This window comes from Triticum aestivum, chromosome 6A, assembly GCF_018294505.1.
Source record: "Triticum aestivum cultivar Chinese Spring chromosome 6A, IWGSC CS RefSeq v2.1, whole genome shotgun sequence".
Lineage (NCBI taxonomy): Eukaryota > Viridiplantae > Streptophyta > Magnoliopsida > Poales > Poaceae > Triticum > Triticum aestivum.
Window position 1 is genome coordinate 338,490,787 of NC_057809.1, and position 72,089 is coordinate 338,562,875.

Below are 72,089 nucleotides of genomic sequence, written 5' to 3' on the forward strand. Positions count from 1 at the left end.
ACAGATACATTTTAGAGTGTAGATTCACTCATTTGGCTCCATATGTAGTCCATGGTGGAATCTATACAAAGACTTGTATTTAGGAACGGAGAGAGTACTTATTAAAGAAGAACGGAAGAGGAACATGCTAAAGAAGAGCAAGCAGATTTTGGATAATAAAATGTTCGTTGCGCAGTGCCCACACATGATGAACTAGTGCTCATTAAGGATGCGACTCCCTGCCGTCTCTCTATATGTGGTGCACGTGATTTTTGAAAGTAAAGTAGGAACATTAGCTGACCAATTAAACATTATCTGTTTTAGTAATATCAACATCATATCAGATTCGTATTTGAGCAACAAGTTTGGAATTATGAATGGCATGTTGTTTAGCTTGATGGATTCAGGAGCAGTGCTAAGCAGGTACGATGATGGTACTGAATATTAAGGCATGTCCGCATGCAAGTAGCATGACTTTTGTCATTGGGGTCAGTCGACCATTTCAGGTGGTTGGATGAAGATCCTACGTCTCCTAACCCTTCTTCTTCCTCGTCTCAGATTCTTCCCATACAGAACACTGCACGGGCCACCGGCCGAACAACTGGCCCCCACCGCATGTGTTCCTCCGCCACCCCACCCCAGCCTCACCCCCACCTGCGTTGAGTTTTCTTTGTTCGGCGAGGCCCCACCACCGCCCCCCACAACCACCATCCCCACCCGAGCCCCTTCCTTTGCAGTGGCGAACTCCGGCGAGCTCTCAAAAATCGACTGGCCCAATTTTGAAATTTAGTCTACTATCATTTAACTAGTGTGGAATTTAAAAGGGGAAAACCATAAGCATTGCGAGTATAGTGTTGAGCGTGCCATGGAGGATCTGAAGGTGCAAACCGGAAAAAGGCAACTTCGCAACCAATGTTTGCTTTCAACTAGCAAGTAAGTGATGGACAAGAAATCAGAGTAAAGCAGTGTCGATCTATTTTCTTGTTGCGATAAATAAGTTGAGCAGATACGAAAGAGTGCCGCCTCTAGTGTGGCGCCGTATATGCATCTGCTGAGAATTTGACGGTGCTGTGGTAGCGATGGCTGTCGGCAGCGTGGAAGCAGATCTAGGAGGGTAGACGGTGGCGGCGGGGCACGATGGACGAGACGGTCGTAGGAGCGGTGCCAACAAGGTGGATGTCCACATGGATGAAGCGAGAGGACGGGATGCAAGGATCCCGGTCTAAAGCCGTGGATGAGAGAGGTCGATCTCTTGTAATGGACGACGGCGTCAGGGTATCAGCTCCGGCATGGTGGAGGAGGACGGCGGTGGATGGGGTGGCAGACGGAGGAGGCTGGGGTGGAGAGGTTGTTTTCGCGCACATGGAGTACGAATGGGGAAATGGAGTGAGAGAGGAAGGGGGAACCATGTCTTCGGGGTGTGCTTGTCCCAAATGCAAGGAAATTTACAAACTTAGCCCCCGTTTAAAATTTCCTACATCACAGCAATATTACTCGGTTGGGGAGAGGACGGTAATCTCGCATACATTGAATATTTACCGACGAGAGTTTGTTTTGGCGCCCACCGTGTATGAATTGGGGAGGGAGTAGATTTCGGTCAAGGAGACACTATGTTTTGGCGCCCACCGTGTATGAAACCGGCTAATAGGCGGTTATGTCACGTTTGAGTGAAATTACAAACCTACCCCTATCGAAACCTATAGAAATCGAGCCGATAGGCTATGCGTGTTAGGGATAGGCAGTAATTTCCATCTCGCAGATTTTGGTTTCGGGCAGTTACTGTGACTTTTCGCGCTTCGTTCATATTTTTGCAAAGCAAGCGTGCACGTTTACCGTGCCAACTCAATTCCAATCTAGTTTGTATTCTATTTTTGTTCGGGCACGATCCATTTGCGATTGGAATAAAATTCTATATAGATAATTTTTTTATATATACTTTTGAAATCACAACAAAGAATTCTGCTGCTTTATATGTATATAATATGATTTTCAAATACAATGATCTCAAAATCAAAAGGTTGAATTCAAAAAAATTTAAACCAAATTATGTTCTACTAAAATGTATGGATCAGTAATATCTACATATTAAATAACATAGATGCACGTGAATTCATATGACTATGCATGTTTGATAGATTAATTTTGGTTCGAGTATGAATTACATGTATCATCATCTCAAATTCAAATATTTGTATCCCTTTTATGTTGACTCATTTCACGCCCATCTCTCTGGCATGCTCCTTCATGCAGCTATCATTCTCTTTTCTCCAGCTCACCCGCACGCTCACTTCATGTTTCTCCTATCTTTGCAAACATGGTCGCTCGATGTCTCCCTTGAGAAGTGTCACACTCTCCCTATCATTATACATTACACGGTTTTCATTATCTCTCACGTCTCTACCGTTCTCTGGTATCACTAGGTACCTAAGCTTTCTTTTTCACCGCCACACACAGTTTCACTCGTCTTTCACTTTGTCTTTCTATCTATGGGGTTCTCTCACACAACCTATATGTCTCTAGATATGACTCATACCACTAAAATTACTCTATCCTACAGACACAACTTTTGTTGCCGTCTCCTTTCCGTCTCCATCTCAGTTATAAAGTGTAAGTGCATCTAGTCCCCCTTAGTGATTTTAGTGTATTGAAGACTTATAGGTTAAGGGACTGATGCGTTTGTGAGTGTACACAGGTCTATAAAGTCTATGAGGAGTTTGATATTTACAGACAAAGTCGACCCCTAAAAATGAATTTCTTCGACTGAAGACTTTGGATTTCTAAAGACTTTCTGAAGACTTTGAAAGTGAAGAAATTGGTGTGATCCTAAAGACTTGGTATTCATTCGAGGAACACGAAGCGTGAAGACTTTTGTTTTTGTAGTTTCATTTTCTCTTTCCTGAGTCATAGGAAATACCATACTATTAAAGGGGGTCGAGGAAATACTAAGGAAAAGTTTCGAAGTGATGCTCAACTCAAATCCTACACCTACCAATCCTTTCGAGTGAAGCCATTGGAAATGTCATATAGTTTAGTCAAATTTCTTCAGTGACAGAGACGAAGATCTTCTCGTCTTTGAGGAATTTGTTCTGACTGAGGAGTTAGGGATTCTCCAGTGCAAATTGCCTACAAGTGAGGAACATGATAGTCGTGAGGAATTTGTTAGTCAAACTTCCGACCGTTGCTGTGCTACGCGCCAGTTGTCCCAAAATATCCTTCAACCTAACGGTCATATCAATGAAGGGAATTTATGTCTTATCATGTCGGGTTGCTCCCTAGGCTATAAATAGCCGCCCCTACAACCACTAGCTGGTTGGTTGCTCCGAGAGAAACTGACACTTGTCATTTGAGAGCATCCCATCCTCCAAGGACTTTGAGCAAAAATCATCAAGTGAGGAAAACCCAAACCCAAACACCTTCAAACCCAAAGTGATTGAGCATCACTAAAGAGATTGATCCTTCATGGATCTAACACTTCTTACATTTGAAGACTGTGCGTCTTCCAGACGGTTAGGCATCATGGTCTAGAGCATCCAAGAGGAAACTGTGGATCACCGAGTGACCGAGTCTGTGAAGGTTTGGAAGTCACCTGAAGACTTACCAAGAGTGATTGGGCGAGGTCTATGTGAGCTTAGCTCAAGGGGAATACGGTGAGGACTAAGTGTCTTGAGCTACGTGTTCAGGACTGGGTGTCCGGGACTGTGTGTCCTTAGGTTTAAATACCTAGCCTCCCTAACCAGACGTACAACTATCATAGCAGTTGGAACTAGTCTACCAAATCATTGTATTCACCGAGCTAATTGGTTCCATTTCCTCAACCATTCCATTTCCTCAATTCTGTGTTGGGTGCTTGTTCATATCTGGTTGAAGACTTTGACTGAAGACTTTGCTTATTTCCTCAGCTCAATTTCTTCAGTCTGTTTGTCTACATTCTGTTAATCCTTTGTTTACGCTTTCTGTACTCTGTGTCTGTTTTCATTTCATCATAATATCCATGTTTATGTTATGTCATGTATGCATCTGAGTACTTTTTCCGCTGCAAGTAGTTTTTGGCTTAGGAATTTCCGCACCCTGAAATTCCTCAGTGAAGAATTCATAAAAATCGCCTATTCACCCCCCTCCAGTCGACTTAAAGCACTTTCAATTGGTCCCAGAGCAAGGTACTCCCTTGTTATGTGTGATTTTGGTTTAACCTCCTGGAGTTTTAGTTAAGTCGACCACAGGAATGAAGGTTGTGACTTGCCCCATCTTTGACGGTCATGATTATCCCAAGTGGAAGGCCATGATGAAGAAGTGCCTCATGGCAATGAACATCGAACTCTGGACCGTCACCGAGATTGGTCTTACTGACCTATGCAAGATGGCGGAGGCTGATGATATCTGCAAATACATGCTACTCAACCTCACGGCAAAGGACATCATCTGCTTCATCTTGTAACAAAATCAGTTCAGAAACGTTATGCATCTCAGCCATGCAAAACTCATCTGGGACCGACTCTCTAGGGTCTATGAAGGCCATCGATCTCACCATGAACCCTGGTTTGAGAACTTCATGGAATCGCGCAAGGCTATGACTTTCAATCCAGAATCATCATCCTCTGCACCATGCCTTATGGCAAAAGGTGCCAAGGTAACTGAATGCTACTTATCTGAGTCCAGTGATGATGAATATGGTGATGAATTTGGACCCAGTTATGTCAAACTTGCTTCCCTTGCCACTAAACAACAAAAGGCTCTGGAAAGGGTTCAAAACATGCTAGATAAAAGCGATGATATGTTGGGCGAGGAAATGCATCGCACTAAAATTTTGACTGAAAATCTTCAGAGACTTTAGTCCAAGTTTGACAATCTTCAAGGTCATCATAACACTCTCCTATCTGATCATGAGAAGCTTTCTTATGAATTTCTTCAAAGAAAGCAAGATCTTGAGCAGTTAAGATTGACTTATGAAGATCTTAAGAAGGAGTGTGATTCATTACTTGCTCAACAAATCAGCGCTACTCAGGAAGAATTTATTCCTCCATGTTTGAAGTGCACTGAACATGAATCTGCTAATTGTTCACCTGAATGCTCAAATACTTCCATTGCTGCAAATTCTTCAAATGCCTCTGCTATCACTAATTCCTCATCTGAGGACATTGCTAGTATCACTGATGATGCAAGTATGAAGGAATGGTATATGACAGGCATGTACAAAATCCTCAAAGGGCATCAAGCTCTTTGTGATATGCTTAAAAAGTAGATCCTCAATAGGAACCCTAGGAAAGAGGGTATTGCCTTTGAGAGGAAACTTAATACTGATGGGACCTACTAGAAACCTGAGTAGTATCCCAAAACCTCATGGGTTGCTGCAAAGGTACCTTCAGTGGATCCATCTACTTTATCTGGCTTTACATGTGAATCTTCATATTCTTCTGATGAGTCAATTGACTCCAACTATAAATTGTTCAAACATCAGAATGGTGAAGTATTTGCTAAATATGTTGGCACTAACTGCAGGAATGGTCCTCCTGTGAAGAAAATCTGGGTTCCCAAGAGGTGCCTTGAAAATCTTCAAGTGAATGTCATCATGACACCACCTATGAAGAATAGGAACCCCAGATCAAATTCTTCATATGGACTAAATTCTTCATATAGATCCAAGTCGTCATACAGACCAAATTCATCACATGGATCAAATTCGTCAAAAGTATCAAAGTCCTCATATGATCATCATCGTGCTAACCCGTCTGTTTTGCAGGGAAGATCTAAGGATTATGGATATGTGCATTATTCTTCAAATCATTATGTTCATAAATCCTCGAAGAATTTCTCTGCTTACTCTTATGCTTACCCTAATCCCTCTTATGTGAAACAAAGTGGATTGGCATCTATGCCACCTTTCTCTTATGGAGCTCACAGAATGATGAACTCTTTGCCACCCCTTCAGATGTGGGTGGTGAAGAAAAAGAACTAATCTCTTATGCATGGTCATGTCTCCAAATGAACTTAAACGTCTGAAGAATTTGATGGAGACCTGAATATGCTTGAAAGGACGCAAGCTAATCATGAAGAAATGAATTCTCATTTCTCACGTCCTCATACTACTTTAACTGTTCTATTGCTTGATGAAATTGACCTAATGAAATTGATATCATATTCTTCACTGATGAAGTATATGAGTTCGTAAGCTGCACTAATTCATCTGTAGGCTGAGCAACCCAAAGCCACTGAGTGGGTCCTCGATAGTGGATGTACAAATCACATGACTGGTGACAGGAGCTTATTGATGGACTCTGCTTTATCTCCATCACATCTGAAGCATATCACCTACGCTGACAAAGGAAAAAAGAAAGGTATTGGGTCTAGGTAACGTTGCAATCTGAAAGGATCGACACATGGACAAAGTCATGCTTGTTGAGTCCTTAGGGTTCAACCTCATGTATGTCTCAATGCTTTGTGACCTTGATATGGTTGTTTTCTTTGGCAAGTATCGTTGTGTTGTGATCATGGAAGCTGACAATTCCAAAGTCTTCGAAAGCTTTAGGAGAGGAGATTTGTATATTGTTGATTTCTCTACAGGACCACAACCTGCTACATGTCTACTTGCAAAAGCTTCAAAAGGCTGGCTATGGCATCGACGACTTGGTCATGTTGGGATGAGGAACTTGCACACGCTCGTGAAGAAGAAGCATGTCATTGGCATCGAGAGTGTCAAATGCCTCAAGGACCATTTGTGTGGAGCTTGTGAAGCCGGAAAGATGACCAAGGCCAAGCATCCCTCAAAGACCATCATGACGACCACTCGTCCATTTGAATTGCTTCACACGGATCTCTTTGTCCCTACTCACTATGCCACATTTACTATTGCTGCATCTTTATATGGCTTTGTCATTGTTGATGATTATTCTCGATATACATGGGTGCATATCATCACTTACAAAACTGAAGTGCAGGAAGTCTTCAAATGATTTTCCTCAAGGGCTTCAACCAACTTTGGTGTGAACATCAAGCACATCAGAAGTGACAATGGAACTGAGTTCAAGAACACTGGTCTTGATGACTATCTTGATGAACTTGGTATCACTCATGAGTTATGTGCTCCTTATACTCCTCAGCAAAACGGGGTCGTGGAGCGCAAGAATAGGGCTCTTGTTGAGATGGCTTACACTATGCTTGATGAGTACAAGATGCCTACTCGCTTCTGGACTAAGGCAATTGATACTGCATGCCGCATCATCAACAGGGTATATCTTCACAAATTCTTCAAGAAAACTGCATATGAACTTCTCACTGACAAGAAACCCAATATGAGTTATTTCAAAGTCTTCGGTGCTAAATGCTGGATTAGAGATCCTCATCATAGTTCTAAATTCGCACCGAAAGCACATGAAGGTTTTATGCTCGGTTATGGTAAGGACTCGCACACCTACAGAGCCTTCAACACCTATCACCACAAGGTTGTTGAAACTGTAGATGTGTGGTTCAATGAAACTAATGGCTCGCAAAGAGAGCACCTACCTCCTGTGACAGATGAAATACCTCCTGAGGAATCTATTAAGTTCAAAGCTACTGAGGATGTCATTTCTACTGAAGAATCTGCTGAAGAAGTCGATCCAGAACATGAAGAACATCATGCTGATGCACCTAAGGAAAATGGTGCTGAAGAAAATGCTGATCAAATTCCTCAATGACAACCAGCTCATCCTCGCGATGCAAATGAAGTGCAGATTGAGAAAATCATCAGCAACATCAACATTCCAGGTCCTCTCACACAATCAAGAGCTTCACATTTATCTAATTTTTGTGGGCACTTTGCTTTTTTCTCTATCACAGAGCCCACTAAGATAGATGAAGCATTTCTGGATCCTGAGTGGATTCAAGCTATGCAAGAGGAATTACATCAATTTGAGCTCAACAACGTCTGGGAACTGGTCAAACGTCCAGATCCTCGCAAGCACAATATCATTGGCACAAAGTGGATCTACCGCAACAAGCAAGACAAAAATGGCCTTGTGGTGAGGAATAAGGCACAACTTGTAGCTCAAGGCTACACTGTAACACCCACGATGCGGCTATATCTCCCATGTGTCGGAGCACGACTTAGAGGCATAACCGCATAGTAGGCATGTCGCAAGAGGGGTAATCTTTACACATCCCATGTACTGAATATAAAAGGGATAAAGAGTTGGCTTACAATCGCCACTTCACACAATACATAAATAACATTACATCATCCAAAATACAATCAAGGTCCGACTACGGAACCAAAATAAAGACAACCCCAAATGCATAGATCCCCGATCGCCCCAACTGGGCTCCTCTACTGATCGTCCGAAAAGGAAACATAGTAACGACTCGAATCTTCGTCAAACTCCCACTTGAGTTCGGTCGCGTCCCCTGCACTGGCATCGTCGTCACCTACATCTGGTTTTGTAAGTAATCTGTGAGTCACGGGGACTGAGCAATCTCACACCCTCGCGATCAAGACTATTTAAGTTTATGGGTAGGAAAAGGTAGTGAGGTGGATTTGCAGCAAGCACTAGCATAGCAACAAAGCAAACAACTAGCAAGCAAAGATAGAAGTTCTTCGAGTTGACGAAAACTTGATCCTCGTAAGTGTACTCAACGGGTTCCTCGATCACGTAATCGTCTCCCGGCTCTACCCAAGGCAAGAACACAAGCAAAGGAAACACAATCAACCACGGTGCAATGCACAATCAACATGATGCAAAACATGACATGCGGAATTTGATATGCAAAGCATATGCATCCTTCGGAAGGGAAAGATTGAACCAGGCCTCAACTTGGCAAACCAAGTGTGCCACTAGAAGGATGAGTTGATTTCGTTCGAAATTGATAGAAAGATCACCAGAATCGGATGCATGGTTTGCAAAACACAAGCAAAACAAGAATGGCACAATTCTACGATTAGCAACACGATGCCATCTAGAATGCAACAAGAAACTAAGCCACTGCACTACAACATAGCAACAAAGCAGATGGCAGTGATCTACTCAAGATGCTTGACAAAAGATGAACACTGAGCAACAGCTAAATCACACAATAGCAGGTTCAAACAAGCATGGAAAAAGTGCAAAAAATATCAGCTTTACAGACTTAGTGAAAATACTAACATGCCAGGAATTAACATCAGGAAGCAATGTTTAGAGCAAGATAACAACATGCTACAGGAACAATACATAACAAATCAAGGCATGGCATGAATCTATTCAAAGCATAGAACAAAAGTCCCTTACTGACCATGAGCCAAATAGGGTCATAAGATATGATGGCACCCATGTAAACATAGCAAGTTTCGTTAACAGATTCAGACTTAGCAGAAAACAGAGCATGGCATCAACAGAATTATGAAGGCATCTTTGCGAGCTCGATTCACTCATCACAAGGCATTGCATGACAAACTAAGCATACTACCAGAAATAAGGCATGTTCATGAAGCTAACCATGGCAAGAACAAGCTCATAGCACACATGGATCAACTACAACATCCTTGGCAAAATTGATTAACACGTAAACAATCTGCCAGGAACACTTTATAGCAAAAGTAGAGCAAGATTAAGACATGCTAGGGCACTCCATAAATGCAAACATGGGCATGGATGGATAGAGCATAACCATATGTCCAAATCATCCTTACTGAACATACTCAAAAGAAGCATGGATCTCACTGTAGCAACATGAATACATGGCATAAAAGTAACAGCAGGGAAATGACTTGGTGAAATTCCAAGTCCTTGAAATCAGCAATATCACGAGAGCTACTTTGCATGCTTGTGCTATTCACCACATTGATCACTAAAATACATGGCATACACCACTCTAAAGAAGGCATGGCATAGTCCAAAACACATGTAGAGCTCATGCACATACGAAGCACACAACAAATGTAGCAAAAAAGACAAAAGCTCATACTCTGCTAAGAAACAGGAACTAACATTTTATAGCACTCTTGCATCAACGATTTGGGCATCAAGATGGACTCAAACAAGCATGTCACAATGGAACAAAATGAAGAGCACATCATGATGGACATTTGATATATCAAGCGCACGAAACGAAGCAGCACATACAAAGTTATGGCATGATGAACATGGCTCCAGAATGCTAAAATTTATGGACTTAGAGAAAAAACAGGGTTAACCTCGTGGATCTGGATCAGGGGCGCGGGAAACAAGGATGGCCGGAGATGGGCTACGCGGGGGCCGGAGAAGCTTGGGGAGGCGTCGGCGGGCGTCGGGGAAGGCGGGGCCGGGTCGGTCCCGGTCAGATCCGGGCGGTGGCCGGCCGGCAATGAGGCAACGAGCGGCGGCGGGGCCACGGGGACGTGGCGGCGTCGGGCGACGAGGCGCGGCCGGCGTCGAGCGCGCGGGCGCCGCGGTGGTCCGGCGAGGCAGGGGCGGCGGTGGAGGCCGGCGACGGCGCGGGCAGGCGGATGACGAACACGCGCGTGGTGGCCGGGGCTGCCACGTGTCGCGTCCTGGTTCGCCGGGCAGCGACGGGCGGACATGTCCGGCCCGATCCGGACGCGTCTGGCGGCGGGAGGAGGAAGAGGCTAGGGTTAGACTACGCGAAAAAATCCGGGAGGGGCACATATTTATAGCTAGAAGGAGTTTGGAATGTCCAAATGAGGTGCGGTTTTCGACCACGTGATCGTGATCGAACGGCCGAGAGGATGGAGGGGTTTTGGATGGGTTATTGGGCCACTTTGTAGGGGCGTTGGGCTGCAACACACACGAGGCCTTTACGGTTCCCCGGTTAACCGTTGGAGTATCAAACGGACTCCAAATGGCACGAAACTTGACAGGCGGTCTACCGGTGGTGTACCAAGGCCGCTTGGCAAATCTCGGTCCCTTCCGAGAGTGTTTAACACCCGCACATGAGAAGAGACAAAAGGGGCGCCGGAGGACATAGGAGTGTCGGATTGCAAAATGGACAATGGGGAAGATGCTCAGATGCATGAGACGAACACGTATGCAAATGCGATGCACATGATGACATGATATGAAATGCATGACATGGACAAAATGCAAAACAAAGGTAAGAACCCGACCACGAATCTCATAACTTAACGCCGAAAATGGCAAGAGTTGGAGTACAAATATGGTAAGTTACATTCGGGGCGTTACAACACTCCACCACTATGAAAGGATCTCGTCCCGAGATCTAGGACTGAAAGAAGTCCGGATATTCGGAACGGAGGTGCTCCTCGCGTTCCCAGGTTGCTTCTCGGTCGGAATGGTGTGACCACTTCACTTTCAGGAATTTGATAGACTTGTTGCGAGTCTTGCGCTTGGTTTCTTCAAGAATAGCAACGGGATGCTCATGATAAGACATGTCTTCTTGGAGATCAATATCTTCGAAGTTGATGGTGCGCTCAGGCGTCTTGAAGCACTTGCGAAACTGAGACACGTGAAACACGTCGTGCACATTTACAAAGTTGGGCGGAAGCTCAAGTTGATAGGCGAGGATGCCTCTTTTGCCAATGATCTTGAAAGGACCCATGTATCTAGGAGCAAGCTTCCCTTTGATACCAAAGCGATGAGTACCTTTCATTGGAGAGACACGGAGGTAGACATGGTCTCCGATCTCGAAAGCCAAATCACTATCATAGTAACTCTTCTGACGTGATTGCGCGGCTTTGAGATTTTCACAGATGACTTTGCACACATCTTCAGCTTCTGTTATTAAGTCATTGCCAAGAAGTTGGCGTTCACCAGTCTCTGACCAATTAAGAGGAGTACGACACTTTCTGCCATAGAGAATCTCGAATGGGTCCTTGCCCGAACTTGCTTGGAAGCTATTGTTGTAGGAGAACTCGGCATATGGAAGACAATCTTCCCACTTCATACCGAAGGAAATGACACAAGCCCTGAGCATATCTTCAAGAATTTGATTGACTTGCTCGACTTGTCCACTAGTTTGAGGATGGAAGGCTGTGCTAAAGCGAATTTTGGTGCCCATGGCCTTCTGAAAGGAGTCCCAGAACTTAGAAGTGAAGACGCTTCCACGATCTGAAGATATCAATTGCAGAATGCCATGCAAGGAGACAATCCTGGAGGTATATAGCTCTGCCAATTGAGCTGCTGTGATAGATTCTTTTATAGGAAGAAAATGAGCCACTTTTGTAAGCTTGTCGATGACAACAAAGATAGCATCATTTCCATGTTTTGACTTGGGAAATCTAGTCACGAAGTCAATCTCAATATGGTCAAACTTTCATTCTAGAATGGCAAGAGGTTGGAGGAGACCAGCTGGCCGTTGGTGTTCTTCCTTCACTCCTCTACAGACATCACATTCATTCACGAACTGAGCAATCTCTCGCTTCATTCGAGTCCACCAATACGACTACTTGGGGTTATGGTACATCTTTGTACTTCCAGGATGAATAGATAGCATTGAATTGTGAGCCTCGTTCATAATGACTTTACGAAGATCACCCTTAGGAACCACAATTCGATCCTCGAAGAATAGAGTATCTTTGTCATCAAGGCGATAGCACTTGTACTTGGGTTGAGTCTTGGCAATCCCATTCTTCACCTTGTTCACCATGGCATCAAGAAGTTGTGCCTCACGAATTTGATCTTCCAAAGTAGGAGAGACTTGGAGGTTGGCAAGAAATCCTTGAGGAACAACTTGGAGATTACGTTTGCGGAAAGCTTCACAAAGGTCCAGTTGGAAGGGCTTGAGAATTAAGCTGTTGCAGTAAGCCTTCCTGCTCAGAGCGTCTGCAATGACATTGGCCTTTCCTGGAGTATATTCAATACTCGGATTATACTCTTCAATCATTTCGACCCAATGAGTCTGCCTGAGGTTGAGGTTGGGCTGAGTGAAGATGTACTTGAGGCTCTTATGATCCGTGAAGATGTCCACTTTCCTTCCCAACAAGAGATGTCTCCATGTTAAAAGAGCAAGGACAACTGCCGCCAACTCGAGGTCATGAGTGGGTTAGTTCTTTTCATTGGTCTTCAATTGGCGAGAGGTATATGCCACAACTTTCTTCTCTTGCATTAACACAGCACCGAGACCTTTGTAGGGAGGCATCATAGAAAACTTCAAATGGTTTGGATTTATCAGGAGGAGTCAAAACAGGAGCTGTGATTAACTTCTCTTTGAGGGTGTTGAAAGCGATATCACATTCAGGCGTCCAGACATACTTCACATACTTCTGGAGGAGGTTGGAAAGAGGCTTTGCAATCTTAGAGAAATTCTCAACGAATCTTCAACAATAGCTTGCAAGCCCAAGGAAACTACGGAGCTGCTTCACATTCTGAGGCGGTTCCCAATTCACAATTGTAGACACATTCTCAGGATTAACAACTATGCCCTTGGCGGAGATGATATGCCCAAGGTAGAGAACCTCATCGAGCCAAAACTCACACTTTGAAAACTTCGCATAGAATTGATGTTCTATGAGTTTGTCCAGGACCAATCTCAAATGTTTGGCATTTATCCTCCTTGTTCTTGGAAAAGACCAAAATATCATCGAGATACACCAAGACGAAATCATTTGTGTAAGGGTTGAAGATGAAGTTCATCATGCGAGAGAATGTTGGAGGAGCATTGACAAGGCCGAAAGACATGACAGTGTATTCATAAGAACCAAAGCTTGTTCTGAATGCTGTCTTGGGATATATTTTTCACGAATGTGAATCTGATGATAACCCATATGGAGGTCAAGCTTGGAGAATACTTGAGCAGCCTTAAGTTGCTCGAATAGGTCATTGATGTTGGGAAGTGGGTACTTGATCTTTATTGTCTTCTTGTTCAACGGGCGGTAGTCGACGCGGAGTCGGTCCGTGCCATCTTTCTTCTTGTTCATCGAGCTGTTTCTTCAATTCCTTCAATTCCTATGGTCCAAGCTTGTAAGGACGTTTGCAAACAGGTTCCGTGCCAGGCTCAAGATCAATGACGAATTCAACTAGCCGGTGAGGAGGCATTCCTGGAGGCTCTTCTAGAACGACATCTTGATATTCACAAACAACTAGAATCTGAGAGATGGCATTCAACTCGCCCTTCTCATTGAGAGAAAACAGTCGAATGGTTTCATCATGAGCGGCATAGATGATCACTTCCTCAGAAGAGTGTGTCAATTGAATTTCTCTGGCAGCACAATCAAGCATAGCCTTGTGCTTAGAAAGCCAGTCCATGCTGAGAATTAGATCAATATCCGAGTCACCTAGAATAATTGGAGAAGCCAGAAATTTGTAGTCGCCCATTTCGATACCGACATTCGGAACCATCATGGTAGATCTCAAACGCTTAGCCGAAGAAACAACTTGCAATGCTTTAGGTAATGCCTTAGTGTCAAAGTTGTGCTCCAATGCAAATGGGAATGACAAGAAAGAATGCGATGCACCAGTATCAAATAAGACTTTAGCAGGAATGGAGTTAACTGGAAGGTCACCCATGATCACTTCTGAAGAGTCCTCTGCCTGAGCTGCATTCATCATGTTGACCTTAGCATGCTTGGGATTATGCTTGACCACTGCATTGGAGAGAGAACTCGCAGGAGGAGGAGGAGGCGGAAGGCGCCTCTGGTTGATGCATTTGTTTGCATAGTGCCCCTTCTGCTGACACTTGTTGCAAGTAACCTCTGAGAGCGAGCGGTGATACGGAGCACTTGACCTTGGAGCATGAGACGGAGCTTTGTTCTGATAGCCTGGGTTGGGTGGGTGGGAAGATCCATTGCCACCTTTACTCTTCTGCTGATAAGGCTGACGAAATGGAGGAGGAGGAGGCAACCAGAAATTCTGTTGCTTAGCTGCCATTTGAGTTGAAGAAGAAGATGGAGTTGCATCCCTGACCCTCTTCTTAGATGCATCGCACTTGATCTGAGCAGCTTCTTGTTTAGTGCCATGTTGTAGAAATCATCATACTTGGTCGGCTCGAAAAGCACAAGAGCTAGTTGCATATCTTCTCTGAGGCCACCTCTGAATTGATAAATCATGCTCTTCTCATCAGGGACGTCTTGTTTGGCGAAGCGAGCGAGCCTCTGAAACAAGATGTTGTATTGGTAAACAGACATGCTCCCTTGCTTCAGATTGCGGAACTCCTCGCGCTTACTCTCAGCAACACTTTGTGGAATGTGGTGAGCTTTGAAGTCTTGGTGGAAATCATCCCAGGTAATCACACGACCTCCTCTGGAATCTTTGTATTGTTGATACCACTCAACAGCTTGGTCTTTGAGTTGGAACGAAGCAAACTTGACAAAGTCCTCAGGCCTGACATTGCTACACTCAAAATGTTTGCAGATATCCATGATCCAATCGTCAGCGTCTATGGCCTCGACACAGTTACTGAAGGATTTTGGCTAGTTTGCGAGGAACTGGTTGAGGGTAGCAAACTAAGCTTGATTGTTGCCTTGGCCTTGATTTCCTTGGTTGCGCTCTTGCAAGATTTGCAGAAGCATCTGCGTGTTGGCGTTGGTGGCGGCCATGACAGCTTGCCATGCCTCCGGAGGTGGAGTTGGCTTACAATCACCACTTCACACAATACATAAATAGCATTACATCATCCAGAATACAATCAAGGTCTGACTATGGAACCAAAATAAAGACAACCCCAAATGCATAGATCCCCGATCGCCCCAACTGGGCTCCTCTACTGATCGTCCAGAAAGGGAACATAGTAACGTCCCGAATCTTCGTCGAACTCCCACTTGAGTTCGGTAGCGTCCCCTGCACTGGCATCGTCGGCACCTGCATCTGGTTTTGGAAGTAATCTGTGAGTCACGGGGACTGAGCAATCTCACACCCTCGCGATCAAGACTATTTAAGCTTATGGGTAGGAAAAGGTAGTGAGGTGGATCTACAGCAAGCACTAACATGTATGGTGGCTAACTTACGCAAATGAGAGCGAGAGGAGAAGCAATGCACAGTCGAGAAGCTATAAAGATCAAGAAGTGATCCTAAGCTACTTACGTTCAAGCATAACACGAGACCGTGTTCTCTTCCCGGACTCCGCCGAAAAGAGACCATCACGGCTACACACCCGGTTGATTCATTTTAATTAAGTTAAGTGTCAAGTTCTCTACAATCGAATATTAACAAATTCCCATCTACCCATAACCGCGGGCACGGCTTTCGAAAGTTCATAACCCTGTAGGGGTGTCCCAACTTATCCCATAACAAGTTCTCACGGTCAACGAAGGATATTCCTTCTAGCGGGAAGACCCGATCAGTCTCAGAATCCCTGTTATAAGACATTTCTACAATGGTAAAACAAGACCAGCAAAGCCACCCGATGTGCCGACAAATCCCGATAGGAGTCGCACGTATCTCGTTCTCAGGGCAACACCGAATGAGACAGGCTACGAGTAAAACCAAACCTCGAGTTTCCCCGAGGTGGCCCCGTAGGCGGCTCGGTTAGGACCAATACTCAGAGGAGCACTAGCCCGGGGGGGGGGGGGGTTCAAATAAGATGACCCTTGAGTCTGCAGAACCCAAGGGAAGGTATATGGTGGTAGGTAGGCAAATGGTAAAACCAAGGTTGTGCCTTGCTGGAGGAGTTTTATTCAAAGCGAACTGTCAAGGGGTTCCCATAATACCCAACCGCGTAAGGAACGCAAAATCAAGGAACATAACACCGGTATGACAGAAACTAAGGCGGCAAGAGTGGAACAAAACACTAGGCATAAGGCCGAGCCTTCCAACCTTAACCAAGTATATAGGTGCATTAAAGTAAACAAGATATAATAATGATATCCCAACAATAATCATGTTCCAACAAGGAACAAACTTCATCTCCACCTGCAACTAGCAACGCTATAAGAGGGGCTGAGCAAAGCGGTAACATAGCCAAACAACGGTTTGCTAGGAAAGGTGGGTTAGAGGCTTGACATGGCAATATGGGAGGCATGATATAGCAAGTGGTAGGCATCGCGGCATAGCAATTGAGCGAACAACTAGCAAGCAAAGATAGAACTGATTTCGAGCGTATGGTCATCTTGCCTGCAAAGTTCTCTAAGTTGACGAAAACTTGATCCTCGTAAGCGTACTCAACGGTTGCTCGATCATGTAATCGTCTGCCGGATCTACCCAAGGCAAGAACACAAGCAAAGGAAACACAATCAACCATGGTGCAATGCACAATCAACATGATGCAAAACATGACATGCGGAATGTGATATGCAAAGCATATGCATGCTTCGGAAGGGAAATATTTAACCAGGCCTCAACTTAGCAGACCAAGTGTGCCGCTGGAAAGATGAGTTGATTTCGGTCGAAATCGATATAAAGATCACCGGAATCGGATGCACGGTTTGCAAAAGACAAGCAAAATAAGAATGGCACAATTCTGCGATTAACAAAATGATGCCATCTACAATGCAACAAGAAACTAAGCTATTGTACTCCAACATAGCAACAAAGCAGATGGCAGTGATCTACTCAAGATGCTTGACAAAAGATGAACACTGAGCTATGACTAAATCATACAATAGCAGGTTCAAACAAGCATGGCAAAAGTGCAAAAGACATCAGCTTCACAGACTTTGTGAAAATACTAACATGCCAGGAATTAACATCAGTAAGCAATGTTTGGAGCAAGATAACAACATGCTATAGGAACAGGACATAGCAAACCAAGGAATGGCATGAATCTACTCAAAGCATAGAACAAAAGTCCCTTACTGACCATGAGCCAAAAGGGTTAATAAGATATGATGGCACCCATGTAAACATAGCAAGTTTCATTAACAGATTCAGACTTGGCAGAAAACAGAGCATGGCATCAACAAAATTATGAAGACATCTTTGCGAGTTCAATTCACTCGTCACAAGGCATTGCATGACAAACTAAGCATACTACCAGCAAGAAGGAATGTTCATGAAGCTAACCATGGCAAGAACAAGCTCATAGCATGCATGGATCAACTACAACATCCTTGGCAAAATTGATTAACACGTAAACAATCTGCCAGGAACACTTTATAGCAAACGTAGAGCAAGATTAAGACATGCTAGGGCACTCCATAAAATCAAACATGGGCATGAATGGATAGAGCATAACCATATTTCCAAATCATCCTTACTGAACATACTCAAAAGAAGCACGGATCTCACTGTAGCAACATGAATACATGGCATAAAAATAACAGCAGGGAAATGACTTGGTGAAATTCCAAGTCCTTGAAATCAGCAATATCGCGAGAGCTACTTTGCATGCTTGTGCTAGTCACCACATTGATCACTAAAATACATGGCATACACCCCTGTAAAGAAGGCATGGCATAGTTCAAAACACATGTAGAGCTCATGCCCATACGAAGCACACAACAAATGTAGCAAAAAAGACAAAAGCTCATACTCTGCTAAGAAACAGGAACTAAAATTTTATAGCACTCTTGCATCAACGATTTGGGCATCATGATGGACTCAAACAAGCATGTCACAATGGAAAAAAATGAAGAGCACATCATGATGAACATTTGATATATCAAGCGCACGAAACGGAGCAGCACATACAAAGTTATGGCATGATGAACAGGGCTCCAGAATGCTAAAATTTATGGAGAAAAAAACAGGGTCAACCTCGTGGATCTGGATCTGGGGCGCGGGAAATGAGGATGGTCGGAGATGGGCTGCGCGGGGCCGGAGAAGCTCGGGAGGCGTCGGTGGGGGTCGGGGACGGCGGGGCCGGGTCGGTCCCAGCCGGATCCGGGCGGTGGCCGGCCAGCGACGAGGTGACGAGCGGCGGCGGGGCCGCGGGGATGTGGCGGCATCGGGTGATGAGGTGCGGCCGGCGTCGAGCGCGGCAGGCGCCGCGGTAGTCCGGCGAGACAGGGGCGGCGGTGGAGGCCGGCGACGGCACGGGCAGGTGGAGGACGAACGCGGGCGCGGGCGACGGAGATGGGCCGCGAGGCCGGCGGCGGGCCTGGCAGGCGGGCGACACTCGTGGTGGCCGGGGCTGCCACGTGTCGCGTCCTGGTTTGCTGGGCAGCGGCGAGCGGGCGTGTCTGGCCCGATCCGGACACGTCAGGCGGCGGGAGGAGGAAGAGGCTAGGGTTAGACTGCGCGAAAAAATCCGGGAGGGGCACATATTTATAGCTAGAAGGAGTTTGGAATGTCCAAATGAGGTGAGATTTTCGACGACGAAATTGTGATCGAATGGCCGTGAGGATGGAGGGGTTTTGGATGGGTTATTAGGCGACTTTGTAGGGGTGTTGAGCTGCAACACACACGAGGCCTTTACGGTTCCCTGGTTAACCGTTGGAGTATCAAACGGACTCCAAATGGCATGAAACTTGGCAGGCGGTCTATCGGTGGTGTACCAAGGCCGCTTGGAAAATCTCGGTCCCTTCCGAGAATGTTTAACACCCTCACACGAGAAGAGACAGAAAGGGGCGCCGGAGGACATAGGAGTGTCGGATTACAAAATGGACAACGGGGAAGATGCTCGGATGCATGAGACGAACACGTATGCAAATGCGATGCACATGTTGACATGATATGAAATGTATGGCATGGACAAAATGCAAAACAAAGGCAAAAACCCAACCACGAATCTCATAACTTAACGCCGAAAATGGCAAGAGTTGGAGTACAAATATGGTAAGTTACATCCGGGGTGTTACATACACACAGGTTGAAGGAATTGATTTCGATGAAACTTTTGCACCTGGTGCTAGACTTGAAGCTATTCACATATTACTTTCTTATGCTAACCATCATGATATCATCTTATATCAAATGGATGTGAAAAGTGCATTCCTCAATGGTAAGCTTGAGGAAGAAGTATATGTTGCTCAACCCCCAGGTTTTGAAGATCCAAAGCATCCCGACAAAGTCTTCAGACTCAATAAGACCCTCTAAGGCCTCAAGCAGGCCCCTCGGGCGTGGTATGATACTTTGAAGGAATTCCTCATGAAGAAAGGCTTCAAACCCGGTTCACTGACACAACTCTTTTCACTAAATCTTATGATGGTGAATTGTTTGTTTGCCAAATATATGTTGATGATAAGATTTTCGGTTATACTGACCAATGTTATAGTGATGAATTTGCCTATACGATGAGTGTAGAATATCAAATGTCTATGATGGGAGAATTGAAATTCTTCTTATTCATCAATAGCGACACGGCATATTCATATCTCAGGAGAAATACCTCAAGGATGTACTGAGGAAATTCGGCATGCAAGGTTGCAAAGGAGTCAAAATCCCTATGCCCACAAATGGCATCTATGCACTGATGAAAACGGTATTGACTTCGATCAAAAGGTATACCACTCCATGATTGGTTCTTTATTGTATTTATGTGCATCTAGGGCAGATATTATGCTTAGTGTTTGCCTGTGTGCCCGATTTCAAGCTACACCGAAGGAATCACACCATAAGGCTGTGAAGTATATTCTTCGATATCTAGCTCACATACCAACACTTGGATTATGGTATCCCAAGGGCTCGACTTTTGATCTCATTGGATATTCAAACTCTGATTATGCTGGTGATTGTCTGGACCGCAAGTCAACATCTGGCACCTGCCATTTCCTCGGATGATCCTTTGTCTGTTGGTCCTCGAAGAAACAGAACTCCGTATCACTGTCTACTACTGAAGCTGAGTACATTGCTGCTGGTTCTTGTTGTGCTCAATTGCTATGGATGAAGCAAACCTTCAAGGACAACGGTTTCAATATGAAGAATGTGCCTCTCTACTGTTACAGTGAGAGTGCCATCAAGATTGCTCATAACCTAGTTCAACACTCGAAGACAAAGCACATTCAGATTCGTCATCATTTTCTTCGTGATCATGTGTTGAAGGGCGACATCTCTATTGAGCATGTGAAGACTGAAGAACAACTAGCCGATATTTTCACTAAGCCCTTGGATGAGAAAAGATTTAGCATGTTGAGGTGTGAGCTAAATATCTTAGAATCTTCAAATGTCCTTTGAAAAGGACACACATGCTAACACTTATGAAAAATTGATGACTTAGATGTGCAACACACAAAGTAACGTTTTTCTTCAATCAATGAAGACTAACCCTCTAAGTGTGAATAAATTAATGAAGAATTTGATTCTCAGAACCCTACGACAATTGTATGCGGTGTCTGAAATCATCATTCTTATACGGTGGGTCACACCACCACCAAAAGTTAAAAATCCTCAATCTAAGTTTTTCCTCTTTGAAATTCCTCAATTGTTCTCTTTTTCTTCAACTTTGCATTGTCTTCACTCTTTTCGTCGTTTTTCTTCATTGGCTATATAGCAGCAGGCTTATTCTACTAACAGTTTGACACTGCACAAAACACCGGAGCGAATCGCAGCAAAACAATAAAACTGACAACCCCCACCTTCTTCCTCTGCCTGCGCACCCACCCACCCACGACCTCATCCCCTGCCCCGCGCCGCCCGACCACCCGCTCCCCTGCGCCACCGAACTACCCTCCTGCCCGGCGACCACGGCGTTGGCGCCAACCACCGCGGTGCCCTACCCCATCACCACCAGCCCCTTCCCCTACACCTCCTTCCTATCCTGCCCACCGCCGCATCCCCCCAGCCACCTACCTCCACCAGCCAAGGACCGCCTAGCAACCACCGAATCCGGCGTGATCCAGCTCCACCTCCCCTCATCTCCCCCTCCTCAGAATCTCCGCCGCCGCACGGGTCCCGGTCGCCCGCCCCTCCTCACGCCACCGATGTGCCGCCCTCTGCTACCTCCGTACTCCTCTCCAGATTCAGCCGAGTTGGGCCCCACCAACCACCACCCCCGCCCAGATCCGTCAGGCACGCGTCGGAGGTGCCGAGCCGCGGCCGGATCCATGGAGTCAACCCCGAATCCCATCATCCTCAAGACACGGCTGCATTGGTGCCGCTGGATTCCAGCAAGATCCGTCGCGTCTTCCACAGGATCCAGACTCTCCCACTCCCCCCAGCTCGTTGCAGTTTAGTGGCTGCATGCTGTGGCGCCGATGCCTGCATGTACGCGGCTAGCTCTCCACCATCTTCTTCAACCCACGGGTGGTACTGTCACCATGGGCGTGGGTGCCTAGCCTGCTGCCCCACATCGGTGCCTCTAGGTGCATCTCCGGCCGTCCAACCTCGCGCCTCGATGGCCTCCTAGAAGCACGGCTGCGTCGGCCGCCGCCCGTCCACCGCCGCGCGTGTCATGCAGTCCACAGGTGTACACCATGCTGTTCACGGCCCAGTCAAATGTGTAGTGTGATGCTCTCGTATGTGTGCTGTACAAAGGTACTAGACATGTAGTTCTCAGGTGAGTTGCAGCCCGATGGCGGGGCGTGTGCAGTACTCGACTGAACAGCGGTGTCAACCTCCCCTTCCCCATTTCCCGTTGAGGTCCCAGCCGCCCTGGGGCATGCAGTGCGGATGGGGATGCCGTGCAGTTCACCGGCAACCAACAGCCTCCTCGACCACTCCTCTGCTCCCTGTGCGGTTTGCTTGGCACGGCAGCGCGGTTCTTCACCCTGCATTTGGTTCTGGTCGCGCTTCGTGTGCAGTTTGGTGCGTGCGTGCTTGCGGTTCGCCCGGGCACCACATGAAGATATGCACCACTCCTCCTCTCTCTGAATCCGTCTACCGGCAGGATCCTCAAGTGGGCACTCCTAATCTTCTCTGCTGCAGGAGCTACACCAGCAAGGGCTCGTGTAGTGCGCAAAAATAGAAAAAACTATCATTGAAGGATGTTTTTTTAATTACTTGAACAAAGGTAGTCCTCCTTGTTGTAATTGTTTTTAATTTTTCCTTTGTTGTTTGTGTAAATTATCCAAACAAAAATGCAGTGCTCTTTGAGAGAAGTTGAAGCCAATATCACAATAACTAAAGTAATTTGGACTGAAGATGTCCGCTTGAAAGTATTGAGCGGTTTGTTAATTTTGCCTATGTTGTTTGTGTAAATTATTCAAACAAATGCAGTGCTCTTTGAGAGAAGTTGAAGCCCATATCACAAAAAAGTAAAGTCGCTTTGGGATGAAGATGTTCGCTTGACTGTACTGAGAAGTTCTTTTGTCGAACTGGATTTTTTTATCATGCTATGTACTTTGAGAAAAAAATGATGTGGTCCATTTTGTGGTGATTAGTGGTTTACTTTGTAAAAAGGAGAAAAATAAATTCCCATGAGAAGTTCACTTTTTGTAATGCACTTTGTTTCGTTTGTGGCTCTCGAAAATATGCATAGAAGGAAAAAAATAAGTGCAACTCACTTGTTTCATTGCTGTAGTTATCTTCTCTCTCCGAGCGGTTCGCTATGTTGCCAAGTGCAAATTTTTTTGGAAGAAAACAAACTGGAAAAAGTTGATTTTTTAATGCATCTCACTCTGTTGTTTGTGTGCAATAGAAAGAAAATTGGAAAAGAACAATTGATGCAGTACACTCAACTCATCCTTGTAGTGCATACTCGTTGATAAAAACGTTACGGAGGTGATAAAAGAAAAATAACGTGGTTCACTTTTCATAGTATTGAGGTTCACCAACACTCGACATGGAGTGCACTCCACCTTGTTTGGGAAACTTTATTTCCCACAAAAAAGAAATCATGCAGTGCACTTGTTTGTCCGATGAAGTGCGGTTTTGCGTCTGATGCAGTGCGGTTTTCAGTCGGATGAAGTACCCACGTCGATTTGGGTGTCGCGAAAAACAAAGTGTCCACATTTTGGTAAATTTAAAACTGCTCTTAAACCGTAAGGAATTAGAGAGAGTGTTCTACATGAAAAAGTTGCATCTCGTCGATATGTTTCCAACGGTGTATCATTTGAATTATTTCGACAACCGGTTTGTAAAAATTTCACGAAAAACGGCCGCTGCCACTCGTCGTCCGCCGCACGATTTTCAAAGTTAACTTAAAACTGTAAGGAATCTCAAAACAATTTGTACATATGAAAGTTGCGCCTTGTCCATAGCTTTCCAACGACGTATTACATGCCTCATTTCGACCAATGGTTCAAAAACTAGAGCAAAAACAGTACAGAAAATTGCAAAATTTTCAAAAAAACAGAAGTCCGCGATTTAGTAAATTTGAAATTGCTCTTAAACCGTAACGAATTAGATAAAAATAATATATATGAAAAAGATGCGCCTCGACGATATCTTTCCAACGGCGTATCATTTACCTTATTCCGATGAGCAGTTTAGAAAAAATCATGAAAATACGCTCGCTGCCACTCGTCATCCGCCGCACTATTTTTGAAACTGCTCTTAAACCGAGAGGAATTTTGAAAAGTGTTCAACATGGCGAAGTTGCACCTAATCAATAGCTTTCAAACGGTATATTATACGCCTCGTTGCGATAAACGGTTAAAAAATTAGAGCGAAAATAGTATCGGAAAAACACTGCGTGTAGTTTTTTTCGAAACGAAGTTCACTCGTGTGTGTACTGCAGCACACTTGGTTCAAACAATGACGTGCACTTGCATTGAGAGTGCAGTGCGGAAGTGTTGTCAGAATAACTATTCTGATAATATTATCAGAATAGACCGACCAACCGAATACCGAACCGAATATCGAAACCGAATAAACCGAATTTTCAATTTTTTGTGCAGCCATAATTAAATTCGATTTTTATGTTTAATAACCAAATTTAAATCGGTCAGTTCAGTATTAAACCGTAACCGAACAAAAAACCGAAGTGCAACGAGTTCCTGACTTCCCGACTCCTGTACGAGGCTCCCTCCGTACGCTCCCGCGCGTAGCGCCAAACGCTCGCGGCCGCGTGCGCGTCTCCAGGCTACAACCACACATCGTACGAAGGCCCATGCATCCTCTTTGTCCTATAGTACTTCTACTTTTCTTGACCTGGGCCCATCACTAACTCCAAGGCCCAATGCAAAAACTAGTACTTCTTGCGGCCGGGTGGAGTGTGCAGCATTTGCTTAGTCCCACATCGCTTGCGAATACTCGAGGGGCAAGGCGCTGGCTGATATAAGACCGTGAGGTGTTTACTGCTTAGACCAGAAGCGCTTGCTGCTGCGTAGTAAGCACTGTTCAGTAATAAACCGAAAACTGAACCGAAGTGTCGGTTAACCGAAAAATCGGTTAGCCATTTTGGCTTGCTATTTTCGGTTTCTAGTTTTCAAAACCGAATTTAAAAATAAACCGAACGGTATAAACCGAATTTTCGGTTTCTACCGAATGCCCACCCCTATATATATACATATATATATATGAGTTTATGTTCTCTACAACATTCACTTATTGCTATTTTTTCAAGTTGTTTGTTCTACTAAGTGAATGTGATCGGACCCTTCCCCTTTTATGCTAAACTCGACCTAGTCTATTCACGAATTCTTCATGTGTGTTCTATTTGAAACTCGTAAAAAATCTTCACTGTGTCCTTGTCAGCTGAAAAAATTGCGAACGGAACTTTAAACTTATCTTATCTGAATTTTCGGCTTTTGCCGCTCAAACCGCTCCGCTTCCACGATATATATCCTATTCACCCACGATCGCACACGATCGTCACCTCTCAGTATGTGGGTGACACATGTCACACGAATGAGAAGTGTCAGGGGCACGTTCGTCCAATTTTCTCGGGCGAGCAGTTTTTCACTTTGGCTATAAATACCCCTCTCCCTTCCTCACTTCGTTTTTAGTGCGCTCGACCTCACTCCCTCGCTCGAGCTCTCAAACCCTAGCGCCGCTGCTACTTCCATCATCGCCGGTGAGGAAGAGCTTCACTGCTTCTACCTCGCCGCCACCGTACTCACGCCGGCCGCAGATTTCTTCACTCCGCCGCCGCCGTAGCTGTCTTCCTCAGCCAAGTTAGGGCGTGGAAGATCTGAACTGACAAGCTTCAAATCTACACTTCACATTTTGTCGTGTTCTTCGTCAAGGGTAATTAAAAATTACTTTTACTACCCTTGTTGATTCTGATGTTTTCTTCAAATCTTCAAAAGGTGTTTGTTCCTCAACTCTTCACACACTAAACACCTCACATATCATCTGCCCTTGATCTGTTTCTCTAAGCAAAATTTTTCTTCAAGATTCCTCAATTGTGTGAATTTTCAAATCTGTACAACTCTGGAACTTATGTCGAAAAACGCTTAGTGAAATTCCTCAAGACTCATCCGGTCAAATTCCTCAAACTTGATTTTTTGCCAAAACTTTTGAGAACGCATATGACCTCTCCAAATTCTTCGCACCTATACTCTATTCACAGGTACACATGTCCGCTGCTGAATCTCTAGGTTCTCATCAACTTAACTCATTTGCAGCGTTCATTGAAGAAAAGTTGCATACCTCTTCAGAGAACTCAATAGTTCAAAACCCTTAGCTGAAGAAAATGGCAGATGGCAAAAACCCTCAGAAGGGAGGCAAGAGACTGGAGGTCAACACTGCGTTTGAAATCCCTGAGGATATCTATGATGAATATTGCACACCTGATGAGGCCAAACATGGGAAGGAGACCAAAAATCAGCGCAAGGTGCGCATTCAGAAGATAGAGAGGAGATGGCCACGAGAATGGAGGGAATATAGCTATGTCACTCCAAAGTGTATGAAGAAATTCGCTCTTCACCCTCCTTGCCCAAGACCTCCATTGGCACCTGGCCAAGAAGCTGATCCCATTAGCCTCAAGCGCGGTGAGGCATATCCTAATGAATGGGCCAAGCGTCAAGCTAAGTTGGCCAGAGTAGCAAAAGAAACAGTGAGGAAATTCAATGAAGACTCTGCTGTTGCGGCTGCTGAGGCCTCTGCTAGCAAGCCTAAGAAGGCCATGCCAAAGAAGCCCGCACACAAGCCCAGTACCTCTTCCTCTGCAATTCCCTCACAGCCAAGCTCCTCTGCAATGCCCTCACGGCCAACTTCTGATAAGCCCTCAAGGCCAATTCCTTAGGCCGCACAAGCTCCTGCAAAATCCTCAGCTCCTCCGTCCAAATCCTCAGCACCTGCGCATCTCGCCTCGTGCCAAAGGACAACAAGCATCTCTATTGCCTCAGGAGCCTCTGTAAGTTCATCAGCTCCTCTGCACTCTTCAACTGGCCCCAATCTGCTAAAGACCAAGGCCACTCCAGTACGAGGCACTAGACCAAGTCCTCAAAAGAAGCAGGTCGTCTTCCAAGTACCGTCGATGACGACGAAGCTGATGATGAAGAACTCGCTGAAATCATCAGAGATAGGCAGCACCAGGCCGCTACAGCCAAAGACAGTAATGTGCCATTGATGCTGGATCCAAACTTCATCCTCGACTTCATTGACTTGTGGCACAAGGACCCCAACACACCTCTTCCTGAGCTGAATCTCACTCCTAGTCAAAGTCATGTGCTGACTCACTTCATTGACGAAGAAAAATGGAAATATGAATAGGGGAGGAAGGTGAAGAAAGTGCAATACAAGAAAGAGCGCTTTTTGAAGCAAAACTTCTTGAAGCTTTCACCTGAAGACCTTGTAGCTATGCAATCAGAGATCAAGAAACTGAATAATGAATTTGATCGCTACTATGCTGACTGGCTTGGAGCCAAAGTCAGATTTGTAAAGTTAACTGAAAAGTTCACTACCAATGTTGCAGCCACTACGCAACAAGAAATTCCATAGGCTGAAGCATCTGCTGAGCCTACTGAAAAAAATGCCAGCACCGCTGATGATAATCAGGTTGCTGAAGAAAATGCTAGTACCAGGGCTGATGACTGCATTCGAGCCTGATAAAACTGCCAGGGCAACCACTAGTGTTTCACCTGAAGGAATTGCCAGGACAGCTGAAGCTTCAACCCCTGTGCCTGAAGAAACTGCTTCTACCAGGGCAACCACATATGTTGTGCCGGAAGACATGAACCCAATTTCCTCTACTCCTCCTGCACCTGCACCAAGTCCAATTCCTCCTTCTGCATCAGAAGCTAAGAAGACAAAGGCTGCGGAGCGTGCAGCTATCAAGAAAAGGAAAGCATCAACTTCATTAGACACTTCAGCTTCGAAGAAGATGAAGAAATTGACCAGCTTGTTTGAAAATCCAATTGATGTTGTTCCAGTCTCAAGCATGCTATCAAAGGAACTCGTTCCTTTTGATGAAGAATACATGATCCCAAGCGGATCTGATGAAGAAATTCCTTCTACTGCTTCCTGAGAGCAGTTGGATGAAGAAATTGAAGTGGATGCAATCCCTTCAACCCTAGTTGTTTCATCACCCATGCCTTAGTTTATTGCTGAAGAGGCCGGCGTTGAGCAAATGAATGGAGAAGATGAGGATGTGGACATTGGGTGCACAACGCCAGTTCTGAATGATGACTTTTGGGAAAGTCAGCACCCCAATTCTCCATTGTTCACTCCTCTGCAACAAATTCCTCAGTTCCCAGTGACTACTGAAGTTGAAATGGGTTCTGAAGAACCACACCCCACTCCGTCCATCCCTGAGGAGATTCCAGCCACTAGCGCTGATGACATTGCTGCTGAAGAATTAAAGACCCAGGCTGCCACTGAAGAAGAAGCTCAAATTCCTCAGCCTGCGGAACCTGAGATCGTGATTCCTGAGGTTATGATGCAATAGACTGACACTCCTCACCCCAAGCCATGTCAGGACCCCGATTCAATGCCACATCGATCTAGCATGTAACACCTCATATCACTTTGCGGCCTCACGCACGGTATTCCCACGGGTGTCGCCTTACCTTTGCCCGGGACCGTTTGCGCCTTTTGGCACACGTATATGATAGTGTCGCTAGCATCCATATGATAAGGAGCCCGGGCTGACATGGCTAGTCGTAAACCCAAAGTGGCACAGACTTACAGGGACAGGCATCCATGACCCAGCATCGAACGTGTCGGTCATCAGCGAGTGAATCCAGGCTGTAGCACTGGGCTAGCAGGACTCCGGTGAACCGGGCTGTAGCGGGCTAACAGGACTCCGGTATTCATCGCGTGACATTTCCCTGAAGGGACAGACACAGGAACGAAGAAGGACACATGCCGGCCAGCCTAAGTGTTCCGGAGCAGTAGCAAGCTACCATGGCTCGGTGGAAACACTAGGAGACATTTCCCGGTAAGAGAGGCTACCAAGGATAAACAACTAGGTTGTCAGATCCCACACATACCAAGCATTTCAATAACATACACACAATATGCTCGATATGTGCAAATACAACATGGCATCACAACATGACTCTATAACTCAAGTATTTTAATCAATAGGCTCCGAGGAGCGAGATATTACAAACAGGGGTCTCGCGACCCAACATTCAGAGCATACAAATCAAAGCACAAGCGGAAGCTATCATGTCTGAGTACAGACATCTATAAATGAAAAAGGCTTGAAAGCCTGACTATCTACCAGATCCTGCCGAGGGCACAAGATTGTAGCTGAGGTATCAAGCTAAACGTCGAAGTCCACGCGGAACTACTAGTGAGACCGAAGTCTCTCTGCAAAACATAAAATTGGCAAACGTGAGTACAAATGTACCCAGCAAGACTTACATCAGAACTATCTACATATGCATCATTATCACAAAGGGGATGGTGGGGTTTAACTGCAGCAAGCCAGCTTTGACTCGGTGGCTATCCTGAACTACGACTGCAATGTAACTTTTGAGGTGGCGCACACGAGTCCACATATTCACCATATCAATACACCACTATGGATCCGCTCCCGTCTCCCTGCGAGAACGCCATCCATAGCACTCACGCTTATCTTGCGTATTTTAGAGTATCCACTTTCACTTGTCTATGAACTGATATAAGCAACCCAGAAGTCCTTTTCCGCGGACACGGCTATTCGAATAGATCGTATTAACCCTGCAGGGGTGTACTTCTTCACACACGCTCTCACCACTTACCGCCATTTACACGACATGTACTCGGCAACCTTCAAGCGGAAGCCCAACGTGGGTGTCGGCCACGGCCTACCTAAACACCTAAGTCTCTAGTCCAGGTTTATCGCCTATTCGGGTTCCATCCATGAGGAGATCCGGCCGGAGTTTCGCTCACAGCCCCAAACGATGTGAACAGGGTTCCCGAGACACCAAACGGGCGCCCGGTACACCATGCCACGTGCCTACCGCATCACAGCCCACCCCTACGGTCAGCACTGCCCACGGCCTCCAGCATACTACAAACACCAGAAACTACTTGCAACTCCTGGACAGAGGACAAGGGTGATCAAGAAGCCGAGAGGGTCCATTGGTTTCGGGCCCAATGCGTGGTAGTAGCTGAATCATGGATCACAAACACAGAACTCAGTTCCTGAGGACGGCTGCAATGAGACAACCCACCATGTACTCCTACATGGCCTCTCACCGCTACCTTTACCAAATCGTATTCACACACTTAGCTCACACACAGTAGGACATGTTCACACACCTCTGATTCATCCCGGATGAATCAGACCTGACTCGACTCTAAGCAGTAGCAGGCATGACAAACAAGCATGAATGAGTAGGCACAACAGGGCTCAAACAACTCCTACTCATGCTAGTGGGTTTCATCTATTTACTGTGGCAATGACAGGTCATGCAAAGGATAAAGGGGTTCAGCTACCACAGCAGGTAACAGATGAATCGTTGTTGTCCTAATGCAGTAAAAGAGAGCAGGAGTGAGAGAGTGGGATTGTATCGGAATGAACAAGGGGGTTTTGCTTGCCTGGCACTTCTGAAGATAACATTGAGTCTTCATCAGTGTCAACGATCACATCATCGGTACAACGTCTATCGAGGGGGAACAACACCGGCAAACACAGAGGAAACACGATCAATGCAATGCACAATATGATGCATGCTATGACATGGCAATATGAATGTGTTTTGGGCTAATGCACCTAGCTATGATTTAAATGAAGTTGGTTTGAATACAAGATTCAAATTCAAACTCCATATGTGATTATTTAAATGCCCTTTATATGATTTGTGCTAAACAGCATCTATAAGTTGTTCTAACATGCATGAAAATGGTACAGATGGATTCCTTGAATTTTTCTGATAATTTTTCATATATAAATTATTTAATTTGGAGTTACGGTTGAATTTCTATGATTTTTAGAAGTTTTTACAATTTTCTGGAATTTCCTGAATAATATAAATCCAGAAATGAATTATGGCGTCAGCACCACGTCACGGTGACGTCAGCAGGGTCAACTGGGCTGGCTCGGGTCAAACCTGACGTGTGGGGGCCACACGTCAGTGACACAGGTTAGACAGGGGGGGTTAGTTTAGTTTAATTAAAGATTAGGGCACTAGGGCCCACATGTCAGTGTAAGGGGGTTAGATTAGGTGGTGATTAGCTTAACTAATCACCTGACGGCGGGGGCCCACCTGTCATAGACCCAGGGGAGGTCAAACCCCTGGTCAAACGACTCAATCCCGCTGGCGTTGAGTCGCCGGCGAGGCCGAGGCGGCGGAGGCCTTCGGGTTTCTTGCTCCGGCGACCAAATGGCCGGCGGAGGGCATCTACGGAATGCCCGGGCTCGCGCGCATCTAACAGGGCAAACGGGAGAAGCTAGGGCGGCCGTAATCCTCGCCGGCGTCGAGCTCAGCGGCTGCCGGACCTCGGGCGTTGGCGGGAACGGCGCTACGGTGCACAAGAGGGGAAACGGAAGGGCACTGCGGCCTCCTGGGGTTGCGGTGAGCACAACGGTGGGCTCGGGAGCGAGCTGCGGTGGCTGTGGCCACGGCCACGCCATGGCCGGCGGCGAGAAGCTCTCGGCCGCGACGGCATCGGTGTTAGAGGAAGAAAACGGGCCAGGGAAGAGGGGGAAACAGCACAGGAGCTCACAGCGGGTGCAGCGGTGGCCTCGGCGAGCTCGGGGAGGCACCGGAGCCGACGAATTTGACGAAGATGGCCGGCGGTCCCGAGGTTGAAGAAGACATCGAGGGCGGTGTTGCGGCACGTCCGGGGCCTCGTGGCTCGTTGAGGAGGTAGAGGGAGGACCGGCGGAGCTTCCTGGGGCGTCGGTGAGCCGTGGGGTGGCCGGTAGCCACGGTGGCTCTCGTCGGTGGCGGCGGCTCCATTCGGGTGAGGAGAACAGAGGAGGGGGAGAGTGTTCCGGGGAGAGGATGAGGACGCGGGAGAGTGAGGGAGAGAGGCAGGGAGGTGCGTGGCGTCTCCGGGCGTCGAGGAGGAAGCAGGAGGTGGCCGAGCAGGGTGGAGGTGGCGCGCGCGGCGGCGGCGCGGTGTCCGTCCTCCTGGCAGGGAGGAAGACGACAGGGGAGGGGGGGCGGCGGTGGCTGGGCCGGCTGGAGGAGCTGGGCCAGGTGGGCTGAGGTGAGCGCCAGGTAGTCCTCTGCTCTTTCTATTTTTGTTTTTATTTATCTATTTTGTTCTGTGTTGTTTTAGTTTAGTAATATACTAAACCATTTTATAAAATCCTGAAAATAGTTATGTGGCTAGAACTAAAATATACCAAACCACATAAAATGTTCCAGTAATTATTGGACATATATTATTTATATATCAAATATATATCCAATGCAAATAGCTATTTATTTAATTCAAAGGCCCAAAATAATTAACTCTGAGATACCAAAAATATTGTTTTGAGTTTTACCTCTTTGCAATATTTTCAGAGACTAAGAGGAACATTTTCTTGGGCTTCTTTGAGAAGATTTTAATGTTGATCATTTTTAGAAGGTTTCTGAGGCTTTGAAAATCCCTCAATTCAAATTTCATTTGAATTAAAACATGATGCTCACATGAGGTCTAGCCTAGTGCATAACAGGACCAGGGATGTGACAGTACTACTGCTCGTATCTTCGTGTTCCTACTATACTTAATACGTTCGTACTAATAGTATAATTTGGGTGAGTCGATTTGTGAAAGAAGTTTGACGGAGCGAAGGAAGGAGACGGTGGAGAAGCTACCCTAGTATCTATATTAGGGTGGCAGGGTGCCCATGATCTATCTTATGAGTTTTGGGTGTGGAATGCAGTTCACCGGAAAAAATGGATCGTGCCTAGGGTTAAACGAATGGCGGGGGTGGGGGGAGCGTGGCGGTGGCAGACGGTTAAGGGAAGGGCTGGGCGGCGGCGGCAGGCGGTTAGGCGTGTGGTGGGCTGAGAAGATGAACAATGCATCAATTTCGGAGGTTGAAGAATCCCTTCTAGCCATCCATGTTGCATCCAACGGCTAACAAGAGTAGACTGACCATAATTGCTCCTTCATATTGCAGGATCCACGTGGCATTCAAGGTCTCGAAGGTAGATTCCGTGTCCGCACCCGGTTTGCGGGCTCGGCGCGGGCGCGACCGGCTTCCGACGCGACAACTACCATGTGCGCCTCCTCCGCACGGGCGGAGACGACAATGACACACTATTTCCTCCTCACCGGCATGCTGGAGCACGCGCTCGTCCTCCTCTTCATACGGTGCTTGCATAGACGCGGCTCCACCAGCTGCTCGCGTGCTTGGCAGCGTGGCCGCATCATGAGGAGGGACTGCAAACGACGTGAGCAGGCGAGCCTTCAGCTTCATGGTACAGGGATGGCGGCGACAAGGCGGTGATGGGCGAGAAATGGTTTGCCGGAGCAGGCGGGCGTCGGCATGCGCAACGGTGGTGGCGACATATTGATGAGTGTGCGTATGGGAGCCTAGTTTAGTTTCATATAGGGTTGGTCAAACTTAAAAGAAAACCGTACTAGTACATGTAAACATTAGACTGAGGCAGCGCTTATATTAGTTACCATAAACACGATACGAAATCCTGTGCAAGCGCGTGAACCGCGACCGCGCGGTCGATCGAACGGTGCGTCACCATGTCACGCTCGAAGGACACCCACCGAACCTTTTTGTGTGTGTGAAAACAATCCCCGAAATTACTCAACTTTTTTTCCTGGAAAAGTTCTTGAGCTACAATATTTCCATATATTTGAATTTAGCTCTAGTTTGTGTTGATTTGGATTTGGATTTGGATTTGGATTTGGACGCTTTAGCCCTACCACTCCCACCACGGGCCAGGCCCTGCAGCGTTGGCAGGCTCACACCGCAGCCGAACCAGTGAACCCTCGTACTCCTCTCTGCGTGGGCATCCACTGCCACGTCTTCCCCGGCTCCGTGTCATCCCGTTCCTAGGCCTCACCATCGTCCACCGCCCTGGTGCTCTCGGCGCGCCGTGGTCAACGTGGTCAATGAACGATATCCATCGGACGTGGACTTTACGTGGAGAGGCCGATAGCTGGGCCACGACCGTACACAAGGAAATGCCTCCTTATTACGTGCAAAATAATGATTCCTCCACCTCACATCTGGGACCCACCGGAAGGGCCTCTGTATTTCATGAAAAAAACATTCCCCCCCCCCACGCCGCTGATAGGTCGGACAGACCAACTATATCTTCCCACGCAAGGAAGTGCCTCCTTATTACGCACAAAAAAATGAATACTCTCCATGCTAGCTGGGACCCAGCTTAGTGGGAGGCTGACATATGGGCCTACTAAGTTGACGGGGACGGAGGGCTTTGTCAACTTAGTCAATATGAACGATTCTAGCTCCAGTGACCGTACGATGTCCATCCAACGGCCGTAGTTCTTCTTCAACCTCTGGTCTTGTTGCTCTAGCCGCCCAAAGCAGCGCCGGTCGTGCCACCTGCTCCTACCTCCCGTGGCCGGCTGTGCTGCCGCGGAGGCCTCACCGCCCTCTACTACTCCCACCGCTCGCCAGGGCCTATGGAGACGGCAGCCTCACACAGCAGCAGAACCAGTGAACCCTCGTACTCCTCTCCATGTGGACATCCACTACCGCGTCTTCCCCGACTCCGCGTCGTCCCCTTCCTAGGCCTCGCCATCGTCCACCGCCTTGGTGCTCTCGGTGCAGCGTGGTTAATGTGGTCAACGACTGACTTCCATTGGAAGAGTATTGTACGTGGAGAGGCTGACAGTTGGGTCCACGGCCGTCGTAAGGAAGTGCCTCCTTATTACGTAAAAAAATAATGATTCCTCCACCGGACAGCAGGGACCCACCGGACGGGCCATCGTATTTTGCGAAAATAATGTTTCCCCCGTGACAGCTGGGACCCTGACAGTCGAGAACCACCTGGTCGGAGCATATGTAGCATTGTCATTCTGGTCACGAACGTGTACGTACATACTAGTCGATGTAGAGGTGCGCATGTGTCGTAGTAGAGGCGCGCACGTAGCATGTACACGTACATACAACGGCCAGGGTTCAAGAAAGAAAATACGGCCACATGCGTACATATGGGCGGGGTCTCGAACGCCTACTCGCGCATACGTATGGCCAGGGATCGTGTACATGGCTGGGTCAGAACGGAGAAGCTGGCCATCGTCGTGATCATGGGGAGCCAACCGGCTGGGTCGGAACGAAATGCGTCGTCGTGTTCATTGGAAGCCAACCGGCTTGGAAGGAACAGCCGATGGAAACGAGGCCTGGGGTACCATAGAGCGGAGGAAACGACTTTGTGTTCGACTGGCCACGGTTGAAACGGGATCTTGTTCATCGGGAGGGGTCTGGCGTACCGCAAAACAGAAGAAATGGACCTTCTACGGTCGAAACAGGGTCTTGTTGATCGGGAGGGGTGTGGTGCACCGCAAAAGGGAGGAAACTGACTTGTTTTGGAGCGCTACGGTCGAAACAGGGGTCCTGTTCATCGCGAGGGGTGTGGCATACCGCAAAACGGGACTCCACGGGATATTGTTCATCTCCACCGTCAATTGCCTCCACGGGCTACTGTTCATCCACAGTCGACTGCCTCCACGGGCTCCTGTTCATCCACCGTCGACCTCCTCCAGCTGAGGGAGTCCTGGACTAAGGGGTCCTCGGGTGTCCGGCCTGTTAGCCATGGGCCGGACTGATGGGCTATGAAGATACGAAGACCGAAGACTGCACCCGTGTCCGGATGAGACTCTCCTTGGCATGGAAGGCAAGCTTGGCGACTGGATATGTATATTCCCTTCTTTGTAACCGACCTTGTGTAACCCTAGATCCTTCTGGTGTCTATATAAACCGGAGGACTTAGTTCGGATAGAAGAGATTCATTATCATAGCCATACCAGCTAGACCTCTAGGGTTTAGCCATTACGATTCGAGGTAGATCAACTCTTGTAATACTCGTATTCGTCAATATCAATCAAGCAGGACATCGGGTATTACCTCCATAGAGAGGGCCCGAACCTGGGTAAACATCGTGTCCCTTGTCTCCTGTTACCATCGACCTTAGTCGCACAGTTCGGGATCCCTTATCCGAGAAACACCGGTTTTGACACCGACATTGGTGCTTTCATTGAGAGTTCCACTATGCTGTCACCGAAAGGTTTGACTGTCCCTTCAATCATCAATAATGACGCTATCCAAGGAGAAGCTTTCCTCCCCGGACAAATCTTTGTGTTCGGCGGCTTCGCATTGCGGGCCAGTTCGCTTTGCCATCTGGAGCAGATCGAAAGCTACGCCCTTGGCCATCAGGTTAGATTTGGGATCTTGAACTACGTTGCGGACATCTGTGGAGACTTGATCTTTGCCAGATTCGAGATCGTGGCTGCCACCGCCGGTCACCCCGATGATCATGACCTAAATCTGTCATCAGACCGCATCTAGGAGATCACTCCTATAACTGCTTTGGCCTTAGAGCCGGAGCAGACTACGCCATCCGGGGACAGGAGGATCAACCCCACCAAGGAGGCCACGGATACTACAGCGTTGGAGCCGCACATAGACTTAACCTCTCACGACATCTTTGTCACCGGAACTCCGGACTTGTCTCCAGTTGTAAGTTCCGAACCACGTGAGCCCGCGGACGCCGAACTTGATCGTTCATCGATCTTCGAGTTCAGCGTCATAGACATCTTCCAGCACTCACCTTTGGGCAACATGCTAAACTCATCAAAAAACCTGTCCTTAGCAAAGGACCCGCAACTGAATTATATCCGGTTCGAACCAGGGGCTGATGATGGGGAATTTCGCTCCCCACCCGCCACCCACTTCACGGACACTAACGACTTAACCGACATGCTCAATTACGGCTCCGAAGACATCGACGGTATGGACGACAATGTGGAGGAGCAATATGGCCAAAACCCGCCGCTTATCGGATGCCGGACGGCCACTTCTTCGTACAACATGTACATGGTGGACACACCTAGAGAACCTCATGACGATGACAAAGAAGATCCAGTTGAGGATAAACCTTCGGGGACACAACCTAGACACCGGCGTCAGTGGCCCCGCTCTAAGTCATGCCATGCAAAAGACAGCAACACCAGCATCGGAGAAAATAATACTCTGGACGACACCCAAGACAATGAAGACCCCGTTGGGGCAACGTCCAAACAGAATGAATGGGAAGACGGGCACGATAGCCCTGATGAACAGGCCATACACGAAGACTTGGAGGACAGTAATTATCTTCCAATATCCGAGGATGAGGAGAGCCTCGGCGATGAGGATTTCATCGTGCCTAAGGAACCTCTCGAGCACGAGCGCTTCAAGAATAGCCACTACAAGAAGCCTAAAAAAGAAGCAGCTAAAACTTCAAGCTGATCAAGATCTGCTAAATGATAGATGGACCGATGTCCTAGCAGCCGAAGAATATGGCCTTAAGCGCCTAGCCAAAATTTACCCAAAGTGCAAATTATTACCTCAGTTCGACGATGAGGCACTAGAGCTCATACCATCATCACGCAATGGGGCTGATAGAATACCACGTGGCCGGGATAAAGTGGCAACTCAAGCCAAGCACCAGCCCGCCCCGCCTTATTATAAAGGCAAAGATAAGACAACTCTCGGTCACACATATGACCTCTGGCAGGACCGGAATAACAGAGCGGGGCATACCAGATCGATCTATGGATCACGAGGACGTGCCTCGACACGCGGCGACGGCTACCTATTCGGACATGACAAACCTAGCCACACTCGGGCCGAAGACCACAAATGGACTCCATCGGAGGTACGTCGCAGTGTGGCCCAACATAGATGTGCCGCACAACCGCTTTGCTTCATAGATGAAGTAATGGAGCATGAATTCCCAGACGTGTTCAAACCCATGCGACGGAACAACGGATCCTGCGGTATGGATCGAGGACTTCCTCATCCATATCCACATGGCCTGCGGTGATGACCTTCATGCCATCAAATACCTATGACTGTAACTCAAAGGACCAGCTCGGCACTGGTTAAATAGTTTACCGGAATATTCTATTGGCAGCTGGGATGATTTGGAGGACGCCTTTCGCGACAACTTCCAAGGAACATATGTCCGGCCACCGGATGCCGATGACTTAAGTCACATTGTCCAGCAGCCCCAAGAGTCAGCCAGGAAGCTCTGGACTAGGTTCTTAGTTAAAAAGAACCAAATCATCGACTGTCCGGACGCGGAAGCCCTTGCGGCCTTCAAACACAGCGTCCAGGATGAATGGCTTGCACGCCACCTCGGTCAAGAAGGACCTAAATACATGACAACCCTTACCGCTCTAATGACTCACTTTTGCGCGGGCGAAGACAACTAGCTTGCTCGTAGAAGCAACAACACCAGTGACTCGGGCACCTCGGAAATTCAAGACGGCAATGGCAAACCACGACGAATCAAACACAACAGTCGGAATGATAATGACAGATTATGCGACACAGCGGTCAACACCGGATTCAGCAATCCCAAACCTGGTAAACGGAAAAAGCCATTCAAGGCGAACCAAGACGGACCATCCAACCTAGACAGGATATTGGACCGACCCTGCCAGATTCACGGACACCCCGATAAACCAGCTAATCATACCAACAGAAGCTGTTGGTCTTCAAGCAGGCCGGCAAGCTCAATGCCGAACACAAGGGGAGGGTGCCGCCAGGCGATAGGGACGATGGAAGGGTTCACCAACCAAATACCAGTGGTCAGAAGCAATTTCCCCCCGAGGATCGATCAATCACGGAGCGGAAATAGCAGTTCGGCTTCCGCCGCCCACTTCATATACCCGGAAAATTTGTACCACGCATACATCACTACGCACTCAAGAAACCATGGGCATTGGCAGAAGCACAATACGGACAAGCCTGCAAGCATTCCAGTAACATTTTTATCTACTTTCATGTTTCTTTCTTTTCTCTTAAAAACAGGTGACGCAAAGGACAAACATATAAACTGACTCCATTGGAGTTCGGATCTGTACACTTACCTAAGGGGCTATTCCCGTCAAGGAGTCCCGTCACCGAGGACAGGCGGTGCAGATGTGCAACAGGAGGTCCAAAATTACTTTTTGTAGACCGCACTCTCTATTTCGAGCCTGTAAAGTGCCTTTTTCCTCCGCCTTCGACCCCTGGCATATTAAATAGCCGGGGTTGCAGCTTTGTCATCTATATACATGAATGGCACATCACTCAGATCCCAGTAAAATTAATCCATTCTTTTTCTAAAGGACAGAGTTTTGCCCCTATGGTTGTTTCAAACATACACCTCGGCATAACTTGCCAGGGGCTCGGTATGGGAACATGCGAGTTGCCGACAAGTCCGAACAACGGTATAGCGTACTTCGGCGTCGTGAGTTTGGCCTTATATGCATCAGCTTCAAATCTTGTCTTGGATCAATAGTTGGGTTGCCCGGCTCCTGTGCTTGCTATCCTACGTTCCGCTCTATCGGCTAGGGTAGTAAAGGGAGAACTACTGCGATTGTGCTTCCGGTTCACCTGGTCAATCCCCTCAGTAGAGAAAGCCAAAAACTGACTGACATGACGCGACGAGAGCTGGTCAACCACTCGATGACTTATCTGAATCTTTAGCGATTCCTCCGTGTTACACGAAGGACCTCTTTTTGGTCAAACATGTAAACGCATCGTACGATTAAGCCGCATGCATACCAGGGCTATGTCGTAGTCCCACCATAAAAATCCTATGGCTAAGTGAAAGTGTTAACGCCCTATAGTCTAGTGGCCTGGTTCACCGCATTGACACTTCCTTCACGGACCAAGACGTTGGGTCAAGAGTGATCAGATGCTTTTTTCGAACACCCCCGTACTTCCTACGAGGGGGCTGAAGCCGACGACTGGATTGATTACAACAATTGTTTTTTACAATTCGTAAAGAATTCACTGGAACATTATGCCTTTCGAACATTAACCCTCTATCAAGCGGGCAGCCTCTAAGACGTCCTCAAAATAATGCTCCGGTGCGTGATGGTCCTTGCCCTTGGGCCGACCCTGCGCTGCAACATCGATGGCCTTCATCTTCCCCCAGTACGTCTTGACTCGGGCAAAGGCCATCCGTGCACCTTCGATGCACGCCGACCACTTTACGGCGTCGATACGTGGCACCGCATCAGCAAGCCGCCGCACCAAGCCAAAATAGCTATTCGGAATAGGCTCAGTCGGCTACAACTGAAGTATGACGTTCTTCATGGCAGCCCCGGACATCCTGTGAAGCTCGGCCCATTGGGATATCTGTTCATTCAGTAGCAGAGGGCGTTTTGATATGCCTAACTGTGACCAGAGAAGCTTCTCCATCGCATACCCCTCTAGCGCTTGGTAAAACTGCGCCGCATCGGATGAACTCTTCGACAGGTCCAAAAACACATCTGGAGAACTCCACACTTGGTTAAGCTGAGCATAATTCGGATCTCCAAACTTAGTCTGTAATAAAAAGGGCTTACCATCCGCAATCTCCCCAGCTTGCCGGATCTCCTCACGAGCTGCTCTGGATTCGTACCGCGCTACTCTTGCCTATCGTAAGGCCTTGTCTTGTTCAGCCGTTTTGGCTTCATTTTCCTTCTCAAGAAGTTCACAGCGGCTAGCAGCATTTTTCAGTTTGAGTGCCATCATGAATGTCTTCTCCTCGTCTTGGCGCTGAGCAGCTTGTGCGGATTTTAACTCAGTCGATGCCTTCTCGGCAGCTGCATCACTAAACCGGGCCCACTCCTTGGCCCGGGCCAGCTCCGCTCGATGAATTTCAAGGGCGGCAGCACTATCCGCACTCATCCATATTCCAGTATATAACTTTCAGTGTCATGCTTATATAACAAAAATGTACGTGAAGGGACTGCCCCGAATACATACCTTGCGCCTTGTCAAGATGCATATTGATTAACGCAATGTCATCCCCGGCCATGTCAAGCTTCCGCTGCAGCTCGGTAATATCCGTAGTCTGTGAAGTAGCCAGGGGGGAGGCAGCCTGTGTTCAAGTTAATCAGATTAGTCCTTGAATATTTCTTCTTGATCCTCCGTTCACCGCCCATGGGAAGCCAACCCGAGTCTCAGGGGCTACCACCTATACACACACTAGTGCAGAATCGGGCAATAGCACCGGTTCGTAAGGCCCTTTAGTGTCGGTTCGGTAACCGGCACTTAAGTGTGGGCACTAAAGGCCACCCCTTTAGTACCGGTTTAGCACGAATCGGTGCTAAAGGGCAACCACGTGGCACGAGCCAGCTCCGGGGGCAGGGAGCCCTTTAGTACCGGTTGGTGACACCAACTGGTATTAAAAGGTTGGGGGGTTTTGGGTTTATGATTTCTTTTTCATTTAATTTTGTGTTTGCCATTTAATTCTTTTTTCGTTTGCTGGTATTTTACGATACTACATATTGTACACGTTATGCATATATATAAATAGAATTTCTAGTAGAAGTATATATATATATATATATATATATATATGTATATATATATATATGTATATATATCATGGAATGTCTCACAACAACCATTAATTCACACATATATACACACATGTATATATATAGACAATTAGCTAGCTATATACAATTCCTCCTAATTGGTGCCTTCGGAGCCAGTGGCATTAGCCTAATTGGTGCCTTCGGAGCACGATGACAATTGGAAGTGGTTCATGGGGGAGGTAGCGGGTAATAGTATTCTCCTTTGGGATCTATGACCTAGTCGAGCAAAAATCCCTCTATTTCCTCTTGAATTGCTTCTATGTGCTCCTCTGCTAGGAGCTGCTCCCGCACCTCTCTGAACTGTTAAGAAGGAGATCAATATGCATGTGTATTAGTTGTGTGACTAGATATCGATAATGGTGTAAAAATTATGAATAGTGTTCTAACAAACGTACCCAGTCCTATCATTGAGGTCTGCTCCTTTCGGACGCCATCATGCGAATGTTCTCGCAAACGTAGTATGCACACAGATTATTCCCCGGCACCTTCTTCAGGGCCTTTACGAGAATGGAATTTTATCAGATAATAATTAATCGAGCATGATAATTAAAGAGATGGCAGCTAGCTAGCTAGTACTACTTAATTACTTACCTCGGGTCGATACCATTTCAGCTTTCGTTTCCATTAGCCTGGAGTGACGCTGATGAACTTTTCCCAAGCCCTACCCACCGACAAAGAAAATGAATACAGGGGTTATTAAATAGTTCATATCAGGAAATGACGAACTAAGTAGGCCGAGATATAGTTAATAATGATTGAAATTACCTGTTGGCTATCCCAAACAAGATTGTGTAGTCACTTTCTTTTTTAAGTAATGAGTCCAGTATTTCAACTGTTCCTTCATCAACTTTAATGATTAACAAGATCCAGTGAAATCTGCATCCACACATGTTTGCATGTCTTAATTAAGCGGGCATATGTAAGAAAAAACATGTAGCTAGCTAGTAGGCAAAAACAGAATTTGTAGTACAAGACAGTGTGACTCACTCGAAGTTGTAAGGAAGTAGTATATCTTCATTGGTATTGAGGCGCTTGAAGAACTCTAGCATGCTTTCCTCTACACTTTTTTCATAATATGCATCTAATTTCCATGTGTATTCATTAATGGTATTTGGGTCAATGAACCCAATGCCATAGCGTCCACCTTTTTCATTTCATACATCTTCATCCTACATAATACCACAGAAAAGAATATAGTGGGGATAATTATAGGTAATGATTGATCAAAATGATCACTACAGCTAGCTTGAGACTTAAATTACAGAAAGAAATCACTTACAAACAATAGCAACTGACGATAGATTTGTCGAGTGCATCTTGATTGTATAACTGAAATAGTTCTGAATACTCAATGGACACAACTTTCTCATGGAAGTAATGATCCTTCTTGACATTCACCATGAGGGACTCTTGATTGGAAATCTTGGTAATGTTCATGTACCATTGATGCAATTCATACATTCTCATTGGGAGCTTCTTGACCTCGTTTGGCTCGACCAAAGGTTGGCCCCGGACATATTTCCATTTTATTTCCTCCTCTCTAAGCGGAGACATGGGCTCAATATCGAGGAGTTGTCTAATAGTGATCTTGAGCATTTCAGCCTGCCTTATATGCTCCTCGGTTATTACCACATCACCCAGCTCGGGAACGTAAACGGTTTGCCCACAATAATATTGGGTGCGCCTACTCTCATGTGTTGTTGGCACAAAAAGCTGGGGGATTGATTGCGCCGCCTGTTCTCCCAGCTGGGGAACGGTTTTACCGCATTTTTTGCCAGCTGATTTGCTCGAGCGCGAGCTCGCCTCTTTCTGTAGACGTGCTCAATTTAACTTCCTGAGGTGGCGCTCATAGTCTGTGTCAACAGGCTTGGGAGCTGGTGGTGTAGCCATACGAATGAAGTGGTCAATCTTTTCCTCAGGCACTTTCTCCCTTGGTGGCGGTGGCGGTTTCGGTGCAAAATGGGCTTCCACCTCGGCCTTCGATATGGCTGCGTTTTCCTCCTCGGACTTGTCGTAAGGCCTCTGCGGAAGAGGCGCAGGCTGCTTGGACCATATTGAAATTTCTTGCCTCCGCCTGTACCTCCCGTCCTACCTCGACTTGTACCGCTACGCACCATAGCTTCGGCGGCTCTCTTCCATGATTGCTGAGGTGGCAGAGACGGCTGACGTGGCTGAGTTGGACGAGGAGGAGTGGCCTGAAGTTGTGCCGGACTTGGAGGAGGAGTGGCCTGAAGTTGTGCCAGACTTGGAGGAGGAGTGGTCTGACGCTGTGTCGGACTTGGAGGAGGAGTGGCCTGACGCTTTGCCGGACTTGGAGGAGGAGGAGTGGCCTGACGTGTTGGTGGACTTGGAGGAGCGGGAGTCTGCTGACTCGGTGGCGGACTTCGATGAGGAGTCGGCTGATGCGGTGTCCGTGGCCTTCGAAAGATGATGCAATCCTTTCTCCATAGGATGATACGATGTTTGGCCTCTCCCAGTGTGTGCTCCTCGTCACCTCCAGGAATGTCAAGCTCTAGCCCTGAATATTGGTCCACCAACTCATCAACCAAGACACGAGCATAGCCCGCCGGAATCGGGTTGCAATGGAAGGTTGCCTCGGGGCGATTTGTAAAAGTAACGGCGTCCGCCACCTTCATGGATATGTTCTTCATTTTGATGTGTAGCTCGCAGTTAGTGTTCTCCATGATCTCATCCATGGGGTATCTATCCAGCATTGCGTCGCCCGGGGCGGAACCCACGCTGCTTCTCGGCATGGATGGGACGGTGCTATCCAATGCTGGATCATTTGCTAGCTACTGCAGCTGCTGAGACCCCCTTTGCTGGCTAAGTGAGTCGATCTGCTCCTGCTGCCGCTTGAATTTGACTGCCAAGTCCGCCTGCACTGATTCTAGGCCTTGAAGGCGTTCATAGTCCAACTTCCTCTGCTCCTCCTCCATCTTCCTCTTCTTCTCCTCCTCAATCTTCTTTCTCGCACGGGTTCTGTAGTCGGCGTTCTAGTCCGAAAACCCCTCATACCACGGAATAGCGCCCTTGCCTCGTGTTCTTCCTGGGTGTTCACGATTTCCCAGGGCATGCGTAAGCTCATCGTTCTCTCTGTTGGGCTGGAACACCCCCGATCGAGCCTCTTCTATTGCAACAAGTAGCTTATCCTCGGCTCTGTTCAGACATGCCTTCTTCGAAACTTTGCCTGTCTTCGGGTCCAACTCCCCCCCCCCCATGCGCATAGAACCAAGTCCTGCACCTGGGGGGCCAGCTCAATGTTTCTGGAGTGACACCTGCATCCTCCATCTCTTTCTTAGACTTAGCCCACTTAGGCATTGCCACCGCGTAGCCACCTGGCCCCAGCTTATGGAACTTATCCTTTTTTCGGCATTGGCCTTGTTTATTCTCAACCGTTCCTTAGATAATTCCGAATCCTTGAATTTCACGAAATCGTCCCAATGAGCACTTTGCTTCTCTAGTGTTCCCTCGAATACTGGAGTCTTCCTTCCTCCCTTGACGTACTTGTCCCATACACGATTCTTGTGGTTGTTGAACGCAACCGCCATCTTCCTAACAGCAGCGTCCTTGACTTTCTGCACATCTGCATCTGTGAAATGATCTGGTAGGGTGAAATGTTCCATGAGAGTTTCCCAAAGCAGAACTTTTTGTCTGTCGTCGACAAAAGTAAGATCTGGACGTGGCTTTGCTGGCTCTCTCCATTCTTGAAGGGAGATCGGGAGTTGGTCCTTCACAAGAATTCCGCACTGACGAATCAACTTGTCCGCAATCTTCTTAGGCAATGGTTCGCCATTAGGTTTGATGGCCTTGATATTGTACTTTATGCCCTCCTTCAACTTTTTGTTCGGGCCTCGTTTCCTGCTGCCTGAAGATTTGCTCGATCCGGATGGCTGAAAGAAGAAAGATCAATTCGTTAATATATCTTCAAGTCATTTAAAACATGTGATGATCACCAGATGCCTGCTTATATAAATATACCTCGCCGGTCTTTGTTGTTTCAAGATCAGCGTTTTCTTCGTCATCAATATCATAATCATAGTTCATGACTTCATCAATTCGGTCGTCGCGATCGAATATCATATCACCCTCCCTGGTGTTGTTTAGATATTCGGAGCCGTCATAATCTTCTTCATTTTGATCATCATCTGGCCCGCGAGGATGGCGTATGATATCGAACAGGGTCTCTTCTCCCTCTCTGCCAGTATTGTCCGCCATAGCTTTTATTTAACTAATCCAAAAGAAATATAAAACAATTTAGTATTCAAATTACAATGCATGGATGCAATCAATTAATAAGGAAAAACTAAATCAATCATAGTACATAATAAGCATCATCGAATATAATCTCGAATACATCGTCTCGAATAATAGATATAATCTCGAATACATCGTCTCGAATAATATATATCAAATACATCACTAGCTAGCTAGCTAATAAAGATCAAATACTAAAGAGTAATCTAGGCCACTCGCGGTTCCTGAGGCGCGGGCAGTGGACAACCAAAGTGAAGGAACCATCACTTTATCATAGCTCGGGTGATCTCCCCAAAGAACCTGTTAGGTATAGGAGAACCTGCCGTCCATAGCAGCCATGTAGCGATGGACGTGCTCGTCCTCCTCCCTGACACGGCGACGTACCACCTCCGGCGGGGCCGGCTCCCTCCGCACCGAAAGTGGCCCACGCGAACGCCACCAAAGGAGATCAGGGTCGACGACTAGACCCGGGGCCGAGTTCCTCACCAAGCATCGCGCCCCTGAAGGTAACACCTCCCAGTGCCAGCCCAACGGAGCCCAGTCCCGGACATGGGTCCTCTGAAGCAGGACATCATCACGAACGGGTTAACGGCGAGGATGCGGGCTGGGCATCGTCGACAACAAATACTATATGCCGCAAAAGCAAAGTAACATTTTTTAAATGATGGATTGTGATTTCATATATGCAAAATCTAAATTTTATAACTAAAATATAAGAAACTAAAAAAACATCGATCATCGTCTAACAATTTGTAATTAATCTAATTCATCTAGCTAAAACTAACATTTCCAAAATTTCTAACATTTCTATATAACTAACATTTGTATAAAAAACAGAAAAAACCTTTGACATTATATATATTATAACTAACATTTCTCTATACTATTTGACATTAATATAATCTAATTAATTAATTCATCTAAAACTTTGTATGAAAAAAAACAAAAAAACTAAAAACTAAAAACAGAAAAATTGTGTGTGTGCGCGTGTAGTGTGTGTGTGTGCATGCGTGCGTGTGTAGTGTGTGTGTGTGTGTGCAGTAGCTACGGCCGGCGCCGGCGGCGTGGTGGCTTTGATCGATTGGAGGGGGGAGAGGGGCCGGGGGAGGGGCTCACAGCGCGCACGGGTGAGGTCGAGGCGAGGTCGATCCAAGGCAACGGCGACGGCGAGGCGAGGGGACGGCAACGGGCCGGTGCGGCCATGGGGACGGGCCGGCGACGGGGGCGGCGCAGAGTCGATGGGGACGACGCGACGAGGACGGGGGTGTCGCGGAGTCGACGGGGACGGCGCGACAGGGGCGGCGACGGCGCAGGACGGGGCGGCGGCAGAGAGAAGTGGGAGATGAGAAACTGAATTTTTTCGAAGTGTTTGTTATATAGGGGACACCTTTAGTACCGGTTGGTGCCACCACCCGATACAAAAGGCCTATTTTGGCCAGGCCAAGCGGCGGGAAGAGCACACCTTTAGTACCGGGTGGTGGCTGGAACCGGTACTAATGACCCACCCTTTAGTACCGGTTCTAGCCACCAACCGGTACTAAAGGTGGTGCGCTGGCACAGGTGCGGTGCAGCAAGTTTAGTCCCACCTCGCTAGCCGAGGGGCGCCCGCACTGGTTTATAAGCCCCAGTGCGGTAGCTCTCTCGATATCCTCTCATAAGTAGGCCTTCCGGGCCTACGTCTGCTGCTATGCCCTGATGGGCCTATTGGGCTAGCGGGCCAGCATCTTGGCCCAATTAGAATTTGGGTTTCTAGTCGTATGCAGGCCGCTGTGGCCCAGTAGGTGGGTTTTTTTCATTTAGTTTTTTCTTTTCTGCTTTATTTATTTTGTTTTATTTATTTTTAGTTGTTTTTCGCTATATTTAGAGTTTCTTTGTGAATATTTTTGCTTTAGGTACAAAAAATTAGAAACTTTCTGTTAGTGCCGGTAGTTTTCAAATTTGAATAGTTTAAATTTTGAATTATTTGAAATTTGTGTTAAACACTAGTTTGTGAATAACTTAACTTTAAAAATACATTTTTCAGTGATTCTTTTTTATTATGTTTAATCTTAGTGTGTTTTATCATTATATTCAATTTGGTAATGCTTAGGTTATTTAAAAAATGAAATGCCTTTGTAACAGATGAGTTTTCGTCCGAAACCCTGATAGTTCGAAAGAGATTGTCCATTTTGTACACGAAGTGCATCCAGTTTTTGCCGTAACCCTCTCTACTTTTTTGCACATGCTATGTGGGTGAAATTATGATACCATGCCAACTTTCAACCTTTTCGGAGTTCATTTGAAGTGTTTTCAATTTAGCTGAAAAAATTAGTAAATGCATGAAAGAATTTGTTTGCACATAAAATTTCTTCGCGTTTCAAATGCCAAAACACATAACTACCCCTAACTATTACAGAGATTCCCTCTTGAGTGTGAAACACAGAAGAAAGTGATGATATATAGTGAAGCCGATCACATCCCAGATCTTTGGGTGTGAAACTTTTTCTTCGCGTGTGTCCCTTTGCGCCGTAACCATGGAAAATCTTCATCATTTAACGGGATGCTCGGGTCAATATTCACTGTGAATGGAGCAATTTCATCAAACTTTTCATAATCTCCTGACATGTCTGTCTTGTCATCCACTCCCACGATGTTTCTCTTCCCAGAAAGAACTATGTGCCGCTTTGGCTCATCGTATGATGCATTCGCTTCCTTATCTTTTCTTTTTCTCGGCTTGGTAGACATGTCCTTCACATAGAAAACCTGTGCCACATCATTGGCTAGGACGAATGGTTCGTCTGCATACGCAAGATTGTTGAGATCCACTGTTGTCATTCCGTACTGCGGGTCTTCCGTTACCCCGCCTCGTGTCATATTGACCCATTTGCACCGAAACAAAGGGACCTTCAAACCACGTCTATAGTCAAGTTCCCATATGTCCTGTATATAACCATAATATGTTTCCTTTCCCGTCTTGGTTTCTGCATCAAAGCGGACACCACTGTTTTGGTTGGTGCTCTTCTTATCTTGGGCGATCGTGTAAAATGTATTACCATTTATCTCGTACCCTTTGAAAGTCATTATATTCGAAGATGGTAACTGGGACAGCAAGTACAGGTCATCTTCAATAGAGGCGTCATGCATGGTACGTGTCTGCAACCAGCTGGCGAAACTCCTGGTTTGTTCACGTGTAATCCAGTCATCAGACCGCTCCGGGTGTTTGGAGCGTAGCAAATTCTTGTGTTCTTCCATATACGGAGCTACCAAGGCGGAATTCTGTAGAACTGTGTAGTGTGCTTCAGTGAGAGAATGTCCGTCCATACATATTATTTGATCCCCTCCTAGCGTGCCTTTTCCATCCAGTCTGCCCTTATGCCGCGATTCAGGAACACCAATCGGCTTAAGGTCAGGAATAAAGTCAATACAAAACTCAATGACCTCCTCATTTTCATGGCCCTTGGAGATGCTTCCTTCTGGCCTAGCACGGTTATGAACATATTTCTTTAAGACTCCCATGAACCTCTCAAAGGGGAACATATTGTGTAGAAATACAGGACCCAAAACGTTAATCTCTTCGCATAGGTGAACTAGGACGTGCGTCATGATGTTGAAGAAGGATGGTGGGAACACCAACTCGAAACTGACAAGACATTGCACCAAATCATTCTCTAACCTTGGTATGATTTCTGGATCGATTACCTTCTGAGAGATTGCATTGAGGAATGCACATAGCTTCACAATGGCTAATCGAACATTTTCCGGTAGAAGCCCCCTCAATGCAACCGGAAGCAGTTGCGTCATAATCACGTGGCAGTCATGAGACTTTAGGTTCTGGAACTTTTTCTCTGCCATGTTTATTATTCCCTTTATATTCGACGAGAAGCCAGACGGTACCTTAATACTGAGCAGGCATTCAAAGAAGATTTCCTTCTCTTCTTTGGTAAGAGCGTAGCTTGCATGACCCTGATGTATGCCGTCTTTTCCGTGCATACGTTGCTGGTCCTCCCGTGCCTCAGGTGTATCTTTTGTCTTCCCATACACGCCCAAGAAGCCAAGCAGGGTCACACAAAGATTCTTCGTCACGTGCATCACGTCGATTGCGGAGCGGACCTCTAGGTCTTTCCAATAGGGCAGGTCCCAAAATATAGATTTCTTCTTCCACATGGGTGCGCGTCCGTCAGCGTCATTCGGAACAGGTTGTCCACCAGGACCCTTTCCAAAGACCACCTTCAAATCCTTGACCATATCATGTACATCAGCACCAGTACGGTGGCGAGGCTTCGTCCGGTGATCCGCCTCACCTTTGAAATGCTTGCCTTTCTTTCTTACGGGATGCCTGCTCGGAAGAAATCGACGATGTCCCAGGTACACATTCTTCTTACAATTAGCCAAATATATACTGTCGGTATCGTCCAAACAGTGCGTGCATGCGCGGTATCCCTTGTTTGTCTGTCCTGAAAGGTTACTGAGAGCAGGCCAATCATTGATGGTCACGAACAGCAACGCCTTTAGGTCAAATTCTTCCCCCATGTGCTCATCCCACGCACGTACACCTGTTCCATTCCACAGTTGTAAGAGTTCTTCAACTAATGGCCTTAGGTACACATCAATGTCGTTGCCGGGTTGCTTAGGGCCTTGGATGAGCACTGGCATCATAATGAACTTCCGCTTCATGCACAACCAAGGAGGAAGGTTATACAAACATAGAGTCACAGGCCAGGTGCTATGGTTGCTGCTCTGCTCCCCAAAAGGATTAATGCCATCTGCGCTTAGACCAAACCATACGTTCCTTGCGTCATCTGCAAACTCCTTCCCGTACTTTCTTTCGATTTTTCTCCACTGCGACCCGTCAGCGGGTACTCTCAACTTTCCGTCTTTCTTACGGTCTTCTCTGTGCCATCGCATCGCCTTGGCATGCTCTTTGTTTTGGAACAAACGTTTCAACCGTGGTATTATAGGAGCATACCACATCACCTTGGCAGGAATCTTCTTCCTGGGGCGCTCGCCCTCGACATCACCAGGGTCATCGCGGCTGATCTTATAGCGCAATGCACCGCATACCGGGCAAGCGTTCAAATCCTCGTACTCACCGCGGTAGAGGATGCAATCATTAGGGCATGCATGTATCTTCTGCACCTCTAACCCTAGAGGGCAGACAACCTTCTTTGCTTCGTACGTACTCTCGGGCAATTCGTTGTCCTTTGGAAGCATATTCTTTATCATTACCAGCAACTTTCCAAATCCCTTGTCAGATACACCATTCTCTGCCTTCCATTGCAGCAATTCCAGTGTGGTGCCCAGCTTTTTCTTGTCACCTACGCAATTCGGGTACAACAATTTTTTGTGATCCTCTAACATGCGCTGCAACTTCTTCTTCTCCAAATCACTTGCGCAGTTTCTCTTTGCATCGGCAATGGCCCGACCTAGATCATCAACGGGCTCATCCGATGCCTCTTCTTCAGCTTCTTCCCGCATTGCCGGCTCAGCTTCTTCCCGCATTACCGGCTCAGCTTCTTCCCTCATTGTTGTATCATCGTATTCAGGGAACCCATGGCCAGGATAGCTGTCGTCGTCCTCTTCTTCTTCATTGTCTTCCATCATAACCCCTCTTTCTCCGTGCTTGGTCCAAACATTATAGTGGGGCATGAAACCGGACTCAAACAGGTGGACGTGAATGGTTCTTGACGTAGAGTAATTGTGACCATTCTTACAGCCAGCACATGGACAAGGCATAAAACCATCCGCCCGCTTGTTTGCCTCAGCCGCAAGCAGAAAAGTATGCACGCCATTAATGAACTCGGGAGAGCATCGGTCATCGTACATCCATTGCCGGCTCATCTTCAATACACAGCACCGAAAACACCAAATTAATACAATACATAAAGTTCATACAACACTTAAATGCAACAAACAAATAACTCTCTAGCTAAAGAATTTAAATGCAACAACAAATGCGATCAAGATCGCAACTAAGGTAACAATTGATCCAACAGCATAATGATACCAAGCCTCACTATGAATGGCATATTTTCTAATCTTTCTAATCTTCAAGCGCATTTTCTCCATCTTAATCTTGTGATCATCGACGACATCGGCAACATGCAACTCCAATTCCATCTTCTCCCCCTCAATTCTTTTCAATTTTTCTTTCAAATCCTCGTTTTCTCTTTCAACTAAATTTAACCTCTCGACAATAGGGTCGGTTGGAATGTCCGGTTCAACTACCTCCTACATACAAATATCTATGTCAGCTTGATGGGCATAATTTGTCATAAACACAAATTGCAACCAAAAGTTTTAAAAGAGAATATACCACATCCGAATCATAACAAGGACGAGGGCCGACGGGGACGGATAACAAACAACATACGGGTAAGATAATTATACGAGTAACTATATATCAGAATCAGACAAACATCATTTTTTTATATAAAATTTCATGAACAAGAGGCTCACCACAAGGTGTTGCCGGCGACGGGATGGTGCGGGCGATCGACGGTGGTTACGATGGAGATTTAGAAGGCACTAAGTAAACCACACCTACATATGCAAACTAAGTGTTATTTTGACCTCAATTTGCACATAAATCAAATACTACAACATATAATTCCTCCCAAATTACTAAAACCCACAATTAATCACTATATAAACCAATGTAAGAGCTAATCTAGCAATGAGAGATGAAAGGACAAAGTTTCTAACCTTTGTGATCATTTGAACGGATGGGGGCTTGCAAGTCTTGACAAATTTGGGGCAAATTTTGTGATGAACTCGAGAGGAAGAAGGGAAGAACAGAGGAGAGGGAGAGGGGAAAGGGGGAAGAACAGAGTGCTGGTGGATGAAGGGTTTATATAGGACGACCTTTAGTACCGGTTCGTGGCATGAACTGGTACTAAAGGTGCTGGAGGGGCCCCACTCTGACAACATCCTGCCACCACTCTCATTAGTACCGGTTCGTGGCACGAACCATTGCTAAAGGTTCACCATGAACCGGTACAAAAGATCTCCTCCCGCCTAGCCGTTGGAACTGGCACTAATGGACACATTAGTGCCGGTTCTGTTACAAACCGGGACTAATGTGTCTCACATTTGACCCTTTTTCTACTAGTGACAGGTGCATCTTTGCAAATAAAATATAGTTGAAAACATTACATCACAAACCTCGAAGCCTCTCAGCAGGCCCATGAAGGCCTCATTCAATCCGCTTTTCGCGGACAGGATCTTTTCGACCACTTTGCCCATCAAAGTACGATGTTCCTTTGAGACGAACGCCTGTCACAACATGTTCGTCAATATATCCGGCACCTCTGGGCCTCCGGAGGCTGCTATAGGAGTACGGCCTCCTGTTGAAGGGATCCGTTCATTCGTATCCGATTGTAGACCGGACTGTTAGGGGCCTTCATGGTTGGTCCCCAGACCCTCAGACACCAAAGTGTCACCTTCGGGCAATGTCTTCATCATTCCTCGCACCACCTGTTGGTCGCGGGAGACCCTCCGCGAGGACACCTCGAAGTCGTCCGCCCTATCGGGCGGAGAGGCCGGTGGAGGCGTCTCACTTTCCATCATCTCTGGGAGAAGGTCCCCCGAGGAAGAGGATTGTTGAAGAAGACTGCACACCAGACTGCAAAAAATATATATTCTAAGCATTACGAGAACAGAACGGGATATGTTTAAAACATCCTTGTTCACTTATGATTTGGCCTGAGGCTTGTCCTCATTATGATACTGTGCTTCGACATCCTTCAAGCCCGAGCCATCCAACAGAGGCATCTTGCCTCGCTTAGGAGCTTGTTTCTCCAAATCTTCAGAGGCGGCCCTTTTCTTCCCATGAGAGGAAGGAACAATGCCCCCTTCACTTTTTTCTTCGGATGAGGGAATTTTGATTCCTACGGACACAATGTCTAATCTACCATTGGAATAGGGGTCATCTTTGGTCTTTCCACTCTCCGCCTCGCCCTCCTTCACAGGCATCCGGTATGGTGCCGGGACTAGCATCCTTGTTAAAACAGGATTCGCTGGGCCTTCGGGCAGAGGGGCCGAACACATAATTAGTTCCGCCTTCTTTCTCCAGCCCTGGAGAAAGATAGCCTGCTCACTACCGTATTACGGTATGCGTAATTACAAAGTGTTCGGAAGACAAGTTCTTACCGGGGTATCCGGACGGTTGTAGTTAAGGCCAGCGTCCTCGGTAGTGTCTGACCAACGTTTTTGCTTCCAAAAAAACAACTTCCACATCCCTTCGTGCGTAGTGCCGAACAAGTGTTGGAGGGTTCGTGGTCCTTCCGGATTGAGCTCCCACATGCGGCGATACCGGCGCTGGCAGGGCACAATCCGGCGGACTAGCATCACTTGAATCATGTTGACAAGATCGATGTCTCTCTCAAGGAGGGTTCAGATGCGGCTCCTTAGAGTCTGCACTTCATCAACTGATCCCCAGTCTAGCCCTTTGTTAATCCATGATGCAAGCTGTGGCGGAGGGCTGGAACGAAACACAGGAATAGCTACCCACTTGGTGCTGCGGGGTTCCGTGACATAAAACCATTCTCGCTGCCACTGGTGGGAGGTTTCGGTGAAAAAGCCTTTTCGCTAGAGAGTGCTGGTAAGCTTGCTCACAACAGCACCACCACACTCCGCCTATTCCCCGTCAACTACCTTCGTCTTCACACTGAAGGTCTTGAGCCATAAACCGAAGTGTGGGGGGATTCAGAGGAAGGCCTTGCATGTAATGATAAACACCGGGACGTGGAAGATAGATTCTGGGGCTAGATCATGAAAATCTAGCCCGTAATCAAACATTAGCCCCCAAACGGAGGGGTGAAGAGCGAAACCTAGCCCCCGGAGAAAGTGGGAGATGAATACGACCGGAATAACCAGTCCTTGAGCAGGAAGCCTGTGGTTGACCTCCGCGGTCAAATATCTGGCCTCCCGAAGCTTTGCGATATCCTCCCCTGTAATGGAGGAAGCCACCCATCGGCCTTGAGAGCTGGGTCCGGACATGATGGGGAGGCTTGAAACAATGAAGTCGAACCGTGGGTGCTAGAACTCAAGGTTGGGAAGGCTAAGGAGAGGTTTGGCATAAACGGACGACCCTTGGTTCCTTTATAAAGGCAGCGGGTATTGAACGCCTCCTCCTAAGCCTGAGGACCTGCCTATTCCTAAGGAATCTTTCCCGGAGGATGGTTGGGTTACCCCCGCTTGTATTGATGAAAATCCCGCAGTTAGGGGACACGATCTCTGTTTCGACAAAACGTGTCAATGAAAACCACGCCTCAAAACATGGAACATCGGGACGGGAAATGGTTTGAAATAATGACCGGGAAGCATGACGTCACATTACTAAAGTTGTCAGCAGATTGGATTCGTGTTATACTATACTCTCTACAGTTGTGTGTTGCAGATCCGGAGAGGTTTGTTTCATCCGAAGATTGTTTTGGAGTTCGGAAGGAGGAACCCACCTTGCAATGCCGAAGACAGATCTATGCGCCGGATACCTTGTCATTGAAGCCAGGTGCAGGGGATACCGAGGGAGTCCTGGACAAAGGGGTCCTCGGGCACCCGGCCTGTTAGCCATGGGCCGGATTGATGGGCTATGAAGATACGAAGACCGAAAACTGCACCCGTGTCCGGATGGGACTCTCCTTGGTGTGGAAGGCAAGCTTGGCGACCGGGTATGTAGATTCCCTTCTTTGTAGCCGACCTTGTGTAACCCTAGATTCTTCCGGTGTCTATATAAATCGGAGGACTTAGTTCGGATAGAAGAGATTCATTATCATAGACATACCAGCTAGACCTCTAGGGTTTAGCCATTACGATCTCGAGGTAGATCAACTCTTGTAATACTCATATTCATCAATATCAATCAAGCAGGATGTAGGGTATTACCTCCATAGAGAGGGCCCAAACCTGGGTAAACATCGTGTCCCTTGTCTCCTGTTAACATTGACCTTAGACACACACTTTGGGACCCCCTACCCGAGATCCGCCGGTTTTGACACCGACACCAGCCTCCACCAGCGACTGTTCATGCACGGGTTCCTGTTCATCCAGCTCCACCACGCGCTCCTCCATCGGCTACTGTTCAACCAGCCCTCTCCATGGGGTCCTGGTCAACCACCCCTCCATAGGCTACTATTCATCCAGCCCTCCACCGGCTACTGTTCAACCAGCCCTCCACCGGCTCCTGTTCAACAGCCCTCCACGGGGTCCTGTTCATCCATTGGTCGATCGATCGGGGTACTGTTCATCCAGTGACAACGGCCTCTACTACCACGGGGTCCTATTCATCCAACCCCCATTGGGAACTGTTCATCCAAACCCCCCAACAACGCTCACTGTTCATCCAGAGGCAGCAGCGATAGGCTTCAGTTAGCAGCAGTAGCGAAGGAATCACTCGGGTTCAGTTAACAGCACGGGATCGATCGATCGCTCGGTTCAGTAACGCGTAGCCTGCAGTGCAATCGCTTGGGTTCAGTTAAAGCCCAACGCCTTGCTCGGGTTCAGTTAGAGCCCAATGCCTCACACACACACGCGTACGTACGAGAGAAATGCGCATCGCTCGGCCCCGACCACCCACCGTAACCAGGAACTCCCCGATATTTTCCTTGCCCTTGCTTTTACCACAGTTTTTCTGTCATGGACGGCCCAAAGAATGTCATGTAGCTGCACCTCCGGCCCGCCCAGGACGAGAAGCCCATTTTCTGTCATGATTTTTTGTCATAGAAGTAGCAGCCCACCACATCTGTGATGATACCGGGTTTTGTCACTGAGGGAGTCCTGGATTAGGGGGTGTTCGGGTAGCCGGACTATACCTTCAGCCGAACTCCTGGACTATGAATATACAAGATTGAAGACTTCGTCCCGTGTCCGGATGGGACTTTCCTTGGCGTGGAAGGCAAGCTTAGCGATGCGGATATTCAAGATCTCCTACCATTGTAACCGACTCTATGTAACCCTAACCCTATCCGGTGTCTATATAAACCGGAGGGTTGTAGTCCGTAGGCAATCAACTCCATACACAACAATCATACCATAGGTTAGCTTCTAGGGTTTAGCCTCCTTGATATCGTGGTAGATCTACTCTTGTACTACCCATATCATCAATATTAATCAAGCAGGAGTAGGGTATTACCTCCATCGAGAGGGCCCGAACCTGGGTAAAACAAAGTGTTCCCTGCCTCCTGTTACCATCTGGCCTAGACGCACAGTTCGGGACCCCCTACCCGAGATCCGCCGGTTTTGACACCGACTGTAACGCCCCGAGACCGATGTGCCAGTTGTCGTCTAGTTATTCGCCGTCGTTGCCTTGTCATTTGCTTGCGTGTTGCATTGCATCATGTCATCATGCCATCATGTCATTTCTTTTTCTGAACTCAACTAAATAAATTGCATAGATCATTGATCTATTTAAGCCGAGGGAATTCACAAGGTGATTCTCTTTATAACATATCCTCCCGATATTAGGGAGCTATATTAAATATTCCTTTATTTTGGAATTCACCTCAACACACTTGCAAAATAATTCCCCATGCCTTTGTCCCATGCATCATCTCCTTCTCCTTCCCTCCACTTCCTTCTTTTGGCAAGTGTCACGTTCCCTTCTCTTTTAATGTTCATCTTTGCCTCAATATTCTAACACCATGCACCTAGCCTCTCTATCAAATTTCATCTCTTTTGAAATTGTTTTGGTTAGGGTTTAAAATGGTTCAAGTTTGAATTTAATTCGAACTTGAATTATTTTTACTTCCTTTAAAATCTCCAAACCAATTTTGTTAAATAGAGCACATTTTCAGGATCATGTATATATTTTTATATTTCTCTAGCTCCTCTCCTTTTCCCCCTGCTTTTTCCTTTTTGTATTTCTGTCTGAAGAAATAGAAAAGTAGCGGCATCAGCTACCTGGGCCTCGGCCACCCGGCCGGCCCATTAACTCAGCCAGCGCCGGCCCATCCCTCTCCTAAGGCCCGGCCGCCCCATTCCCACCTAAACCTAGCCCGAGTCCCTCGCGCAACCCCCTCCTCTCGGTCTCCCTCGCGCCGCCAGGAGACAGCGAGCGCGCTGCCCGATCCATCTACCTCTCGATCCCTCCCTCTCTCGCTGTCTTCCATTCCCCCTTCGTCCTCCTCGTGCGACGCACCTCCTACCCGAAGCGCCGCGTCTCCGACCGCTCTCCGGCAGCCAGCGCTTCCACCGTCGCTGCCTCGCCGTCGCCATGCCAGGAGCCTTGCGCGCCCGAAAGCCGCCGCCCGCACCTCGCCTGCGACTTCTCCGCGCCGGCGACCTCCATCGAGTTCCCCTGCTTCGTCCGGCCGCCGCGCCACCATGCTCCAGCGCCGCCTCGAGCTCATCTTCCTCGACCTCCATGTCGTCCCGCAGCTCCCTCGCCCCGCTCGATCTGGACGCGGGATCCCGAGTGCCTCGACCCGCTGCCTGCTTGCCGGAGCAGCAACAACAGCCCCATGCACTGCCCGGGCCTCCCCTGCATCCTCCTCACCGCTGAACCGGCCTCCTCTCCATCTCCTCTGCGCCCATGGGCCTCGACGCCCTTGTTGCTGCGGCTGCTAGACCACCACGGCGCCATCAGGAAGACTCTGGCCACCACCGAGAACCCCCGGACCTGTCAAGACGTGTACACGTAGACCCAAGTCAGGAGACTACCGATGGCCCTCCAAGTTCAACAAATCGTCGACATCGGAGTACCACTACTTCAACAGGTGTACAACTACACGGTTTCGCTGAGTACCCCTTCAAATTCGTCGAGTTCGACTACCCCGCAAGAACCGGAGCGCCAAGTACCTCTACCGCCGTTTTCAGAACCGCTAAGAACGGCAAGTACCTCAGCAAGTACCTTGACACCCGATGCATAGAACAACTACCGTCGCCGACGACCCGAGTACCGCCACTGTCGACCCTCGAAGACTCCGTGGACGTCAAGATCCTCGCCGTGACCTCGAACATCTACGGAATGTGCACGACTACAAAATGGGTACCACTACCGTTGCCAAAGACCCGTGTAAAGGTATCGTCAAGTTCGACTACCGCCGCGTGAACAACTACTTCCACTACCGCCGTTGCGAGAACGTCTACTTCCCTCTACGAACTCGTTCTGCCTGAAACACATGCTTCGAAGGTATACCACCGAAACGACCTTCCGAGAATGAATGCATGTTGTAGGAAATGCTCGTGTTTGCTCCGTGTCGGAGTTGTTCGATGCACGTTGCCCCACTTTTGCCTTGCCACCGACATGTGGGAACCCCGTAATCGGGAGCACCCCACCATCCTGGCATGACACGCTCCCGTCACTTCCTTTTGCACCGGTATCCCCGTGGGCTACCGGATAACCAATATGTTGTCGTGGCATCATTTTCGGATTCGTCGTCGTGGCACCCTTTTCCTTTCCACCACGATGTCAAATGCTTCATAATAATGCTCTTGTCAAGTTTTAATAAAAATTGCATAAACTTGAACATGTCATCTGCATCATGATAACAACAATTAAAATGTTTAATTTGTTGTTGCATTAAATTACTAAGGCATATGGGGATTTACCGGATTTGTTGTTTGTTATATCCGGCCCCATTTAAATTGCTTAGTTAGATAGTTTCTTTTATGCTTTACCTCTTGCCATGCTTAATAACATTTAATATTGTTGGGTACCTAACCGAGAGAGAACTAAATAATTGATGTGGTGTTCCGTCAATATGCAACTCGTTGCATATTGAGCTCCACTTAATTTGTAGGATTGTTTGTGCTCTTTTGCCATGCCTCTTTAATCCGGATATGCATCATACTTGTTTGCGCATCATGCCATGTTATGCTTGGTTGTTTACTATGTTGTGTGCTTTTTTCCGGTGTTTGCTTCTTCGGGTTGGTTCCGGTAACGTCGTGTTGTGAGGACCCGTTCGTCTACGTCCGTTTGTCTTATTCATGGACTCGATCTTCTTCCTTGCGGGATTTCAGGCAAGATGATCATACCCTCGAAATCACTTCTATCTTTGCTTGCTAGATGCTCGCTCTTTTGCTATGCCTATGCTGCGATACCTACCACTTGTTTATCATGCCTCCTATATTGTTGAACCAAGCCTCTAACCCACTTTGTCCTAGCAAACCGTTGATTGGCTATGTTACCGCTTTGCTCAGCCCCTCTTATAGCGTTGTTAGTTGCAGGCGAAGATTGAAGTTTGTTTCCTTGTGGGAACATGTAGATATTGTTCCTTGATGGAACATGTTTACTTGTTGGGATATCACAATATATCTTATTTAATTAATGCATCTATATACTTGGTAAAGGGTGGAAGGCTCGGCCTTATGCCTGGTGTTTTGTTCCACTCTTGCCGCCCTAGTTTCCGTCATATCGGTGTTATATTCCCGGATTTTGCGTTCCTTACGCGGTTGGGCTATTATGGGAACCCCTTGACAGTTCGTCTTAAGAAAAGCTCTTCCAGCAATGACCAACATTGGTTTTACCATTCGCCACCTAGCCTCTTTTTCCCTTGGGTTTCGCGGACTCAAGGGTCATCTTTATTTTAACCCCCCCCCCCCGGGCCAGTGCTCCTCTGAGTGTTGGTCTGACTGAGCTGCCTGCGGGGCCACCTTGAGGAAACTTGAGGTTTGGTTTTACTCGTAGCTAGTCTTATCTGAGTGTGCCCTGAGAAAGAGATATGTGCAGCTCCTATCGGGATTTGTCGGCACATTCGGGCGGTGTTGCTGGTTTAGTTTTACCCTGTCGAAATGTCTTGTTGTACCGGGATACCGAGTCTGATCGGAATGTCTCGGGAGGAGGTCTATTCCTTCGTTGACCATGAGAGCTTGTGATGGGCTAAGTTGGGACACCCCTGCAGGGATTTGAACTTTCGAAAGCCGTGCCCGCGGTTATGGGCAGATGGGAATTTGTTAATGTCCGGTTGTAGATAACTTGAACCTTAACTTAATTAAAATGAATCAACCGCGTGTGTTACCGTGATGGTCTCTTTCCGGCGGAGTCCGGGAAGTGAACAGGTGTTGGAGTTATGCTTGACGTAGGTTGTTTTAGGGTCACTTCTTGATCATACTTGTATCGACCGTGCTTTGCCTTCTCTTCTCTCTCTCATTTGCGTATGTTAGCCACCATATATGCTAGTCGCTTGCTGCAGCTCCACCTCATACCTTTTACATTACCCATAAGCTTAAATAGTCTTGATCGCGAGGGTGCGAGATTGCTGAGTCCCCGTGGCTCACAGTTACTTCCAAAACCAACTTGCAGGTGCCGATGAGTCCGTGCAGATGATGCAACCAAGCTCAGGAGGAGCTCGATGAAGATCTTGTCCTTTGTGTTGTTTTCGTTCTAGTTGTTCAGTAGTGGAGCCCAGTTGGGGTCGATCGGGGACCTTTGTCGCATTTGGGGATCTTCTTTTATTTTGGTTCCGTAGTCGGACCTTGATTGTATTTGGATGATGTAATGCTTTATTCATGTATTGTGTGAAGTGGCGATTGTAAGCCAACTATGTATCTCTTTCGTTTATGTATTACATGAGTTCTGTGAAGATTACCTCACTTGCGACATTGCTTTCAATGCGGTTATGCCTCTAAGTCATGCTTCGACACATGGGAGATATAGCCACATCGAGGGTGTTACACCGACATTGGTCCTTTCATTGAGAGTTCCTCTGTGCCGTCACAATCAGGAAGGATGCCTCCTCCCGTCTTTAAAGACGGCGCCATTGCTAAGGGAGCCTTGGCTATCGGCCAAACCCTCCGGCTAGGTGGTTTTCTCATGACCGCCTGTTCGGCTGTTGCACCGACGGTGACCTCTCGGGTCATCAAAAGCAACCTACACGTCAGCTCGGAGCTCGTCGAGCAGCTAGATCCAATGGAGCTCTCTTCCTAAACGAGCTCTTGGATCGCATCGCCGCCCTGGGGGTCGCTACGGATTACGACCAGGTTGGGCTTAAACCCGATCTAAGAGAAATTAACTCTCCCCAAGCCACCCACCACGTTGCCGTGGTAGAGACGCTGTGCGGCGACCCTTCATCTATTTTAAGGACTAGCTACGTCCGAATTCCCGACCCCTCCAAGCTGGATACCCGCGGAGGGGGAGATATAACTCAAGACCTGAGCTTAGGATCAGGCAATGGGCCAGATTCACCGGACAACATCCAAAAATCCGAACTTCAGAGTTCGGAAACTCTTCGGCCTCCGAATCTTGGATTGGGTGAGGTTCCAGATTCAACGACACCCGCCCACCCGAACATAAGCGATCTCTCCCAAATCAGGCAGAGGCCCGAGGAAACAGTACATCATTACTGGGCCAGATTCCTCCTGCTTATGAACAGGATAAAGGATTGCCGCGAGGGAGACGCAATCTCAGTTTTCTGCAGTAATTGCACGGACGAGGGAATCCTTAATGCCGTAAGTCGCCGTGATATTACACGCTTCACTGACTTGGCGTCCATAGTACAAAAATACCGTGCGATGGAAAGCGCCTGGAAAACCGAAATAAAATTTTGGGATAATCCGGCCTTGAATAGTAATCCCGTTCGAACTAAGAGGGTGCATCATCATAGGACACCCGGGATAAACACCAAAAAGCCAAAACCCTCTACAGGGCATGGAACTATACTGGAAAGGTGGCTTGATGGACCCTGTAGAATTCACAGTACAGAGGACACCACACCAACTCACAGCCTTAGAGCATGTTGGATACTCCGGCAGGTGGCCAAAGTTGGCGAGGATCTCTTAATTCCGGAGGCCGCAGAAAACCAGCCCGAGAACACCAGTACCGTTCTCACGGTCTTCGAGACTACAATATGCGAAAGAGAACACTCCGCAGCCTCGCCGAAGTCTATCAAGTTGCAACAATAAATCCATGGAGCGACACTGCTATTACCTTCAACGCAAGTGATGAACCTAGATTCCGAACAGCCCGAGCACCAGCCGCATTGGTCCTCAGTCCCATAGTGGACGGCTTTCGCCTCACCAAGGTGCTCATGGATGGAGGCAGCGGATTGAACCTCATTTATGAGGAAACCCTTCAAAAAATGGAAATAGACTGGAACCGCGTCGAGCGAAGCAGCACAACCTTTAGAGGAATAATCCCCAGTTGGGAAGCGCGCTGCACAGGAAAAATCACACTAGATGTGGTGTTCGGCACGCCGGATAATTACAGGTCCGAAGAAGTCACGTTTCAGGTGGCCCCGTTTAAGAGCGGACATCACGCTTTACTAGGGCGGGAAGCATTCACAATCTTCCAAGCAATACCCCATTACGGGTACATGAAGCTTAAGATGCCCGGGCCGAATGGAATTATCACTCTAGCTAGTGATCCGGACATAGCACTCCACGCCAAAAACAAGACGGTCGCATTAGACCTTGAGGCACTATCCGAAGCCTTAGCGGTCGAGGAATCGACTGCGCTGCGCTCCACGGTTAACAGGGATGATGTGATACTCGATAAGAGATCCAAATCCACATCCTTCAAGCCAGCTGACGAAATAGTCAAATTCCAGGTCCATCCAACGGACCCCAATAAAACAGCTTCCATCGGGGCGCGATTGAACCCTGATGAAGACGCCGCACTGTGATAGTTCCTACGAGAGAACTGGGATATTTTCACCTGGCACCCTTCAGACATGCCAGGGATCCCACGCAGGCTGGCCGAACACAGCTTAAATATCCTAAAAGGATTCAAACCTGTCAAACAAACCCTTCGGCGTTTTTCTGAACCCAAGAGACAGGCTATGGGAGAGGAGCTAGCCAAGCTATTGGAGGCCGGATTCATTAGAGACATAAAACATCCGGACTGGCTAGCAAACCTGGTGATGGTACCAAAGAAGGACAAATCCTAGCGCCCGTGTGTCAATTTTAAAGACCTTAACAAGGCTTTCCCAAAGGATCCCTTCCCCCTCCCCCGCATCGATCAAATTATCGATGGCACCGCAGGGCACGATTCGTTGTGCTTCCTCGACGCATACTCCGGATACCATCAAATCAAAATGGAAGAATCAGACCAAGCTACAACAACATTCATCACACCATACGGCCCATTCTGCTTCAACACAATGCCCTTCGGGCTGAAAAACGCCGGCGCAACATATCAGCGCATGATCCAGACATGTCTGGCAAACCAGATCGGCAAAACAGTGGAGGCGTATGTGGATGATGTGGTCATCAAATCAAGACATGTCGAATCTCTAATAGACGACTTGAGGCTTACATTCGATAACCTCCGACAATATGACATCAAGCTCAACCCAGAAAAATGTGTCTTCGGCGTTCCAGCCGGAAAGCTCTTGGGCTTCATTGTATCCGGTAGAGGAATTGAAGCAAACCCAACCAAGATCCGAGCTTTGTCACAATTGGATGTCCCAAAGGACCTTAAACAAATACAAAAATTAACCGGGTGCGTGGCGGCTCTAAGCCGCTTCATCTCCCTCTTGGGAGAAAAGGCACTACCCCTCTATCGCCTCCTTCGGCGCACCGAACACTTTGAGTGGACGGAGGCGGCCATGGCCGGACTTGATGAAATAAAAGCCATATTGGCAACAAACCCAGTCCTGGCAGCGCCGAACACCGGCGAACCAATGTTATTGTACATTGCAGCAACACATCAAGTTGTCAGTGCAGTGCTCGTTGTCGAGCGGGAAACGGGTGGACACAAATTCCCCCTTCAAAGGCCGGTCTACTACGTATCCACTGTCCTCACTCCATGCAAATCACGGTACCCACATTATCAAAAGATTGCATACGCGGTATTCATGGCATCCCGGAAGCTACGACACTACTTTCAAGAGTGTTCCATAACAGTAGACTCGGAAGTACCACTCAACGATATTATCAACAACCGCGACGCAATGGGCCGGATTGCAAAATGGGCCATCGAGCTCCTGCTGTTCGACATAACCTATAAGCCACGGTGAGCTATTAAATCGCAAGTTTTGGCCGACTTCTTCGCAGAATGGACGGAGGCCGAGCTCCCTAAAGAGTACGGCACATATTCAAACTGGATCATGCATTTCGATGGCTCCAAAATGTTGGCCGGACTGGGGGCTGGCATCGTCCTGACGTCCCCCACAGGAGACACAGTCCAATATGTGCTTCAGATCATGTACATGGATTCCAACAATGCAGCCGAATATGAGGCCCTCCTACATGGTCTTCGGATAGCAGTATCCATGGGTATCCAGCGCCTAGAGGTACGCGGGGATTCAAACCTCGCGATATCCCAAATAAATGGAGACTTCGACGCCAAGGACCCAAAAATGGCAGCTTACCGCAACGTCGTCCTAAAAATGTTAGCTCGGTTCGAAGTGCTAGAGTTTCACCATATAGCCCGAGAAAACAATCAAGCAGCGGATGTCCTGGCACGCATCGGAGCAAAACGCGATGTAGTCCCCCCAACATCTTTTTGGAAAGATTGTTCAAACCATCCGTAGCATGGGAGGGGGAACCCACAAATAACAGCCCGGACCCAGCCGCACCACTCGACGCCGAACAATCTGACACAATTGGAGGCTCTGCCAATGAAATTGCACCTTCAGCCCACACAATAATGGCGGTCATCGCCCCGTGGACAGAACCATTCCTAGCCTACCTTACTAGGCAGGAACTCCCGGAGGACCAAAACGAGGCCCGCTGCATAGTGCGGCGATCTAAAGCCTATAGAGTCCATGAGGGAGAGCTTTATATGAAAAGCACTACCGGAGTCCTTCAAAGGTGCATCTCCGAAGAGGAAGGGCGGAACCTTCTGGCTGAAATTCATGCCGGAGTCGGTGGTCACCACGCCGCTGCTTGGTCCCTTGTTAGCAAGGCTTTCCGTACAGGCTTTTATTGGCCGACGGCCCGGGCAGACGCTCAAGACTTAGTCCAACGATGCGCTGGTTGCCAACTTTTTGCCAACCAAAGCCATATGCCACCCACCGCACTCCAAACTATACCCATCACTTGGCCTTTTGCGGTCTGGGGGCTTGACATGGTCGGACCCCTTAAAGGTGGGACCGATAGGAAAAAATACTTACTGGTCATGGTGGATAAATTCACCAAATGGATAGAAGCCAAGCCTGTTAAAACGGCCGAATCCGGACCTCTGATAGACTTCATATCCGGGGTTGTACACCGTTATGGCGTCCCCCACAGCATCATAACCGATAACGGTACAAACTTTACCGCCGACGAGGTAAAACTCTGGTGCACAAACATGGGCATCAAACTCGATTATGCTTCCGTCTATCACCCACAAACCAACGGCCAGGTCGAACGTGCAAATGGTCTTATCATGAGCGGCATTAAACCCAGACTGGTGCGGTCCCTCAAGGAATCTAACACGCACTGGGTAGAGGAGCTCGACTCCGTGCTATGGGGGCTGCGGACCACGCCAAATTGCACCACCGGATACACACCATTTTTTATGGTGTACGGCGCAGAGGCAGTTCTGCCCTGTGACATAATTCATGACTCACCTAGAGTGCGCATGTACGAAGAAAGAGAAGCCGAGATCGATCGGCAGGACAACTTGGATGCCCTGGAGGAGGAGCGTGACGTGGCAAAAGCCCGTTCCGCATTCTATCAACAGCAGGCCCGAAGATATCAAAGCAGAGAAGTACGGGCCAAAAATTACAATGTTGGCGAACTAGTTCTATGCCTGCCGGATAAGAAAAAGGACAAACTCAAGCCCAAGTGGGAAGGTCCATTCATAATCGACCAAGTCCTGACTGGCGGGGCGTACCGCCTGCGAGATGCGTCGGATAACCGACTCGAGCCGAACCCGTGGAACGCCACCCGTCTCCGAAGATTCTATGCCTAGCGCCGGACTCTGTGTTCGTCTCCTTCCTCTGTCCATTTTTTGCATTTTTTTGTCTTACATTTCTCTCCTTCCCCTCTTTTCTTTTATAGCCCTTAAAGGCTTATCTAGTGACGCGCCACTCGCACTCATTAAACCTGGGGGCTTCTTTAACAGAAGCTTATTTATACGGGCTTCATGCCCAACACACGCGTCAAACTTCCGCATGTACCTTTTTCTTCACCATTATATGCATCGATATGACTTAAGTTTTGGCCAAGCTGGGTTGCCTGGCTCCTGTGCTTACCCCTACGTTCCGATTGTTCGGCTAGGCGGTAAAGGGAGCACCTCTGCGATTGTTACTGCCGGGTCAGTCGGACGTGTACCTCAGACTGGGTGAAGCCGAAAGCTAGTGTTCTTAAGGGAATATTCGGTCGGTGAGATAAAAGATGATCTTTTTACTCATTTTATGTGCCCCCAGATGCTTTTTTCTGCGTCTTTTTACGCAGTCCGGACATGCACTTTAGGGCATGCCTCCCAGCAAAAGGAACCCCTAACGGAACTATTCTCTCTGGAAGATGTTTCTTACTAACCATGTAATATAACATAACTAGTCGGGCACTTGTCTGATAAAGCACTAATGACCCCCACGCCTGGTCTCCACGCATACCATGGTTCTTATATAACCGCTATGGTATTCGGACACACTCCGGACCGTCAGGTCACGAGGTTGAAGCGAAAAGGTCGGCAACGACAAACGATCTACAATTCGGCTAGAAGGCATTACACATGTCAATTCAAAATTACATAGTCATTCTGACTGATTGTATTCCTCTTCTATACCATCTAACAGGCTGTCTAATTTACAGTCCTGCTGGGAATACTTCGCAGCCAACTCTACTTGGCCGTATACTAAGCTCACAGGGATCTCCTTCCCGTCAGGCCCCACTAGTCCGACCTCAGCCATGTGGTTTGGGTCCGACTTCGTAAAACGGGTCTTCACCATGGCCCAGGCTTCCCTAGCGCCTTGTCGGCAGGCCGGTATCTTCCACAACCGGAAGCGTCGCCGAGATCCCTTCAGCTTCTCCGCAAGCTCTCCAAGGCCCTCGGGCATGGAGTGGGCAGGTGATAAGGCTTGGGCAACACCCCGCATCGCCTGCCGAATTCGCTCGTGTATTTGCGTGAGTTCGGGAAGAAGGTCACCCGTAGAACCGGGCATCTCCTCTTCAGGACGACCTATGAGCATACCTACAGACATTACTCTGTTAGTCGACTTCCTCGCCGAACTCTTTTTTCAAAGTTCGTTCAAGCACTTACTAAAAATGTCGCGTCGAAGCCGCTGATTCTCCTTCGTGGAGTCCGACAGCTGGCCACGAACATCTTTAAGTTCGACTTCCAGCTTGGTGTTGGCATCCTGAAGATCATTCTTCTCTCGCCTCACCTTTGTCAACATACTCTCACCGGCCTTTAGCTGGCGTAAGAGTTGTTGCTTGTCCGGATCGAGTCTGGCGCCATCTGCAATATGATCTGTCAGATTTGCACCCACACCGCACAATACTAATCTTTCAATGTGTATCTTACCTGAGGGGGTCTCTTTGGATTCCCCTGCTGCGGTTAGTGCGGCCTCTAGTTGGGCCTTGCACTTTTCCAGCTCCTGGGACAGTACTGTATTCTTCTCTGTAAGAACCTGCATATTAAATGATCCTTAAATTAGTTGCTCTAACTGTTTCAAGTCTCGGGGGCTACTGGTATATATATATTTGACCAAAATTTTCTTACCCGTATGTCTTTTACATACTGCTCCATGGCTCTGGCTAAACCATTTTGAGCGGCACGGAGGTACGCATCTCCCGAATTAAAGGCATCTAAAGCCTCTTGGGAGAAACAAGCATCGCGTAGAACTGTCCGGCGACGCCTGTGGTTCATGGCACTCTCCACTTCAGAATTTGTGGCAGACAGTCAGTCCGCATCCTCTGTCGAAGGAGCGTCCGGTGCGCGCCTTGTGCTCGCCTCTGCTTCCTGGCCAGACGTTGGAGCCTGGCTGGTGGAGGTGCGATTGGCAACCTCTCCGAATGTAGTCCGGCGAGGTCTCTTCATTCTGAAGATAGCATGAACGTTAATATGCCCTGATAGAATAACTCCAGGGAAACAGAGGGTGCACTATACCTTTGCGCCGGCATCTCAGTCCGGACTTCATTCCTTTTTGCCCCACGGGGCCCTGCGGCCCCTCGTTGGCTAGCCGCCGCAGGTTCGGCCTCCTGCCTCGGAAAACTCCCCTGCAAAACACGGTTGTCGTCAGAAACACCGGAATACGCGAGAGTGCAATCTCTCTCGAGGGAATGAGACTCCGGTTTTTGTCACCTGGGAGGCCGGGATTAACCCTGGGTAATCAGCCATGATGGCTACCAAGGTATTGTCCTTTCTTAGCTGATGGAACACCCCGTCGATAAGCTCCACCGATATGTCCGGATCCTCTTCGGAGTCCAGATCGAGGGACCGTTCTGGGTCCTCGGGCTGTGGAGGGCGGTTGTTTATATCCTTTACCTCCTGTCGCAGTTCCTTCACTGAAGTCGTCAGACTACATATCTAACCATGGGAGTATAGAACAAACGGGCAAGCGCAATTATTCACTTACCCAACTTGGAGGATCGTACATAGTAAATCCGGCCTGTGGATTGACGCGGAGGAATTCCTCCTTTTCTCCCTTATACAAAGAGGATAAGATCTTTACTAAGGCGGCGGCTGAGGCCAGCCCCTTACGACCGTAACGTGTGGCGTCATCCTCCCCGTTGAAATCCCACATGGGGTGGCCTCTATATTTAAGCGGTTGCACCCCCCGCATAATGCATGCAGACATGACTCCAATCATGGTTAGTCCGGAATGAGCCAACAGTCTTATCCGGCCCATCAGGTAAAGGACGTCTCTGTCACTTTCTCTCTGAGAGCTCCGCGGACGCCAGCACAAGCGTTTCTTCAATGGAGCACTATTGAACTCAGGGAGACCGACCCGGATAGGGTCCGGTAGCGGGACGTCATCTATGTAAAACCATTCCGAAGGCCAGTCCTCGGACGCCTTCTTTGGGGTTCTGGATAGGTATCCGGTCCCGGCGATGCGCCATACTTCGGTTTCGCCCACTTGATATATAGACCACTTTTCAGAACGGGGCACCAGGCAGAATAACCTCTTCCACAGCGTGAAATGAGACTCAACGCCTAAAAATAGCTCGCAAAGGGCGACGAAACCCGCAATGTGCAATACGGAGGCGGGCGTGAGATTGTGCAGCTGGAGGCCGTAGAACTCCAGAAGCCCGCGGAGAAATGGGTGAATTGGAAATCCCAGTCCCCTTATTAGATAGGGGACGAGGCACACCCGCTCTCCTTTAGAAGGATTGGGGGTGCTCTCCGCTTGTTTTCCGCCATTATAGGTGGCGAGACCGGCTCGGACCGGGACCATGTATGCTTGAGGGAGGAATCCCTTGGCCTGAAGTGACGCTAACTTGCTATGCGGGATGGTGCAACTCTCCCAGTCCCCGGGTTTGGGACCGGAGGGGCGAGGGGAGGAGCTACGACGGCTGGTCATGTTGGAATGGACCTTTGCTGGGAGCGCTCTGATGATAACTCGCGGAAAGGAGAAGATGTGGTCTGGACCTAAATCCCCATCCAGTTAAATAGGCGGCTCGTTTATACGGCTAGGGGTGTGGATGTAAAAATGCCTCGGCTTTTCGCATTTGTTTGAACACGAGGAAGACGGCCATTATTAGGCGTGGAAGCCGAAGAGTACTACATTACAGAAACCGGACATTATTCCTACAGGTACACAAGATTTGGAGAAGAACCCACCTTGCAATGCCGAACAATCTGCGCGCCGGACTCATCGTCATTGAAACCTGGTTCGGGGGCTACTGAGGGAGTCCTGGATTAGGGGGTGTTCGGGTAGCCGGACTATACCTTCAGCCGGACTCCTGGACTATGAAGATACAAGATTGAAGACTTCGTCCTGTGTCCGGATGGGACTTTCCTTGGCGTGGAAGGCAAGCTTAGCGATGCAGATATTCAAGATCTCCTACCATTGTAACTGACTCTGTGTAACCCTAACCCTATCCGGTGTCTATATAAACCGGAGGGTTTTAGTCCGTAGGCAATCAACTCCAGGCAATCAACTCCATACACAACAATCATACCATAGGCTAGCTTCTAGGGTTTAGCCTCCTTGATCTTGTGGTAGATCTACTCTTGTACTACCCATATCATCAATATTAATCAAGCAGGAGTAGGGTATTACCTCCATCGAGAGGGCCCGAACCTGGGTAAAACAAAGTGTTCCCTGCCTCCTGTTACCATCCGGCCTAGACGCACAGTTCGGGACCCCCTACCCGAGATCCGCCGGTTTTGACACCGACAGTCACAATTATCGTCATAGATGTGTGTAAGCATGACAGAAAAAACTTCGTTCAGCCCAAAATGTCACGGATGTGTCTTTTTTTGTAGTGATCATTAGGGAGACCTCTGAGGCCCGGGCCTTGGAGGCCGCGTGTCTAGGCACCTTTGCTGAGCACACTCGACTGGAGATTCTCCAACATTCACTCGATGAGCGCGCCCGTCGTCAAATCCCTGAATCCAGTCGACGGCATCAACAATTGTTTCCGCCTGAACCTCAGGTATATTGTACTCCAATCCAGAATCTTGCAGCTGCAACTCGAATAGCAGAGTCAATTCAGCCGTCCCGTTCAGAAGCTGGTAGAGGTTTGCTGCAGATCCGCGCGCTGCTCCGAGCTGTAGGAGAACAAAACTTAGCTATTTCCGAGTCGCGCAATAGTATCCATAGTATATCTATGGTTGCGGACACACTTCAGTCCGCACACAGTCAAGATCGCCCCTGTGGTGTGACAATCGAGGGCATTGCCAAGATTAGCACCTGGATCAAGGCCACGAATAGTATGATCACCCATACGCTCGCGATGACCACTGTCGAGCGCCTACGCCCCCTCCGAGGGGCGGGTCATACGTGCCCCGGCGGTACGATGATAGGCGGCCATATGGTGATGAGCAGAGAGTTCTAGTCAACCCTCGAGAGCTTGGTTTTGATGCGAGATCCCTTCTTGTACAAGGCCTGGTTGACAAGGGCCGGGCGCACAGAGAATGACAAGACAGAAACCATCCGAGCGGAAGCAGAGTGCATGTTTCTGGGCCAGAATGTTTTAGTAGAGCCATCCATGCTGAAGAGTCCCCGAGCTGATATTCAGATATGGAGTCCCTCATAGCATTATCACAGACAACGGCTCCAACTTTCATTCTGATGAGTTCAGAGCATTTTGCGTGTCCCAAGGCACTCGAGTCGATTATGCATCCGTTGCGCACCCGCAGTTGAATGACAGACAGAAAGAGCAAATGGTTTGATCCTTCAAGGGCTGAAACCCCGGCTGATGCACGACCTCAAACATGCTGCTGGAGTTTGGGTCACTTAATTGCCATCTGTCCTACAGGGACTGAGAACGACTCCCAGTCGGTCAACTGATCGAACTCCTTTCTTCATGGTGTATGGTGCTAAAGCCATGCTTCCAAGTGATTTCCTGTACAATGCCCCCCAAGTGGAACTCTTCTCAGAAGCTGAAGCTGAACAGGCGCGCCAGGACACAGTTGATCTCCTAGAGGAAGAAAGAGAGATG